Source organism: Lynx rufus, unplaced genomic scaffold (genome assembly GCF_022079265.1).
Source record: "Lynx rufus isolate CCGP_SWC_20201006 ecotype Redwood Valley unplaced genomic scaffold, mLynRuf1.p SCAF_10, whole genome shotgun sequence".
In the NCBI taxonomy this organism is placed as follows: Eukaryota; Metazoa; Chordata; class Mammalia; order Carnivora; family Felidae; genus Lynx; species Lynx rufus.
Window position 1 is genome coordinate 21,370,435 of NW_025814824.1, and position 72,089 is coordinate 21,442,523.

General features: G+C 40.0%; 1 long non-coding RNA gene across 1 annotated transcript; it reads right to left on the reverse strand.

The window, feature by feature from the left end:
* Positions 1-39,176: 39,176 nt before the first annotated feature.
* Positions 39,177-49,840, reverse strand: LOC124525074 (uncharacterized). The gene is made up of 4 exons (XR_006965378.1): positions 49,775-49,840; positions 48,115-48,252; positions 47,669-47,845; positions 39,177-39,684 (listed from the first exon to the last, which is right to left on the reverse strand). It is a non-coding gene; the product is annotated as an uncharacterized LOC124525074 (long non-coding RNA).
* Between the last annotated feature and the right edge of the window lie 22,249 nt (positions 49,841-72,089).

Genomic DNA, 72,089 nt, shown 5'->3' on the forward strand with positions numbered 1-72,089 from the left:
TGAGACTCTGACTCAAGTGGTCTAGGCAGGGTTCAATCATCACTAGTTTTTAAAAGCTCCCTAAGTGATTTTAATGTGCAGCCAAGGATGAGAACCACTGTTCTAACCACTTATCAATAAGAACTGGGTGGTTTTTAAATATTTTATGTGTAAAATGTCCTATTTCTGATGAAAAAGAAAATGTCTTGATGTAACAGCTAACGTAGATTTTGTATATATCAGTGTTGATATGGATCGATGCATTTAAAATATTTCATCAAACAAATGTTTTCCTTTGTGAGATTTTTTTCAAAGTATATATATATTTTTTTCAAAGTATATTTTAATTATAGTAATCAAAGACTTGGTTCCTACAAGGCACTACATGCAACAGTATCCATTAGTACATTGACTTAAAAAAAATCTTGCTTATTTACAATGGATACAGATTTTATCTACCTTTAATTGTGATAAAGAAACAAAGTCGCAATATTCCTTCAAAACTCTAAAAGTTGATCAATGTCCTTTGGAATTCTTTCAACTCTAGTTTTTCTTCCCTACAGAATTCTCTGCCCTTCACAAAGGTCTAGGGCCTAATTGTCACAGAGGAAAAACACTGTCATAAATAGCTTTGGAGGGAGGACCTGTTCTGAAACTTACTCATTGTAATGGTAGAGTATTTCAAAAACTATCTCGAAATTATCAAATTGGCTTGCTTACTTTCTGTTGGCCCGATTACTCCTATGAAGAGAAATTTGGACGCTGGGAGCAAATGCTGCCTAATGGAAATACTATGAAAAAGATCTCTTATTTTCTCCTAAGGGCTCCTCGTTAAGCAGAAAGCTTCCTGAGAACTCAGCCTCCAGCGTTCTGGAGAAACTAATGCAATGCTCCTTTCGAAATTGTCTAGTTTATTCTTTGTTATAGATATTCTTCAACTGTGCAAAACCTGGTTCATCTAAATTAATCTAACTCCACTTCCTTGGTAGAATTGGAAGGGCACTCAAGACATTGCCAAATCTAAGCATGACTGCCCATAAGTCATGCAATGCAAGCTTATTCTAATTAAAAAAAAATTGTTTAATGTTTATTTATTTATTTAATGTTTATTTGTTTATTTAATGTTTATTTGTTTGTTTTTTGAGAGAGAGAGACAGAGCATGAGCAGGGGAGGGGCAGAGAGAGGGGGAGACACATAATCCAAAGCAGGTTCCAGGCTCTGAGCTGTCAGCACAGAGCCGGATGTGGGCTCTAACTCACCAACCGTGAGATCATGACCTGAACTGAAGTCGGATGTTCAACCGACTGAGCCACCCAGGCTCCCCAAGCTTATTCTACTTTTTAAATTCTAGGCAATAATCCATCAAGAATGAATGATTAAATGCATGAATAGATATGAAAGTTATCAGGACCACTACGTAGTTGCCTTTCCCAAGAGGATAAGTATTTCATTACTTATCGTACTCTTTGTAGAAACAAACAATAGCTTGTCAACAGCTCTTCTATGACTTCCATTTTCAGGCCAAGGAATTGAGGAGAGATTGTTTTTTTAAGATTTGTTTTTTTGGGGGGCGCCTGGGTGGCACAGTCGGTTAAGCGTCCGACTTCAGCCAGGTCACGATCTCGCGGTCCGGGAGTTCGAGGCCCGCATCAGGCTCTGGGCTGATGGCTCAGAGCCTGGAGCCTGTTTCCGATTCTGTGTCTCCCTCTCTCTCTGCCCCTCCCCCGTTCATGCTCTGTCCCTCTCTGTCCCAAAAATAAATAAACGTTGAAAAAAAAAATTAAAAAAAAAAAAGATTTGTTTTTTTTTTTTTAAGTAATCTCTAGACCCAACATGGGGCTCAAACTCAACCCTGAGATCAAGAGTTTCATGCTCCAACTGAGCCAGCCGGGTGCCCAATTGACGAGAGAGATTTGCTCCTCCTCCAAAGAAGGCAGAAAAACTCAGTTCTGGGGTATCCTAAGGAACCAATCTAGGTCCAAATATTGGGAAAGTCATATAGGTATGACATTTTAGAGGATTGAGGCAGAAAAAGTATTGCCCACAAGGTTCTATACAGTTACCCGGTATTTCCCAGTCTGCTTGCAGTTAGGAAAGAGTAATGTGACCAGTTTGGGGTCAGGAAAATTTGAATATGTGTGTGTCAGTTACAAAACAAAGGAGTAAAAAGCCCAGGAACAATTTCCAATCTTTCTTTCTTTCTTCCCCTAAAATGGCAGCTGAGAAGGCTGTACGTTCCAGATGGCCAATCCCAAGAAGGTAGCCCTCTGTGTGACAGGGTGACTGGAGCAAAGCTCCTCCCTGTGTCCTCTCACAAACCAACATGGATCACATAGTGTGTCTGAGGAATATTAAACTATGGGGAAGGGCGCTTGGGTGGCTCAGTCGGTTAAGTGTCTGTCTTCAGCTCAGGTCGTGTCAGCCGTGCTGACAGCTCGGAGCCTGGAGTCTGCTTCTGCTTCAGATTCTGTGTCTCCCTCTCTCTCTGTCCCTCCCCTGCTTGTGGGTTCTCTCTCTCTCAAAAAATGAATACACATTAAAAAAAAATTGAAACCATGGAGAATTTTGTGTTTTTGCTACTGCAGCATAGCCTAGTTATCTTGATTAATACAGTCAACCGACGCTGTCACAGTAATCTTAACTAATCTTGGCTCTTCTCCGCATTCAATGACTCTTGACTCTGTGTAGCCTTTTTTCTTTTTGGGAATCCTATCAAAAACAACAACCACTGCCATCAATAGCTACCACCTCCCTTTCCCTTGAGCGAAGCCCCAGTTCGCTGCGGGAGAGACTACAAGGAAGCTGAGAGAGAGGTCTGTCTACTTCGTGTCCAAGGGAAGCATGTTGCTAATGCCCTTTCTGGGCTTGAAGGAAATAATTGGACTCATTAAGTTGCTTTTCTGTCTTCTTTTCCTTAGTCTAAATAACTCTTAGGTTAATGAGACATGGTTTCTGTCCTTGGGAAATTTTTCTGTGTGGGGTTAGTGATGGAGAGAATAGTCATAAATTCAGTAATTAAATTTTCAGTTTTACAAACACTAAATAATGGCCAACTACCTGGAAGGTGTTGTGAAAAACAATAGCCCTTGTGAAGCTAATATCTCGCACCAATAATTCTGCAAATAGTAGGTTATTACTGAGATGCTTCTGTTCGAGTGACAGAATGGTAGGTTCCAGCTTGTGTCTGGCCAAATGTGCTGATGGTCAACAGACAGGACCACGTAGTGTGGTTCCTTCTCAGCCCTGGCTGCACAAATATCTGGGGTTGTTTTTAAAAGTACTGTTGCCTGGGCCCGATCCCAGATCCACTGAATAAGAATCTTGGAACCATTTTAATATCCAGCAGGGTTGCGAACCACGGGTGAAGTGGACACAACAGTAAACTGGAGTCAGATCCTGAACTTTGATCCTCTTTTTATTAGCTATGTAACTTCAGGCAGACAATGCAGTCTCTCTCTCTCTGGATTTAGAGTTTCTCACCCATATAATATGTATAATAATACTCTCCTTTCCTAGCTCTGCATATTGTTTTGACACCAAAAAGAAAAAAATGTATGTGGAAGTACTTTGTACACTATGAGAAGTAAGACCATAACATTTTCATTATTATTATTATTATAGACTCGTGGATATGACTCAATCCCAAGTCTAATCATTTTATTGAAGTAGTAAGAAATAGGTTGACTAAATGAACATGTTAGTAAATTATCCACCTGACTATTAGACTTCAAGAAGAAATCAGAAATCCAAACGGAGTGACTTGGCTGGCAGACAACTCCTTCCTTCTGCTCAGATGTCCGTGTCTGTAGAAAGACAAGGCATTACAACATTTTTTGATGAATTACAATTCTTTGGTTCCATTCTGGGCACAGCAGAAGTACTGGTAAAGTCAGAATTGCTGTTGTCTTTGTGAGCCGATTCTTTCCACTTTTCTTGAGGTCTTTCCTTCCTCAAGAAATGTGCACCTAAATCAGACTGGTCTGTTCAACCCCACAGAGGGCAGAGGTGGAATAAGGGTGTAGAATAGGTGTGTACTTCCATCAGGACCTAAGTTTGAGTCTTGACTCTGCTATTTGCTAGTTCTGTGAACTTGGGTATCTTATGTGACCCTCTTGAGCTTATCAAATCTTTACTGAGTTCCTACTCTTACCAGATACTTGATTAGAGAAGAAAAGACCAGTATCAAAAAAGAATACCTCCTCGGGGCACCTGGGTGGCTCAGTTGTTGAGCGTCCCACTTTGGCTCAGGTCATGATCTCGCAGTTCATGGGTTTGAGCCCTGCGTTGGGCTCAGTGCTGAGAGCTCAGAGCCTGGATCCTGCTTCAGATTCTGTGCCTCCTCCTCTCTCTGCCCCTCCCCTGCTCATGCTCTGTCTCTCTGTCTCTCAATAATAAACAAACGTTAAAAAATTTTTTTAATAAATAAACATTAAAAAATTTTTTAATTGAAAAAAAAAAAAAAGAATTTACAGTCCAGACAGGAAAGACCAACAAGCAAAGGGACAATAATTTTTACCTTCAGTGTTTTGTAATTAAGTTAGCCCAGTGCCTGGCAGAGAAGCTGTCCAATGAACGGTAATAAATATTGTCATTATTCGTCGTCTTGGGTGTGCCAGAGGCACAAGCCAAGGGACATGAACCAAGCCCTCTGCCTAAGCAGGTCAGGCAGTGGTGAAATGTTACTTTTCTATACCTTTGCGCCTGGCAGAGCTCTGTGTGGGCTAAAGGAAAGCAGCGAGCTCTTCTGAGTTCAGAAAGACCTTGAAAACCTCCCCTTGACCTCAGCTGTCCCTGCTGGCAGAAGATCAGACTCATTCTAAAGCAGACCTATGGTTTTGGGTTTTCTCCAGGACTGACAGGGCACACTTCCAGATCACTATTTGAGAACTCATCCTGGCCAGCAGTGAGCTTGCCTGGGTTAGCCTCAGGAACACCCTGGCCTCCCTAGAGAACCGCCCAACCAAAATACCTGGGAGCTGGGCCAGACTCCCTCAGGCCTTTTCTGGTCTTGCTGGGGAATCAGTTTTGAGCCAGAACCCATTCCATGATGAGAGATGAGTACAGGATCATCCAAACATTAGCAGGCTCTTTCAACCATGGCTTTCCTTTGTGATTTCATTACATCCAAATTAATAGAACTTTTTTTTTTTTAATCACAGAGATTGTGCACGTATTAAGAAAATCGTAACGTCTGACCATTCGTTTTACTTATTTATTTAAAAAAATTTTAATTCCCGTATAGTTAACATTTCAAATGAAGGACATATACATTTCTAGATCTGTGAAATTAATTAATGGCATTTTACCGTGAGATCAGAGGACAGAAGATTCTGCCAAACTCGAGCCTGAATTTGCTCGTCTTCTAGAACTTAAAGATGTTCATAGTTTAAAGAAAAACAAAAGGAAAAGGAGAAAAAATCCTCTCTAATAAAAGAAAAATTGAGATACAAGTTAAGGTGGAAGAAGAGATTTTTTATGTGGTCCCTCCCCCTTCTTTTATAGTCACGTGAAGCAGTGGGATTACTTTTCCCATTTCCTGGTCTGACCTCAAGCACACCCATTCATTTGTTATATAGAGACAGTTAACCACATCACCATCAGTTCATCATGGTCTAGAGATATGTTCATTTAAAGGACTTTTACTGTAGCTAATTAAGAATGCATCGGGGCACCTGGGCAGCTCAGCCTGTTAAGCAGCTGACTCTTGATTTTGGCTCAGGTCATGATCTCATGGTCCCTGAGTTCAAGCCCTGAGTCAGGCTCTGTGTGAACAGGGCAGAGCCTGCTTGGGATTCTCTCTCTCTCTCTCTCTCTCTCTCTCAAAATAAATAATAAACATTAAAAAAGTTGTTGTTGTTGTTGTTTTAAAGAATGCATCAAGGGTCGGGGCGCCTGGGTGGCTCAGTCAGTTGAGCGGCTGACTTCGGCTCAGGTCATGATCTCACAGTTCGTGAGTTCGAGCCCCACGTCGGGTTCTGTGCTGACAGCTCAGAGCCTGGAGCCTGCTTCAGATTCTGTGTCTCCCTCTGTCTGCCCCTTCCCCGCTCATGCTCTGTCTCTCTTTGTCTCTCAAAAATGAATAAACGTTAAAAAAAAAATGCATCAAGGGTCAAAATCCTGGTGTAGGTTCTGAGCAGTTTAAAGAGAAGGGTTGCCTCTATGGAATCACCAGCCACAGCCTAGCCCCCCTTTACCCACTTCTCAGTAGAGATGGTAGCTGGAAACCACACCAACTTGAGCTATTTAGGGCTGTGACATACGTGTGGTGAGATCATCTCAATAGTCTGCTTCTATGTCAGAAAAGCTGTAAAAGTGTTCAAATCAAAACAGTGGCGTTTGGTTGAGGATGTTTCCCCTTCTCTCCCTGCTCATTTTTCATCTTCCCAGAGGGCTCCCCTCCCCCCCCCCCCCACTCTTCTTCACTCCTCTCACTAGTCTCCCTTCCTGACAAGCAGGAGTGCCTCCACCGGGCCAATGCATCAAGCGGTGACACCGGCAGGGGCTCGTTCCCTCCGACAGACGTCAATGTAAATGGCAGGAGCAGATTTTGAGGCAGGGGTGAGGGACGTGAACGGAATTAGTCATCATTACCCTGAAGCGACGTGGGCTTGCTGTGGATGTTCCCTCATCAGGCTTCTCATGACTGTGTGCCCGGAGGATCACCCCCATCACTCTAAACAGTCGTGACACGGACGATGTACGGGTTAAAATGATGAGCAGGAGAGACAGGCCTATCCCAAAGTAAATAGACGGAATTAGAGGCATTACAACAGTTAATATGTCAGGTCCCTGTTGGGAGGCCGGAGATCCTGTGTGGTCTCTTTTCCCTGCATATTGAAATTGATTGTGCCTCGGGCCGTGGCAGGGGGAGAGGGGGAGGGGAGCCGCTGATTCATCCTTCCAGTCACATGGATCAAAGAAAGCAGACAGTGTTATGTGGAATTATTTGCTCTGAAGGTGCAGGGAATAGAATTTAATAGAGCAACGGGGTATAATGAAAGAAGCCATGAGTCTTAGCCAATGTCTCCCTGGGCCACACCATCCGAGGAGTATAAATTAGATCATGCTCTTATTTCTCTGGCTCAGCCCTATCTACAACTGCAGGAACTATACTCTCTGTTTCTCCCTCCTCACCTGGCCAAGTGCTTTTAGGAGACCGCAGGGGATGCTTGCCGTGCGTTTGAACACAGCCCTCTTGGCCACCATATCTGAGGCTCTCCTCCCCCCCCCCTTCTTTCTGCTTACTGTGCTGATGTCTGTCAGCGAGACAGCCAGCTCCTAAGCCAGTCCCTGAGGTCAAGCACGAAGGGAATCTTGCCACCGGGATGCTGCGGGCAGCGGCCCCGTTGCCTATAATGCCACACAGAGTCTCAAGTTACCGCTCAAGTGCCTGGCAAGAACGCTTTCCTTCTTAAACTCAAAGCAAATTTGATGCCATGGTGACTTCAATGGAAGTGATTTTTTTTTTTTTCTACTTCCTCATTACGGTTTCTACCCACTTGCATGAATCCATAGTGACTGAGTCAGAGGGTGGGCTGGGGAACGGCCGCCACCTTGGGTCAGGTTCTCCAGGAAGCAGACACAAAAGATTTGTGTGCAGCATGTGTGTGTGGGGAGTGCTCAAGACCGAGGCTTGTGTGAGGGGAGATAAGGAAGCCAGCCTGGGCAGAGGGGTAAGGTAAATTGTCCTGCAGCTGCAGTAGAGGCCTCTTCCAATGACATCGATGGATCTGGAACTGGGCCAGGCCTTCAGAGATGTCCCCAGCTGAGGCAAGGAGCTGGGGATTTGTACACCACCCTCCTTCCCGCCATGATGCAACCCACTGAAGGTTGGTGGTGCCAGGCAAGAAATGGAACCTTGGGGGAGGTGATCCTTTTCAGTTGAGGGCAAGTTCCAAAGAAAGATTCAGCTGGGGGTGGTCTGTAGCCAATGACTTGTGCAACCGGGGAAAATAAGAACCTTGGCCTTGAAGGGGGATCTGGCCGGTGCACATTCACTCCCCCCCTTCTTCCTTTTCTTCTAGATTTTTTTTCTTGACCTTGGCCCTACACCTCTTCTTGGGCCGACTTATTTTCTCTTTTTTTAAACTATATTTTAAATGTTTATTTATTTTTGAGAGAGAGGGAGAGGGAGACAGGATCCGAAGCCTGTTCTATGCAGACGACAGAGAGCCCCAGGTGGTGCTCCAACTCATAAACTGTGAGATCATGACCTGAGCCAAAGTCGGACGCTTAACCGACTGAGCCACCCAGGAGCTCCTGAGCCAAGCCTCAAATCCCTGGCAGGCTTTCTCCTCAACCCCCTTTGAGTCATCGGATAAATGACTGTTCATGCTCATCCTGGGATCACTTACACCATCCCGGTGTAAGCAGAATAAGTATGTTTCATTAAGTCTCAGAAAGTAAAGCGAGAGGCTCATATGACACAAAGAGTGTGAGACCTAGGTCTGAAGCTCTGGGCTTCCCTCTGCCTGTCCCGACTCTTAGGTGACATTGAAAATCACTTCACACCCCTAGGCTGTTAAATTCAAGTTAGGCTACCTGGCCACTAAGGTCCATTTCAGCTTTAGATTTTTCCAACAATAGGCTCCTGTGGACATCAAAGAGGCAAATGGTGTGCTTTACCTCTTGGAGGACATTAGAACTTTGTTAAAGAAGCAAAATAATACAATGAAGAAAAAGCTAAGAAAAATTAGATTAACAATCCATCGTTAATACAGTCAAATTTCATATTAATTGCCATAGGCAACTCCACTGATGTAGAGAAGAAGTCAGAAAACTTGTTCTGTGAAGGGACAGAGGGCAGACATTTTTGGTTTTGCAAACAAAGGGCAGATATGGTCTCTGTTGCAATTACGGTACTCTGCTATTGTGCTATGAAACCTGTCATAGGTGATACGTCAAGGAATGAGCATGGCTGTGCTCCAATAAAACTTTATTTATAAAAAAGGATGACCAGTTGTGGTTTGCCAACCCTGCCATCGAGTTAACTGGAGGAAAGGAATCTTAGTAATTATCTAATGCCTTGCTACTCAAAGAGTGAGTGTGGTTCATGGATAGTCAGCATTGGCATCGTCTACAGTTTTACGTACGTTTGTCAGAGGAGAGGAGACCTCATTGAGGAGGAGGCAACATCTGAGCAATGACTTGAAGAAGGCGAAGGAATGAGCACATAGATATCCAAGGGAAGAGCCTTCCAGACAGAAAACAGCAGGTGCAAAGGTCTTCCACTGGGGACATGACTAGTGTGTTCAAGGAACAGTAAGGCAGCCCTGTGGCTTGGAGTAGAGTGAAAACAGAGGGGAAGAGTTGGAAATAAGGTCATGAGGTCAGAGAGAGATGATGGCCATTGGGAAAGTAGAGGACAGAATCGTGTAAGGCCTCATAGACGGTTATAAAAATGTGCCTTTCATACAAACTAACAGGTCTTGAGCAAAGGACAACAGGAGCACTCTGGATGCTATGTTGAGAATAAAGAGCAGGTGGACAATGTCAAAAAAGGGGATGGAGAGATACGTCAGGAGACCATTGCAATAATGCAAGGGGACATAATGGCGGCTCCCACCAAAAGTGGTGAGAAGTGATTGGGTTTGGGATATGTTTAAGACGAGGCAAACATGTTTTCCTGATAGCTGGATAGAGGTGGGGTGTAAAGGAAAAAGAGGAGAGAAGGTTGAGGAGGACATCAACTGACGTGAGGGAAAACACAGGAGCAGGCTAAGGAGTGATGGTCATGCGTTTTATTTTTGCCAGGATAAATTGGATATGCCAATTAGACATCTGGTGGGAGATGTTGAGCAGGGAACTGGGCATGTGAGTCTCGAAAGATGTAGAGGTGTAGAGTTGGCATTTAAGATTAGATGGTATAAACAAGGAAATGGATGTAGGCATAGAAGAGAAGAGGTCCAAGGACTAAGCCCTAAAACACTCCAGTTTAAAAATTCAAAGAGAGGAAGAAGGACCAGCAAAGCACACTGCGTCTTGCTTTCCGTATTATGATAAAGCCACATATAGGGAGCGTCTGCTCGGTGATGAGTGGCTCCGGAGAGCCTTAGCTACGCTTTCCTCACGTTTCCTAATACTAATTGTCATTTGCTCCAGCTCATCCTACTTATCTAGGCTTCATTTTCCACTTTATTCCTCCCAGATGCTGGGTACTAGATTGAAAAACCTGTGAGTGCCTGGGAGTAAAGAGGAGCTAATTTGATATTTCTGAAGATGGTTCTGCTGGTACAAATGAACTATTTCATTTTGTGTTGGTACTCCACAATAGAAAGGGGAAAAGGGCACCAGAGCTATTTTCTGTTGACAGAGTGCATCAAACTCTGCTGATTACCTTTGAATTAAGAAAAGGAAAGAAGAAAATTAACACAGATAAGGAACCCCTCATTTCCAGGCTGAAAGGAACTTGTTTAGAAGCATTCAGCCTGCGGATGGCATTAGAAAAGAAACAGACAGGATGGAAATGGAAACTACATGTTAACCTCTGCTGTAGAACATGTTCATACTCTGTTCAGTTTCACGTTGCCAAGTCCTATCGTGTGACCCTCTGTGGTTATATCCTCTTTGGGGAAAAATTAAGGCAAGGATTGTGGTTTTAGATGCATCCTATTTTAAAGAAATAGGGTGTTCATACGCAGAGTGGGGGGGGCAATTTAAGTAAATAAAAGATATGAGACCATAATAATTATTGATTTTAGGGTAGGAATAAAAATCAGAATTTTTATACGAAATTTCTCAAATTTTAGAATTGATAACTATCTCAGATACTTCTTACATGCAGTGAGAGCCAAAACATGGGTGCACCCTCATACATACACATCTGTGGATCACAACTTGCTCATAAAGAGACAATTTATTCTACCGGTAATAAAGGATTTTCTAACAAACACTCATGATAAATGCCAAAGGAATCCATTTCTCGGTATTATGATTTCTCGCTGAAAAACAGCAATAGCAAAGGCAATTGTGAAACAGAATAAAACACATTAGTGCCATGATGTTCTAATGGTGGAATTTTAGGAACCAACCTACTTATTCAGGAAAAAGTTTCTATGTCATGGGAACCTTTTTTTAGTTTTTTTTTTTAGTGTTTATTTATTTTTGAGATAGAGACAGACTGTGAGTGGGGGAGGAGCAGAGAGAGAAGGAGACACAGAATCTGAGCAGACTCCAGGCTCTAAGCTGTCAGCACGGAGCCCAATGCGGGGCTCCAACTCATGAACTGCGAGATCATGACCTGAGCTGAAGTCGGATGCTTACCGACTGAGCCACCCAGGCACCTCTATGGGAACTTTTTCTGATCACTGACCCACCCAATCAGTAGTTACCTCCTTTACCTACAAGTGAGGCTAGTTTAAATATTATACCAAGTTGAAAGTAAAACCAAGTAAAAGAGTGAGGAGACCTTAAAGTTCCCCAAACAGATTCTGGAATATCTTTGTATTCTTCTCCGGATAGAGGGTGATAGGAATTGACCTAAGTCAATTTAACCCTTCAGTAGTTTTCAGCTATTTTGGTGAATAAAACAGAAGAGATTAGAAGTATGTGGAGGCTATAAGGTCTCTTCACGAGATAGTATTTTACATTAAAAACAAATCTTAGACCCAACTACAATAATCCATGAATGAGGTGTGAGGAAATTTCCACACACTGTCTAAAGCACTCCCACATGTACCTATTGTGAAGGATTCCCTCTGAGGTCGAAACCACAGTTCTCTAGCTGGGTCAGTCACAGTGTTTTCTGGAAAGGTCCAAAGAGAGCAAGGGCCTGCGATGACATTCCTATACCTTTCTTATGCAACAATCTTAGAGGCTGACCAGTCATATATTTTGAACTCTCATTTTATCACTGAAAAGTAATCCCTTATATTAAGAAAAGAAACAACTTGTATAGATTTCTTGAATATTTGAAATTCTTACATAACAGTCTCTAAATACAGATTATTGAGCAGAGTCCTTGAAATGCTACCTAACCATCGAGATAAAAATTCCAGACAGAGTTCAAGTGTCAACAGGTCCTAGGTTGCAGATTAAAATGAATTCATACATTAGTACATTACACTGTGTATACTAAAGCATAATACCTGGACAATATAACCATTGTTCTAACTACCTTCCATCTATAGACAAAGAACAAATACCCTTCCTTTAGAATTCCTGCCACTTGCACATTTATGACTCATGACACTCACTCATGTCACTGGCCTAGAAAATTATCTTCATTACAAACAAGGAAGTTTCCTCTTGAAATTGATATCAATGTTTCCAAAGCCTGATCCTCTCAACAAAAATTATTTCCCCTCTACGGGTTACTATGTTCTTTATGGCTAGGTCAAAGATACATGTTATGCATTTATATTTATGAAAATTAAAAAGCAAACAACAGTTGCCTATGTAAGGAGCTGGAAGTTACCACTCTGTCCTAACAACAAGGAAAAGCCAGAAGGGGTTGAAAATCAACAAAATGTGACAATACCCGGGATATTTGCCAGGAAAGATGCAAATATTTCCCATGATATAGGGAATGGGGTAAAAGGAGCAATGTGAAAAATGAACTGCAAATACAGAGTTCTATAGTGAGAATGCATGTTACGTGGAGACTAGAAAATATAAGAAAAATAGGAACATTTGTAGTAGCTTATAGGCTTGATTAAATAAAGAAAATCTATTGCATTATGAGGTAGTATGAAACAGGATACCTAGATAAAACTTGCTTGGCATGACTAGAAGGTAAGATAAACAATGGATTATTCTAGTCTGGGAGCTAATTGGACCTAATTCTTATCTTCACGAAAAACCATCTGTGTGAAGTTCTCCATGTAACTTAATTTCCCAAATCTTGTATTCAATTTTCAGAAGAAAGAATGGTACAAAAATGGAAGACACTAAATATTTTTCTCTCACAAAAATATGTTACACATTTTGTTTCTGTGGAATCTTTCATTGTAAGACAAGTAAACCAGAGTAAAGACAATTAAAGACTTCCCAATGCAATACCAAAAAAAAAAAAAAAGAAGAAGAAAAAAAAAGGTAGAATATGCATTTCTTAAAATCCCACCAATATTAAATATTATTATCCCCTCTGATTTTCCAATTTAATGTGAAGGAATTGTATTTTGTAGCTATTTAAACTTTCATTTCCCTGATTGCTACAAAGGATTAACATTTTCCTCCATATATACTGGTTATTTACATTTAATTTTAGGGAAAATGCTGGGTCATGGATTTTGCTAAAATTCCAAATAAGGTATCTGCTTTTTCACTATTTATATCCAGGAACTCTCCAAATATTCTGAATAGTAACTCATTGTATATTAGTGTATTGTTAATATCCTCTCATAATTAGTCAGTTATTTAAGTATTGACTTCTGGTGACTTGTATTAGAAACATTTTTATAAAAATTTTTTTTTTTTTCAACGTTTATTTATTTTTGGGACAGAGAGAGACAGAGCACGAATGGGGGAGGGGCAGAGAGAGAGGGAGACACAGCATCGGAAACAGGCTCCAGGCTCCGAGCCATCAGCCCAGAGCCCGACGCGGGGCTCGAACTCACGGACCGCGAGATCGTGACCTGGCTGAAGTTGGACGCTTAACCGACTGCGCCACCCAGGCGCCCCTAGAAACATTTTTAAATCTACACTTAAATAATCAGATTATTTAAAAATTTTATTTATTTATTTATTTATTTATTTATTTATTTATTATTTTTTTTTCACCATTGAGTTGTATGTGACCCTTATATATTTTAGATTGTAATGCCTTATCAGATATATGCTTTGCAAATATTTTTCTCCCATTCTGTAGGTTCTTTTTTATTTTGCTGGTTGTTTCTGTTGCTATGCAGAAGTTTTTGTAGTTTGATGTAGCTCCCCTTGTTTCTTTTTGCTTTTCTTGTCTGTGCTTTTGGTGTCATATCCAAAGCCTCATTGCCAAGACCAATGTCAAGGAACGTATCTCCTATGTTTCATGTGTAGGAGTTTTATGGTTTCAAGTCTTATGTTCAAGATTTTAATTCGTTTGGAATTTGTTTTTGTGATTGATGTAAGATATAAGTTTAGTTCCATTCTTTTCAGTGTGGATATCCAGTTTTGTCAACACCATTTATTGAAGAGACTCTCCTTTCTTCGATTTTGTTCTTGGAGCATTTGTCAAAGGTTAGTTGACTATGTATTCATGCTTTTTTCCTGTTCCATTGATCTATGTGTTTGTTTTTATGCCAGTACCTTATTGTTTTGGTTACTATAGCTTTGTAATGTAGTCTCAGACCAGGAAATGTGACATGTTCAGCTTTATTCTTCTTTCTCAGGATTGCTTTGACTATCTGGAGTCTTTTTGGTTCCATAAAAATTTTAGGATTTTTTTTTTTCTATTTCTGTGAAAAATGCCATTGGAATTTTGATAAGGGTTATACTGAATCTGTAGATTGCTTTGAGTAGTATGAACATTTTAACAGTTTTAATTCTTTCTATTTATGAACACAGGATATCTTTCTATTTATTTGTGCTTCTTCAATTTCTTTCACCAATGTCATACAGTTTTCAGTATATAGGTTGTTGATCTCCTTGGTAAATTTATGCCTAAGTTTTGTCATTCTTAATATTATTGTAAATGGAATTCTGATAGTTTGTTAATGTATAGAAACACAACTGATTTTTTTATAGTGAATTTGTATCCTGCAACTTTATTGAATTTGTTTATCTGTTCTAACAGTTGTTTTTTGTTTGAGTCTTCTGAATTATCATTTGTAAACAGACTATTTTACTGTTATCTTCTGATTTGGATGGCTTTTTTTTCCCCTGATTGTTCTAGCTAGGACTTCCAGTTCTGTGTTGATAAAAGTGAAGGAGGTGTGTATCCTCATCTTGTTTCTGACCTTAGGGGAAAAGCTTTCATTTTTTTCCCACTGAGTATAATGCTGGCTGTGGGCTTGTCGTATATGGCTCTCTTAATATCAAGATATATAATCATTCAGCTTGTTTATTTCTTATGAAGTAGAATTTGGTAGTTTGTGAATAGCTATCTTTTTTTGAACATACAAACTATAGCTAGTCTAGAGTTCATGTCTGATAAGTTCATTGTTTAATTGCCCTGTGGATCTGTTTTATTTTGTTTTCTCTTGTTTTAGTTACTTCTTTTCTTCTGATATGCCTAGTTTTTTTTTTCTTTTTTTCCCCCTTAAGAATACTAAAGATTGAATATGAAAACTTGTAGAAATAATTTGAAGCTCAGGCTAATGTTCCCTTTCTCTAATGAAGCTTCCCTTTGCTTCTGACTGGCTATTATTCTAGGGACACTAACAACCTCAAAACATCTAAACTCCAAAAAGTTTAAGATTATTTGAACCTGAAATTTGGTTCTTGTTAGGGAAAGTGTTTTTCTGGTTCAGTGTTACTTGCTGTACCACCAAAAAGTATGGGTATTTACAAGGACCTTCTTATTTGTCAAGCCCTGGGTTCTAGCTTTGTGTCAGCCCTGTGGGCCTGTTGAAAGCTCTGCTTAACCTCATAATCTTACAGCCACTGCTTTTGAAGTTGACAATCATCTTGAGAAAAGCTGTTCCAAGTGCTTATTGTTGTCCCCTTATCAAATCACATGGTAATATGTCATAATATTGATTCATCACCACTTATTAATATCTTAAAGGATGTTGAAATTACAACTTTTCAAAATAGGTAAAAATCAGATATATTTAAGATGGAGTTTTTTCTTAGAAATTGGCCATATTTATGTTATTATCTTTCAATATGCATTGCTGTCAAGGAAAAGTCTGATGCTAATATGATTCTTTTTCTTTTGTGTGGAAACTATCCTTCCTCTTTGGAATATCTATCTTAGAAGTATTATTTTTTAGTTTGGCTGTGGAATCACAATTTGTTGTATTTACCTGTGGATTTGTATTCATTCTCTAAGTAGATATCTTTGGGTCTTTTCTTCTGCTCTGTAAAAAAATAATATTATTTTATTTCATTGATTAAATATTCTGTTCTCTAGATTTCCTTTTCCTGATTCTCCTATTAAATGCTTTTTGGATCTAATAGATCCATTCTCTGCAACTCTTTTTTTTTTTTTTTTATGTCTATGGTTTATTTTTTAAGACAGACACAGAGTGAGAGTGGGGGAGGATCAGAGAGAGACAGACACAGAATCTGAAGCAGGCTCCAGGCTCTGAGCTGTTAGCACAGAGCCTGATGTGGGGCAAAATTCACAAACTATGAGATCATGACCTGAGCCAAAGTCAGATGCTTAACCAACTGAGTCACCCAGGCACCCCTCTTTGCAACCCTTTATCTTTCATAACTTCCATTTTTTCCTTGCACGCCATGTTCTGTGAAATTCTTTGACATGGTTGTCTAGCTTGCTAATTTATTCTTAAGTCTAGTTCATTTTGTTATTTATCTCACTTTTTGAATTTATTTTTATTTCCATGTTCTTCAGATTCTTTTTCCATAGACTATTCTTCTAGTTTTACAGAAACCATAAACATACCCATATAATCTCATTATAGACTTAGTATGCTTGCTCATTAAATATTTTTTTCATATGTTAGTTTTATACTTATTGAACTGGAGTTCTTTCTTTTATATTTCTGGTTTGCCTCAGATATTTGCAGATTTTTAGCTTATCTGCTTGCATTTTTCAGTAATGTTTTTTATTGGTCTGTTTGTGGATGCACGTTTTGACTACAGAAGATAGTCTTTGGAGAGATACAAATACTGCACAACATGATATGTTGGCAGCCTGTTTTTTAGTTTTAAAGGGACCTCCTCCATTTTTCTCTGTGCCTCCAGCTACTGAAATTCTCTGCCTTCAGTGCTTTTTTCGCTGATACGTTGGGCAGCAAACTCATTTATTTTGTTTTCTCAACATGATTGTACAAAGTGATAGCTTGGGTTGATAGCTAATTAAAGTTTCATTATTGTTACCTGTATCCTTTGACTCAGAGTATTTCCCCAAACCACCCTGATCTCAACACCATTTACCATCTGTATTTGTGTATATTCATTACAATTTTATGTAGTCTTCAGTTCCTCTTTCATTCCTATTGGCTTTCTATTCTTCAGAAATTCATCAAAATTTTGTAGTCTCTTAAGGTTACCTTTTTTTGTTTGTTTGTTTCCTTATGACATTATAAGATATTTTAAGCAGTTTTATTTTATTTCAAAGGATTTGGGGTAAGGCAAAAATGGGTGCTCATACCCAATTCACTCTGCTTTCATAGCTTTGCAATGAAAATCATAATTTTGCAGAGGCATATACTGTACAACAAAAAGTTCACAAGCAGGTTACACAGAAACACATGGTGGTGGTTTGTGTCTACCTTTTGGGTCGCTATCATAGTGAGAGGATGGGTGCATGCAATCTCCAGAGACTGATTTGTATTCCAAGTTGAGTATTGAATCTTTGGTCCTTGGTTAGCCAAAAAAAGACAGCCAACGGTATAAGAAAGCAAGAGCTAGAATACAAATCAGAGGAATTCTTCAGAATGAGTCAAACAAGTCTTAACACAAAACCTCTTCCAAAAACGCAAGGCAGAGACGAATATTTGATGACAGGAAAGAAGTTTGAAAACAATAACTGTGTTGAAAACCAAGATTTGGGTTGATTTCAGGATACTGTTTATTGACAGTGACTGATTTTTTTTGCAGCCTGCCCTGGAAGAGATTGCAATCACATTTGAACTAAAGCAGTAAGCCAAGAATTTTCTGTGGTGTGTAAAGTAATAATAATTTTATTTCTTGAACTTTCTCAATGTATACACCCCCAGCCGAGAAATTCAGAAGTCACTTAAGATGTATTCATAACAACAACAACAAAACATAAAATTTCAATATAGTTAAAATGAGGCATTGTGTGCTATTTTAAAAAACCCATAATCAAAAGTGCACACTGGCATTGTACAATGTGAAAGTAAGTCATTGGGGTCAATCCAATTTTAGGAATTTTAGAAGTTTGGATCTATCTCTATGCATTTGAATTTGAAACTCAGTATCAAGAGTAATAGAATGTTGTGAGAGGGCCTGAAAACTCATTAGGCTACCATCACTAGCATTTTAATTGTCCATAATTTTAAAATAAGTGTGGTTTGGGGCTTAAATTACATCTATGGTGATTGCCAAAAACAGCTGCATGTCAGAATCAGAGGGGAAGTTTTTTAAAATGCAGAACCCTGGGTCTTAGAGACTTAATTTCAGTTGGTTTTCAGGGCATCTTGGGAATTTACCATGTTAAAAATCTCCCTACATGCTATATAACATGTAACAAGGTATCTGGAATCACTGATTCAGAAAACTTCCTGGATTCTTCACGGTCCCTCCACTTACAGAATATGCACCATATGTATTCTTTTTTTTTTTTTTTTTTTCTGGTCAAAAATAAAAGCTCTAGAATTACCCTAAAATTGCTTCTAGGTCCCAATTTTTGGCGTCAAAATGAGACACAAAAAGCAACCAGGAGGGGAAACCAACCTATCTCCATGAAACCCAAATTTTGTTAAAGTATCCCCCTTCTTTTTTTTTTTTTTTTTCAACAAATGTTAGAAACACCACCCAACAGGGGCGCCTGGGTGGCTCAGTCAGTTGAGTGTCCAACTCTTGATTTCAGCTCAGGTTGTAATCCCAGGATTGTGGGATTGAGTCCCACGTCAGGCTCTGTGCTTAGCATGGAGCCTGCTTAAGATTCTCTCTCTCACTCACTCTTACTCTCTCTCTCTCCCTCTCTGCCCCTCTCCCCACTCTTAAAAAAAAAAAAAAAAGAAAGAAAGAAACACCACCCAACAAAAAAATAAACCCTCAAAAAAAGAACAGGTTTTGTAACTCACACTGCAAGTTTACAAAAACAGGAAACATCTGAGCTTTAGCAAATCCTTTGATGAAAATTTGCAAAACTAACTCCTCAAAAAGAGAACATGAGCTAAACTCCTCATCTTCAACATGATCATTGACCAAGTTCATTGCCATTCTCTCACTAAGCCCCACGAATCACCCACTGATTTTCATAAGTGTCCCTTGTGGTTATTACTGGCGTGTCCAAATTTGCCTTTAGTCTTTTGATACTCCTTTTCTATTCTTTTTTAAACTTGAACCAAAACTGAAATGTCTCATGCTTTTTTCTTTCTTTACCTTTTTTTTTTTTTTTCACCCAGTGAATATCAATAAGAAATGTACATTTAAATGCTGTGGTCTTTTCACAAAACCTATAACAGAAGAGACCTAAACTGCCCAATTTCAGCACTTCGCTCCACAGATTAAAATCCTTCAAAGCGTTTCCATTTTCCTTAGGATGAAAATTTTACAGTCCAATATGCTGGCTACCCTGTGTTGACCATCACTTCCTCCCCCATTTTCTCTGTGCCTCTGTGCTCTGCGTTACGTCCCGAGAAAGACATAGGATGGGAGGCAATGGCAGGGCACGAGGAGAGAGGGTTTGGAGACATTTCTTTCCTGTTGCTTCCCTGTTTCTGCCTTACTTTCTGCTAGTTTCTGTGGGTACCTTGCCTCCATGGCTCCTTGGGTGGTGGCAGCTTCCTGTCCTTGCTCTTCTCTGGGAACCTGACCCTTGGGTCATTCTTGAAATATTGCCTTACACACCCGTAAGTATCCCTTTTTGTTAAAACCTCTTTAGGAAACCATCTGAGTGAGTTTTGTTTCCGGCGAGGACCTTGAAGAGTAGGATGGGTGTATAAGGTCCCGCATAATCTAACCTCTGCCTACCTTGCCCACAGGTCATTCTGTATTTCAGCCAGGATCTTTCCCACTCAAAGGTTCGTGCTGCTTCCTTGGCCTGAACTGCTCTCCCTCGTCCTTTTTATCTGTAAGCCCCTACGTCCCATCCTTCAGGTCTTCACGTATTTACGATGATTTGTACGTCAGTACCAAGAAGCTCCAACAAATGTTTGACACTCACTAAATGTTTCGTGGCTGAGGATAGTAACACCCATGCAAATTGCCTCATCAATAATTTAGCCCAGGGAAATAGCTATTGAAAATAGACATGAAACTGCCACCTTGTATAATTTTTTTTCATTATTTGGTTTAGTAGATTGGACATACTCACCAAATTATTTTAACCTAGTGGAAAATCGAGCAAGTTTGGCCCCAAGCCTTTTTTCTTTTTTTTTTTTCTTTTTTCTTTTCTCTTTTTCTTCTTTTTTTAGCATTTACTGGCCATACTGCATCCTTTCAAAATTTTATAGAAAATATATTGGCAGTTTAAGGAGGAGAATGCTTATGTATAATGTGCAACAAACTTAAATTCTCCTCCTTAAGCCCCCAACATACTTCCCATAAAATTTCGAAAGGATGCAAAATTTGTTGCTGTATATCGTCCAGTATGTATAAGTAATGAGAGACGTAAAGTGAAAGAAATGGAATGGTCTAGAATAGTAATTTTTGTTGAGAGTTGGTTTTAATCTGCTTGGTTACAGAGAAAAGCCTGATGGAATCAGAAAGAGGAAAAATATTTAAAATATTGATGATCTTTATTTGCCACAAGAGAGGTAATGCTGTACCTTTTTCATTTAGTGATGCTTCGGTTCTATCTCAACGAGCATTACCAGTGTTCATGAGGATCCTAAATATTTCACTTCTACGGATCTCCTGACTGGAATAAAAGTCCTCCCACTGAATGCTTGTATAGAACGTCACCTCTTTCTAAGATCCTTTACATACTTTGCTTAATCTTGACCCAGGGAGGTACAGAGAGGCTAAATGCCTTGGGGAAGGCCACAGAGATGGAACAGGGACGAGTTTTAAAATAACCTTGGGTTCTCTGTCATGAAGTTTGGTCTTTATTTTACTGTTTCACACACGTACCCCCGATTATCAAACATTTGGGCTGTCATCTTTTCCTCTGCTTCTGAAAATAGATTTATTTAAAAAGGAAAAGGAAGAGCTGACATTAAAGTTGGCCAAGGGAAAGAAAGATATGCATCTCTGTGTAAAGTGCCAAACATTAATATCTGGCAAATAATCGGTGTTCTACAAAAATTAGTTCTCTTGGAAGAGAACTCTGGAAAAATGTTCTTCTGGAAACAAATAAACAAACAATTGAGAACACAGTGTCTTGGTAAAAAATTGCCATTGGTATGTGAACAAAGAGCAAAAGCTTCTGCTACCCCAGTAACAGGGTTCATTAATATTGCTGTTAGGTCTGATGTCTTTTCTGCATTAGAACTTAAAGAAGTTTGACGATTTTAAGGTCATTTATTTAAAGAGAATCTGGACCATCTTATTTCTCGCCACAGATTATCTGTTTAATGAAGGCCACCACATGCTTCATGAACTCAGTTAAACACAGCAAATGCATGTCTGTGTCACTGCACTAATTGCCCCCTCCTATGGTCTATAGAAGCCAGCATGAGAACACGATACCAGGTGGTTGCGTCCTTGGCCTATGGCTCATTTGGTGGCCAATTCCATAAATTGGTTGGATCTCCTTTGTTTGGAAATACCACCTCCTGTTTGAAGAGCGACCATTTGCCATAACGTGAGTAAGATTAGCAGGTCTTGGCCAGCCGGGGCCTTCTGTCTCCCTGCAGGTGCAATCACCAAGGCCAATGGTTGGGCAAGGAACTCCCATTTTCTTTGTTAGTAGCTCAGAGGTGGCCCACCAATTTAGCCCCTCACTTTGATACTGGGATCAGGAGCTTGTGATTAAAGCCCAGGTCCCTCAGTGGCTAGGGGGTCCAATGAGAAAAGAATTATTTCAAGCGTAGAGGGGTGATTCTTTTTCCCCTCCTCTGAAGCCAATTGAGACATTTAGCTCATTTGGTTTCTTAAAGAAGCGAAGGGAAAGAATCAGGGGAGGGGGAGAAAGGGACAATCCTCTTGAATAAAAAAGCCAATCATCAGGTGACATCTCTGGCACTAACATTTAGTAACTGATAATTGCTGTAACTGGGGCCATTGAGCTTTGCAAATATTATCCAGTAAATTTTAATTAGCACCCGGGGGATTGAAGAGTTTCGGGAAAGCTCTTGGGAGAAGCTTCCCCAGCCAGTGGCGATGTGTGCTGAGTAATTTTAGATCAGCTGGCCTGTCAGAGCGGATCAGTGTCATTGCACCACTTATCCTGAGGAAAATGCACCTGCTTCTACATGGAAATAAGGTGCATTATCTGCCAATTTGTGCTGCTTATTTCTACAGCTCCCCAGGTTTGACGGGTGGGGAACGTAAAGGCTAAATCAGGAGGCTTTGGAGGGGAAAGGAAGGAGAGTTTCACTGCCCTTCAAGGGCACACGCTGTCACAGGCCCTGAGCGGTCTCCTCTTCCTCTTTTGGTTGCTTTGGGACCTCTCTTGGGGCTGTGTCAAAATGGCATGCATTTTGCTACGAAACCTGAAGATGCTATTTTGTAATAAAGAAAAAATATCTCGTATTATTTTCTTTTGTTACTACCCTTTTCTAAAGGGTAGTAAAGAAATTAGGAATGGAGGGACACCGATCCATGACAAGAAATCTATTAAGCGCTAAACCGTAATATTGGCTGAAAATGTTTAGAAACAAATATGTGCAAATATGAAATGTACCACTCGATTTTTTAAACTGCACAGTATATGGCATATCTCCTAAATGTAGAAGAGTCAATGAATATAGAGATATTGAGCTAATATTTATAAACAAACTATCTAGAAGGCACTATGTTAAGCAAGTTATATATGTATTTTTACTCTCCCTACTTGTAGGTAGGAAAAATAAACCTACAGCGATTAATTGACTTGTTTCAAGCCATTCAGGTATTAGATAGCGTCACCTGGATTTGACCTCAAGCAATTTATTTATTTTAAAAAATTTTTTAAATTTATTTATTTTTGAGAGAGACAGAGAGAGAAAGTGAGCAAGCAGGGGAGGAGCAAAGAAAAAGGGAGATGGAAAATCCGAAGCAGGCTCCAGGCTCCAAGCTGTCAGCACAGAGCCGGACCGAACTTACAAATGGTGAGATCGTGACCTGAGCCGAAGTTGGACCCTTAACTGACTGAGCCACCCGGGCACCCCAATCTCAAGCAATTTATTTTTTTAAATTTTTTTAAATGTTTATTTGTTTTTGATAGAGAGAGAGACAGAGCATGAGCGGGGGAGGGGTACAGAGAGAGGGAGAGACACAGAATCCGAAGCAGGCTCCAGGCTGTGAACTGTCAGCACAGGGCCCAACATGGGGCTCGAACTCACAGACCGCGAGATCATGACCTGAGCTGAAGTCAGACGCTCAACCGACTGAGCTACCCAGGCGCCCCCCCACCCCATCTCAAGCAATTTAACTGAGAGTTGGTGCTTTCAATAGTTCTAAATCATACACGTTTATGTACACCCGCATACGTGCATGCAAGTTATACCAAGGGTACATGTGCACACACACACACGCACATGCACACTCATTCATATCAGCTTAGTGCAGATACAGCCACTTCTTCTTCTCACTGATTTTCAACTGCTTTAAGGTCAAGGTTTGAAACATTGAGTTGGATAGCTATAATAAATATTTAGGATGCACATCGAGAAAAGCCTAGGATTAGGCACCAGGAAAATTCAAAAAGAAACCCAATGAGATACTACTTTCACACCCACTAGGACAGTGAAGCTCGTGGATGGACAAAGAAAAGGAGGGCCATCCAGGGTGAGGGGGGAAGAAGAGGGAAAGTCAGGTGGACTTTCCGAGAGGACAGGGATGAGGAGTGAGGGGGTACCCAGGAGGCAGGGGCCCAAGGGGCGTCATCCAAGGGGGTGGGGAATACTAACAGAGCGTGCTGACCCCTGGCTATACAAGACTAATCTCTGACTAGAAAGTCTGAGTTAGTCGATTAGCCTCTTTTCAGCTCTGCTTTATTCTTGATTCCTTGAAGCCCCACAGTTCATCCCTCCCCTCAGACCCCACATCTACGGCATCTGCTAAGACGTAACGCTTCCCTGGGGCACGTGCAGATGGTTGAGCAGGCAGTCTGATGGGCTCTGCGGATGGCCTATGACAAATAAAACAAGCGGCCTAAACAATATGTATGAGGGTGGATTAAGTGAAACCAAGGAGTAGATGAGGCCCGGCTGGGAATTTATCACTTCTCAGCTTTGGGCACAATCCTCTGCTTTCTGCTTCCCTCTCACGCGGAGGGAATATTCTGCAGGAGCAGAATATTTACAGCCAACACTCATTTGCCCTGGTTAAGTGAGTCCAGGGGCACAGAATGGAGCAGGGATTAAAAAAAAAAATAGACTGCCATCACACAGCTCTGTATGATCGCAGGCAAATTATTTACCTGCTTTGGACCTATACCCTCAAGGTCTATTCTGGCTGGTTTGCCTAATTTAAGAGAGAAAAGATATAAACTGATAGAGTCCTTGATCTACAGTAATTTCTTACGCAATTATTTTGGTTTAACTTCTTTCTTTACTGATTAATCACTCTGCGTATCTCAAAATGTGTACTTTACCCAACAGAAATCAAATCATGTGTGCTTCAAAGTAGGCAAGAATGAAGTGATTGACACAAGTCAAGACTAAGATTGATACAAATGAAGTAAAGTAAGTTTTTCTGATCTTGAAAAAAAATTCTTGATATAAATAGTGGCACAGCTACCTGCATTTGGCAGACATGTGTGTGTGTATGAATAATTTGCTTTATTTACTCTGAAGTGCTGATACAAAAACAGAAATACAAAAATATCACATGGTATTTCCACTCTTACCGGAAACACCAAGAATTTTAGAGGCTCCCATGTGAGCCCAGTATCTGCACTCATTTAAATGAGATATGTATCCAATATGTATATTTTGTTGAGCATCTTAGCAACATTAGAATTCATCAAATCTGCTACAGAAATCAATTTACCCGAGGTTTCTCCACCTAGGTTTGTGTCACACTTTGATTCAAGTGAAGGCAAATGAATATACCTTTATTGTCACCTGTGGACCAAATTGTCTTTCATTCATTGCAAATTGTTATGCACTCCCCAGAAGAATTAGAGGGACCAGGCTTCATCTCAAATTTTTAACTGTAATTGGAGGGACAAAAAAAATGCATGAAACAGCTAGAAAAGTGTGTTACATCTATGGAAGTGTGAACGTTTCGGAAAGAAATACTACGGGTAAGCTAACGCAGGAGGGAAGCTTGGTGGCAAGATTTGAGTAGATGTTTGAGAATTGAAGGCTGGTGTTGATAGCACATGGCAGGAGAAGGAGATTTTGCTCGGTCATACTGAACATTGTAGAGTGGTGTTAGTTTTCTCTCTCTTTAATAATTCTTCTCTTCTCTCTCTCCTCCTCCCTTCCTTCTTTTTGAGAATGCACTGTGTATCAATTTTAAAACATTTTAGGATTCATCTGAGAGTTCAGGCTGAAGGTAAGGGTATGTAGTGCTGTTTACATGCCTCAGACCACATTCAGGTGTTTATCTCCATTTCCTACTGTTAGACATTTTGTAAGCCTGAATTACTTTAATAACTGCCTCTAATTTCTGCTTTACTCAGGTTATATTTAACATACTAACTAATCGTTGAATAGCACTAAAAAGTTTACCTAGAATTCCCACAGATTATCTCATTTGATCTCATAATTATCATGTCAGGTAATTTCTTCCTGGCTCGTTTTAGATCTAAGGCACTGAAACTTAGAGAGATTAGTATTTTTCTACATTGTTCAATTCTAAAGTTACCAATTCGACAGTCCTAAGTATTCTTCAAGCATTAAAACACAGTTTACATGTGGGGCACCTGGATGGCTCAGTTGCTTAAGTGTCTAACTCTTGATTTCAGCTCAGGTCATGATCTCACGGTTCATGGGATAGAGCCCCCCCCATCCGTCTCTGTGCTGACAGCATGGAGTCTGCTTGGGACTCTCTCTCCCCACCTCTCTCTCTGCCCCTCCCGCACTCTCACATGCTCTCTCTTGTGCTCTTTCTCTTTCTCAAAAGTAACACATAAACAGTACAAATGTCACATGCAAGGGAAAATCAGGTAAAATATAATAGGATGAGAATTCTTCTGTTATTCTGGAAGTTCAACAAAAGTCTAAAGCTGTGAAAGGTACAAAGGACAATAAAGTTTTCCAACAGGCTGAAGAAAAGAGCTAACTGTAACCCCACAGGATTTGCTGGAGGTGGAAACCCAGTTCAGCCACCATCGGTCCAATAACCCAGGTAACGGAAGGTCAGACATTCAAAAGCAGATTTGGAAATTTCCTTGCAAAGGAGGGGAGAGGGTAGTTCCTCCTTCTAGGCCAAGAGAGTGGGGCCCTCCACTAAATGTTACGGTGCCGGTCAAAGGCCGACTGGCTGTTTCTGGCGACAAGAGTGTTGGTATGGGACTTTTAGCTGTTTCTGGAGTGAAAGACACAGTTGTTCTTGAGAAAGTGCGAAATGTGTCCCTCGAAGTTTGGGGAGGGGCACACAGCCCAGCATCTGCCTTTCACGTGAAAAAGTCTAAATGCCTAAGTCCGGTCGGAGGTGACTGCAAAAAAGGAAAGGAGAGATCCATAGTAGGGAAAGCTCTCCTTCCTCAGTTGGGAAGAGCCAGTATCTGTGTTTTCCCACAGGACATCATGCTTGCGAGGCAGCCAGGCTTCGGATGTCTTGAAAGGATCTGGGCTCAGAAGGATCTGTGCATGGACATCTCCAAAAGGCAATTCTTGTGCTGCACAGCAGGGCCATCACTTAGATATTTAGTGACAGACAGAAGGCCTTTGCTATCCAAGAAAATGAGCAAAGCTTCGGCCGGAAACAGCAGAAATGGTGGGAGAGAAAGGTCAATGAAAAGGGCAGGGACGATCGATATTTGAAATATTTCACAAACAGGGAAGGGGCACACATGCTGACCAATCAGAAAGGAAGCCGGTCAGGGCTGGTGAGTGCTGGCACAGTATGGGTCTGCAAAATGTGGGTTTCGTTTTCCCTTCCTCACTTCTGCTCTCCAAACCTTAGGTCAGATTTGGGCTTGGGGGAACAGGCAAGAAGCTCTACATTGGATACGAGGTTAACATTTTTAGACTAAAGCAGATGTTTTAATACAGAATGTGACTCTTTTATTTATTTACTATTTATTTGTTTTTATTATTTTTTAAAAATATTTATTTATTTTTGAGAGAAAGAGAGAGGGAGGGAGGGAGAGGTAGAAGGAGAGGGAGACACAGAACCGGAAGCAGGTTCCAGGCTCTGAGCTGTCAGCCCAGAGCCCGACCCAGGACTCCAACCCAGGAACCCAGAGATCGTGACCTGAGCCCAAGTTGGACGCTTCACTGACTGAACCACCCAGGTGCCCCAAAAGTGAACCTTTCTAAATCATGGTGTCTGATGAGAGAAAATTCTATCCTACAGTGAGTTGCCAAGCTCTGGCGGGAGAAAATTAAAACGAAAGCTCTTTATACCTTACCGAGTTGATCAAACTTACTAAACAGTTCATATTTATAGCACATTTGTTTTTATAAAACAATCATGAACTAGAGAGGGAAAAAAACTGACATGACCCTGGCCAGTGTTTTATAACAGAGATTTAGAACTGAGGTCCACACAGGTGAAGGTTTGGCCAAAGTCACACACACAGTTCAATAGATGAAACACTCCCCAGAACACCGAATCCAGTATAGGGATCCTAGAGCAAGGCCAGACTCTCCCTTCGCTGATGGAATGGTACGTTGAACTGCTTAACATTACACAACACACATATGTGATTTGTCCTGTAAACAATGGGGAAAGGATAATTTGTTGTAGCCCCCGGGAGTAAACAGGATTTTTGGTAAGAGTCTAAAGAAAGTAAGGATAAAAGGAGGAAAAGCTTTATCTTATATTGTTACAAGTTCACTTAGTTTGGAGAGGAAACGCTGTAGGGAAGCAAGCAGCCAGCAGAATCCAATTATTAATGAAAGGAACCAGAGCCATACCAGAGAATTAGAGACCAGTTAGAGTAACAGCGATCTCCAAGGAATGGCCAGACACAATATTGTGGATGATCCAGCAGAATTGGAAACAAGCCTTTTAGTCAAACTAGGCCAACATAAGGGAAGGAATGGCTCACGTAGGGAAAAGGCTATTATTGAAGAGAGCAGCTTTTTCTTTTTTAAATGATTGATTCTAAACACTTCACCTTCCTTCAGTTTGTGCTTTTTTCTATTGGGCTCTACTTTGATGCATGACATAGTCTCTTTTCCTTTGAAGATAAAAAAAAAAAGTTCTTGCCTCAGGGATAGGTCTCTTATTCTGGAGAAGTTTAGGAAGAAATCTCAGTGGGGTAAGAACTAACTGGGATGTTAGCACTTCTCTCGTGGAGCTCGTGGTCTAAGGTAAATATACAGTCAAATAAAACAAATGTGGTAAATAACTGTGCACAAAATAACGAGTGAAGGGACGCTGGGAGGTCCAAATGAGGCTGGAGAGAGGACAGGTAGTAATTTTAAAGAGTAGCCATGATTGTCACAGAAAGATACATGTCAGGTCAGGCTTGATTCAGACCCAGAACAAGAGTGAACCTGTGGCATTCTCACCTGCTACGTGTCTTTTCCAATACGTAAAACCATAGTGGATTTTATACTTTTAAAATACAAGTTCCTGGGGTGCCTGGGTGACTCAGTAGCTTAAGCGTCTGACTCTTGGTTTTGGCTCAGGTCATGATCTCACAGTTCGTGAGTTCAAGCCCCGCACGGGGCTCTGCGCGCTGACAGGGTGGAGCCTGCCTGGCATTCTCTGTCTCCCTCTCTCTCTGACCCTCCTGCTTGCTCTGCATCTCTCTCCCAAAGTAAATAAATAAAATAAAAACTTAAAATGCAAGTTCTTTTTCTCCCCTTTCTACCCTTCTCTTAAAATGTCACTCCTACCTGCCTCGCAGCTAGCGGCTGAAAAAGTGGCTGGGGGCATCCGTGTAGGTTAACTTCTTATCTCATGAATCAAAACGAACAAAGGCCACATATGCCACCACAAACGAGTAACTGCTCAGTTTGTTTGCCTGTGGATCCTCGCAACTTTATTGGTGTCTTATCAATACAACTCTCAGTGTTTTTAACAGCTGGAGGATGACCGGTCCAGACTCGGTCTAGGGTTTTCATTTCTAGTTACACGTGAGAATCATCAAGGAAGCTTTGAAAAATGCAGATGCTGGCTAGGGTCCAGGACCAGAGATGTTGATTTAATTGGCCTCCGTGGGGCCAGGTATTAGTGTTTTTAAATGCTGTCCAGCGATGCTGAAGGTGCAAAGGTGTGCCAGGCAGTCTGCAGATGCTTTCAAAGGGATGTGCCAGGGGATTTAATCTCACAACACTATAACAAAGGCGTTGGGGATTCTCAGTGTGCGGAGAAGGAGGCTGTATTTCTGAGAGATGCCATGAGTTTCCCAGAGCCGCACCACTAGGGTGTAGAAGGGTGTATTTCATTTCTGACATCGTATTTGGAAATTGTGGGTTGGAAAAGCTAATTCAGTTCCACTCAAATAAAATGGTTTACTTGTGAAACGTTTTTCCACCATCTGCGCCTCTGAAAATAGAGTGGCAAGTTCCATTATGGAACTGTAGAAAGTTTGACCCCAAATGAACAACTGATAAAAAGTGAAATTAAATAACACACCCGATTTTGGAGAGTGGATCCCAAAATAGGTGTCTTGAAATTATTTCTATTGTTTGCTTTTATATTTATACATTTCAAAGGAGAGATTCGGCAAACCCTTTTTTTTTTTAATGTTTGAGGCAGCTTTTTTTTTTTTTCATTATTTCCGAGCAAGATAAACCCAGACAGCGCTAGAAATTTCACGCAATAGGTTTTCCTTCCTGATGATAACACTCAAATAGTGTAAAATAAAACAAAAACTCATTTTGTTAAGGGATTTTAAATTATTGCTTTAGTTATAAGTAAATTCCTAATATGGAGGGAATTATTACAGAGACTTAGACAACATGACTGCTTCCCACATTGTAATCATGTTACACCCTTGCACCTAGGTGAGTCTTGGCACACAAATCACTTTTTTTCAATCGAAAGGTAAGTCTTGTATATGATAAAAAATAGAGAAGGTTAAAAAAAAAAAAAGGATGATTGGCGTGCCTGGGTGACTCAGTCGATTGGGCGTCTGACTTCGGCTCAGGTCATGATCTCACAGTTTGGGGGTTCGATCTCCACGTTGGGCTCTGTGCTGACAGCTCAGAGCCTGGAGCCTGCTTCGGAGTCTGTGTCTCCCTCTCTCTCTGCCCCTCCCCTGCTCACACTCTGTCTCTCTCACTCTCAGAAGTGAATAAACATAAATTTTTTTTTTAATTTAAAAAAAAAAAAGGAAAGGATGGTAGTGAAAAGAAAGTACAGTCTAGAACCATTTTTTCGCTCCTCCCCAGACGTAACCATTTTTGCCAGGCTTTGGTTTCTTCGTGTAGTTATCCTTCTGGCCATACTTCCTGCCTTGCCGAACATACAATGCATATACTTCTCTTTTCACATGAATAGCGGCAAACCAAAAATCCACACTGTTCAGCATCTTATTATTTTCACTGAGTGGTTCTTTCTTGGAAGTCATTCTCTGCCAGCACATGTGGACCTCATTCATGATCTTTAGTGACTGTATAGTGTTGGACTGTGTGGATGCACCATAGTTTACTCAGTCAGTACCCACTGTGGACATTTATGGGTTACAGCTTTTATGGTATTATGAACAATATTGCCCCATGCTCTGTGAAGTGTTTGAACGAACCCACACTTTGGCCAATAATGTGTAAGTGTCTGTTTCTCTAAACTCTGGTCAAGTCTGTATTACCCCAGTTTGAACTTTTTATCTAAATCCAATAGGTGAAAAATGTTTGCTTATTGTTTCAATTTACATTTTGTACATGGAATGACATTGGCCAGGCGTTCATAGTTAAAAGTAATTTCTATTTCTTTTTCTGCAAGCTGCCTAAACATGTTCTCACATCTGAAAAGGGCATTAAGGTAAGTAACAAAGCAGACACCCCTGTACCCCTAACCTAGCTTCACTTGTAGAACATGACCCACGCTCATAGAACCTGTGGATTTTTCCCATCTTCTCATTACCTGAAAGTAATGACCATCCTAATTTTCTTTTACCATTGTCTTGCTTTACTCTCTCTCTTCCTCTCTCTCTCTGTATCTATCATCTATCTATCTATCTATCTATCTATTGATAGTTCTGTATGCTTTTAAGTTTATTTATATGAGCTCAAACTATTTGTATTTATTTGAGACTTGATTTTTTTTTTATTTCACTCAAAAATATTTTTATAATGTTCATCTATAACCATACCTGAGTTTTGGTGTCTTTTAAATGTTCCAAAAACCTCTTCAGAGGTTACACCTCCTGTCCTACAATGCCTCATCCTGTTTCCATGTCTTTCCACTTATTTATAATATTTTCAATCACCTTAATGCTTTATGTTACCTTTTAGAAAATGAGCATATCCATCGTCTGATACACTAAATCTCTTCAGCTATTTGGTCAGCTCTTTGATTTATCCTTTACAATTCTTACATCCAGTTTTAAATTTCTAAAATGTGTATTTGTTTCTTAATCTCATTTCCTTAGTCATTTTGCAGCCTTTTTTCCTTGCTTATATTTTAAGTCTTTTAACATTTTTTAAATGTAGAAAGACAGCTGTTTTATAGTCTTCATTCGATCATGTTGATATCTGAAGTCCTGCTAAATCTGATTCTGCTCTGCGATTTATTCTTACTATTAGACAGGGTACCTAAAACTCTTTGCTATTCTAAACAGCATTTTTTTTTTTTTACAATTCGTCTTCTGTTACAAGCGTACAGAAATATAATTGTTGCTGGTTATGAAACTGATTTTTATCCAGTGTTCTTGCTAAATTCATGAATTAATTCTAATTCTTTAACTCTATGTTCTTGGGGTTTTCTACACACGCAGCCATTTGTAAATGATGATAGCTTTCCAATCTTCCTTTGTACCTTTAGTTCTATCTTTTATTTCTATGCTTGCTTAATGCCATCAGCAACAGTATCTAGAGCAACATTTACAGAAATGACAATAACAGACATCCCCATCTAATTCTTAATCTCAAGTGCTTAGCTTTCAATATTTCACTGTTAAGTACCAGGTTTGCTATAAAGTATTTATAGATACCCTTCAGTGAATGAAGTTAACTTTCTTCTATTACTAGTTTGCTAAGAGGTCTTTCTTCCTTTATCAAGAAAGAATATTAAATTTTATTATTATTTTCTTTTGCAGCCTCAGAAATATGGAATGATTTTCAGCTATTACTCAAATCGATGCAGATTGTGGTGTATTATTATTTATACATAATGTTGGAGTCAACTTGCCAATTCTTGGTTTAGGAATTTTGTATCCATTTTTTCACACACACACACCAACCGGCCTGCAATTTTCCCTTCTTGTTGTGTCACTTTCTGGTTTAGTATCAAAGTCCTGCTGGTCTACAAAAAAAATGATTGGAGAAACATTTCCTACATTTCTATTCTTTGTAAGAGTTTTTGGCCTATTTGGTGATATTTCTTTCACAAATTTTTGGTAGAATTCACAGGGAAGCCATCTGCCTGCAGTTTTCTTTGTGGAAACATTTTTTTTTTTTTAAACAGCTTTATTGAAGTGTAATTTACATACCATAAAATTCACTCATTTTAAGTATAAACCTCAATAATTTTTAGTAAACTTGCAGAATTTTCCAGCCATCATCAAAATCCAATTTTGGAATATTTTTGTTCACCTCAAAAATATTCTTCATGCCAATTTGTAGTCACTTTTATTCCCATCTCTGCCTCCCCCCCCCCGCCCCCGCCAGCCCCCAGTTCTAGGCAATTACTAACCGACTTTCTGTCTCTATAGATGTGCTGTTTCTGACCATTTGGTATTAATGGAATTATACAATATGTGGCCTTTTGTCCTTAGCTTCTATTACTCAACATATTGCTTTTGAGGTTGTAACCTACGTGATTGTAACCTACGTTGAACACTATTCCATAATATGAGGACATCTTACGTTGTTTATTCACCAGCTGATGGACTTTGGGTCATCCCACATTCTGGCTATTTCTAATATGAACATTTATGTACAAGGCTGTGTACACATATATTTTCATTCCTATGACTGGAATTGCTGGGTTATATGGTATAATTATGTTTAACATTTTAAGAAGATGCCAAACTGTTTTCCGAAGTGATTGCATCATTTTACATTCCTACAAGCATTGTTCCGGTTTTCCACATCCTTCACAGTAATTGTCATTACCTGTCTTTTGACTATAGCCTTCCAGGGGATGTGAAATGGTATCTCATGGTTTGATATGCATTTCCCTCATGACAGATGGCATTGAGCGTCTTTTCATTTGCTTGTCTGCTATTTGCATATCTTCTGTAGAGCAATATTTATTCAAGTCCATTACCAATTTTTAAATTGGTCCACTTGCCTTCTTATGATAATAAGAGTCCTTAGTGTTCCTTATATATTCTGGATATAAGTCCTTTATCAGATACATTATTTGTGAGCATTTTCTCCAACTCTGGGCTTATTCATTCATTTACTTAATGATATCTGTTGAAGCATAAAAGCTTTTTACTATAATCACGTCCAATTTATTATTTTTTCCTTTTATGGATCATGTCTTCGGTGTTATATCTTAGAACTATTTGCCTACCGCAAGGTCACAAAGTTTTTCTTCTATTTTGTTTTTCTACAAGTTTTATAGTTTTAGCTGTAAAATGAAGTCTGTGATCTGTTTTGAGTTCACTGTTACATGGTGTCAGGTAAAGGCCTAAATTAAGCTTTTCATATGTAGATGTATAATTGTAAGTTAAAAAGATTGGAACTCCAAATGTCAACGAGGATATGGAACAAATGGAACTTGTGTCAATTATTGGTGGGAATATAGAATGGAAGAATCAATTTGAAAATGTATCTATCAGTTTCCTACAAAGTTTAACACCTTACCCAAGAAATTCCATTGTTTTTACCCAACGAATGAAAACATACATCCACAAGGTAAGTTATACACGAATGTTCATAGCAGTGTTATTCGTTATAGCCCTGTATTGGAAATGGCTGAGATATTGGTCAATAGAATTTAAACTGTGATGTCTTCTTATAATGGGATATACTACTCAAAAATAAAAAGGGGAAAATATTGTTACGTGCAACTACACGGTCGTTTTCTACAACCATTATGCTGAGTGTAAGAGATCATCCAGAACAGCGTGCCTAGTCTATTATTCAATTAATGTACGTTTTTAGAAAAAGCAAAACAACATGAATTTCCAGAAAAGGGAATCATCTATGGCGAGAGAAAATCAGAGCAATACTGGTCTCGAACTTAGAGAGGGTGAGTATCGATCAGCGAGAGTGTAAGAAAGCTTTCTGGAGTGAAGTGATGTTTTATTTCCTGATAGGGGTTTAAAACACTACAATGTATGCATTTGTCAAAACTCAGTGATTCGACACGTAAGATCACTGCATTTCACTAGGTGTAAATTTTGTCTCAAAATGAATAAAACTATTAAAAATTAAACTCTTTTTAAAGATATGCATGCTGAATTTTGAATTGCATGAAACTATAAATAGCTTGATGGACTGATCGAGGTATGGCTGGATACACAGATATGTCAAAAGTAAGTATAGTATATAATATATACTATATAATATATAATAACAAATATAGTATATATTTATATAGTATATAGTATATAATAACAAAATCGAGGTGGTAGCTATATGGACAGTCACTGTAAAAATGTTTAACTTTGCTGTACATTTGAAAATTGTATAATAAAATACTTTGTAATAAAGGAAATCATGCATTCCATTGTTTCTTCAAACTGGAACTTCTTTAACTGCATCAGAAAGAAAAGAGAAACCTTGGATTCACTTCAAGATATGTCCCCAAAAGAGCTCTTTTCCCTCTTCAGACATTTGTCTGTGTTGCATGAGGAGAGGATATGAACCTTTAGCCAAGATTTTATCTAAATTAATTAATCTCTTTAGGGAGGCTCTTTTGTTTAATCATGCTGATATCTAGAGGGCTTAAGAAGTATCTCAGTTAAATCATCCCTTTTGCTTATTGAAGCCAGTCAAAAACATTGGTTTTTGTTTGTTTCTTTGTTTTTGTTTAGAGATTTCCCTTTTATACATATTGCAACAAGTTCTGCATAAAACATTAATTGGAAATTTAAGAAAACGTTGCTTTTAAGGAAGTTAATGTCTTTATTTCAAAATTATTTGTTGGTTATTGAGTTATCATAGAGAATACCCCAAAAGATCCCATAATCCAAAGGAAAAGTTATCGTCTCTGTTCATTTAATCTGAAGGCATTTTGTTTCTGATGTTTCCAATGATTCTACTCTCTCTTTACTTCATCATTCACAAAATGGTTTGGGGGCCATTCACCAAATGGCTTAAGGCAGGCTTATGGCTCAAAATCAAGCAATCGTCATATCCATGAGGAATTTGAAATTTTCAGAAGAAAAGGCTCTTGCCTTTGATTTATTGTTAAAATACTAAATCCTTTAATGAAAGATAAGTTCCACAAAACTTCTCTGCTAATGTTACAACTGTTTTCTTTTTTCCACATTACAATTTGTTTATGTCATTATTGATGTTAATTTTTACATGATTTCTAATTTGTACACTTGACTTTACATCAATAACCTTTACTTATGTATATTACCCTGGAATGACCTCTTGTTTTGTGGTATAAGAGGGGCTAGGAAACAAGGAAATAAAGATGGGCACAGACAAGTCTCTTTCCAAGAAAAATCAGGGAATGTAGTTGTGCAGACTTGACTTCCCGGGAACTGACAGCTTCCTCTCCCTTCCCTGTGGGATATCTAGGAGTGCTTGTCTTTCTTTCATTTTTCCACATTTCCTAAAAAGGCTAGAGAATCCAAAAAGATTGTAATTGTAAGCTCTGTGAATATGCAGCACAGTTAAGGCTTGGTTTTTTTTTTTTTTTTTAATTTTTTTTTCAACGTTTTTTTTTAATTTATTTTTGGGACAGAGAGAGACAGAGCATGAACGGGGGAGGGGCAGAGAGAGAGGGAGACACAGAATCGGAAACAGGCTCCAGGCTCTGAGCCGTCAGCCCAGAGCCCGACGCGGGGCTCGAACTCACGGACCGCGAGATCGTGACCTGGCTGAAGTCGGACGCTTTAACCGACTGCGCCACCCAGGCGCCCCAGTTAAGGCTTGTTTTAAATGTATTGATATACTTAAATAACAGTTATTTTTCAGGTATTCAAACTGAAGAGAAGAATTAAATAGCCTCTTATTCTAACATAGAAAAACTGTATCTCCTCTTTTGTAAAATGTTGTTAGGGCTTATCTTTTGTTGATTCCCCAAGAGAAAGAGAGTCGAAGGTCCTGATCAGAATTTGTGAGTCTACAGGGTACAAAAAAGGCTTGAGAATTGAAAGTTTGTCTTGGAGAGATCTGAACCCTTATAATAAATTCTTAATTACTTAGCTCCCTGTCTGTGTTTGCTTTTTCCCCAAAATAAATGTTATTTATTCCAGAGATGGACAGCTGGGTTTGTGGAATATGTGTGAAGTGTTGCTTAGATTGGAAATAGTTCAGATCAAATAATATTGTCACAATATCTGTTAAACTAGTAGTCCTCTGAAATGGAGCAGGAGTTATGAATGGCTCTATCATCGTAATTTCTGGAAAAAAATAGACACTTCTGAAAGCAAGTATTTTATTATTAATTTATAGATAAAATATTAGATATTATTACTTCAAGACAACCCTTAACCAAAGACATTTTGTTTAACATGGTTGGTATTAAGCTAGTTGAATAGCAAAACTGAACAAAGAATTCCAAACCTAAAAAAAAATGAAAAGAAAACAAAAGAAAAAGAGGTAATGTGTTATACAAGTAGACACAGCAGGAATTAGAGATAGGGTGGGGTCAAGTGTAACATTTCTTGAGTATGTCTCAGAAAACCTCAGCTGAGTTGGAACCCATGTATCAAACCAGGTGAAGACTCTTGAGTTTGGGTCCAGTAAAGCATTGAGGCAAAGGCAGAAGGTCAGACAGAGAAAGAAAAATAGATGTCGCTTCATTTATTCACGTGACACATTTTTACCAGGAGCTCGTTGCCACCAACACTGTATATTCAACGGCGAGGAATATACACATAATCTTTGTAGCAGAGTCTCAGCAACATTTGAGGAATGCATACTAAATGAATTATTTACATAGGTTTGGGCAAGGCTTAAGGGAACCAACAAGGGACAGTGCTGGACTCTGAAAACCCATTACCACCTTAAGTGGAGGGAGTGGTTGCTCTGAGAAGGCTATTCGATAGGAACACTGGCACTGGTACAAGAAGGGTGCAGTCAAACCATGATGACTTAGAATACACAAGAGAAGACCTCCAACTCACTTCCTTCTTGTCCTTCTGTCTCCTGAGAAGGCCTCCCATTGGCCTTACCCAACCGGAAGTGAGAAGACAAAGGAGCCTCTGATACAGTCCATATGGGTCAGGGTCTCAGGGTAGAGAGAAAAGTTGAGTGTAGACAGGGATACGGGCAGGAGGCAAGTGGAAGATACCCAGTATGGCCCCATTGAGCTTTCATTTTAGACAGTGGTTCTCAGCAAGAGGAGATTTTGCTTCCTCCAAGGGCATTTGGCAATATTTGGTGACATTTTTTTAATTGTCATGACTGAGGGGAGGGATGTCACAGGCTTTTCGTGGGTAGAGGCCACAAATGCTGTTAAACCTCACATAATGCACAGGCTTTGTGCCCGTGTTATGCACACACACGCACACACACATGAAATTGTCCAGCCTGAAATGTCCATAGTGCTGAGGTTGAGAAACTCTGTTTTAGTGCAGGAAAAACATATATTAGTCAAATGCTCACATAGGTGAATATAAAATTATAAGCTGCAGCGTCCTATGAAAAAAAGTCACCTGCTGCCTAAGGGTACAAGGTCAGAGAAGTCTTCTGTTAAGTTAGGCTGATTAAACTAAGATTTGATCAGAGACAAGTCAACCAAAAGAAGAGGAAGGGAAGAATAATCCTGGCAGAGGAAATATCATATTCAAATGCCTAAGGCAATAAGCAGAATGGAATATTCCAGGGAAGGAAGACAGGTGAGTTGGAAAGCAGAAAAAAAGGGGGCGCTTGGTGCAAAACTGGCTTGCTAGGCTGGGTCCAGATCCTGCAGGGAATTGGGGGCCACTTTAAAGTGTTGAGTGTATTTGAGCCACATAAAATAGCCAAAGCAAACAGGAGCAACTAGGATAAGTGGCCCTTTAGGAGGACATGGAGATGAATAGGTAATTAAAATAGCCTCTACGCCACCCAACCCCACTCCCACTCAAGAGGCAAAATGATGCAGTGATTAAGAGTATTCGATCTCTGGGACCAAACTGCCTGGGCGTAAATTCTGGCCAACATTGATTACCTGTGTGACCGTGCAGTGTTATGAGAAAAGGAGATAAGTAATTCTCTGATCCTGTTTCCCCTCTGACAAATAAATAGGGGTAATAATGGCATATACCTCATAGTGTTATAAGAAAATAAGTTAAAAAGAGAGTTTAGCCCAGCGTTTGGTACGTGGTCAAGATTTAATTATTAAAAATGATTATCACGATGATGATTACTGTTGTTGGTGTTCCAGAAGAGGAGTCAGCAAATTATTCCCAGCCAGTCGAATGTGGTGGCTGCCTATTTTTGCAAATAAATTTTTATGGAACATAGTCATGCCTATTTGCTTGCATACCATCCATGGCTGCTTTCGCGTGACAATGGCAATTAAGTAATTGCAATGTACTCTGTATGGCCCACAAAGCTGAAAATATTTCCTATCTGGCTTTTTTTCAGAACAAGTTGGCAGACCCCTGTTCTAGGCTTAATCACTACCTGCTCCATGAACCTTATCCTTCATGAGTTTATTCAATAGTTTTCTGATGACGTTGTAGCAACTGTCCTCAGATATTCTCAGTCCTTGTTCTACTTTCGGAAAATGTATTAACCTTTGATTTCCAAGCAGCTGCCAGCATTTCTAACCCTTTTCTAGTCTATCTGAATGAGAGTCTCTGAAAGAAGCCTCTTACTCTGCTAACTTCTCCAGTTCTGGTTAAAACAATACTCACCTTAGGGCTCCTGGGGGGCTCAGCCTATTAGGTGTCTGACTCTTGTCTGGGTTCGGCTCAGGTCATGATCTCGTGGTTCATGGGTTCAAGCCCCATGTTGGGCTCTGCGCTGTCAGCGCAAAATCTGCTTGGGATTTCTCTCTCCCTCTCTCTCTGCCAACCCTTCCTCCCCTGAATAAATAAATAAACTTAAAAAAAACCACGCACCTCACCTTACAATTCTGCTCTGGTTATTGCGACTGCAGTCTTAGCCTTTGTCAAGTAGAAATTGGTCCCATGAGCCTCCTACCGCCCGCCTGGTTGAGGGACCTGTTCCCTGGTGGGGTTCACAAGAGCCATGCCATACCATGTAGTCCTCTTGCTAGTCTGCGCCCGGAAGGAGTGAAATAAATAACAGTGTCTACACTTACAGGGGAATCACTATGTGCCAGGCAACATTGTAAGGATACTTAATGGGTTATCACATTTAATCTTCACTCAGGTTATCCCCATTTTGTGGATTAGGAATCTGAGGCTCAGAGACGAAGCACCTTGTCCAGGGTCTCCCTGCCGGTCAGAGGTCTGAGCCCAGATAGTGACTGTGGAGCCCTTGCTCTTAATCTCCTCATTGTGAGAGCTGATGGCCACATTCTAGGCACAGGTGCCCGGACCAGGATCTCCTCATAATCTGAAGAACAGGATGGAACAGGAAAAGTAACAAGCGCTCAGTAACACAAATAAGGAATCCGGTCCCTAGAGAGTTAAATCTTCATGCTCACAGGAGTCCAGATATCCAGAAAACCCATCTAGACTGCAGATTAAGGCGGCGACACCAAGAAGGCCCTCAAAATGGAGGCAAATTTAGCCTCAGCTAGAGAGATTTTTAGATGTTTTCAGCAAAAATCTACAAGAATCACTAGCTTATCCCAGAGCTTGGAGCATCTAAACGGAGTTATTTTTCTGGATTGTGGTGCACACATACGTGTGTGCGTGTGAGTGTGTGTACATATAAGCATACACACACACACACACACACACACAGACTGGTACACAGCTTCTAATATCTCCTTTGAACTGTGATGAAGGTGATAGTGTTCAATTTTTTTCATTTCTGCTGGAGAACCATATAGATTGCTTTGTGCGGAGAAACTCATTTGAACTAGTCAAATAGAGGAAAATGAATCTTGCGGCTTCTGCTTCCCTGTTGTGCCTATTGATGGCAATTTGTACAGAGGTTTATCCTGCACGGTGCTTAGAAATGCCACTAACACTTACTTGCAGTTTACCTTTCCAGGACCAGGAAACCCCTGGTAACGGATTTCTTTAGATCTGAAGATGAGGCTGTTTAATTTTCTGAACATATGTCATATTTTTGTCCTGTCACTCTGATAAACCTTTAAAAGCTTTTGTTGAGATGATGGCTCTTTAGATCCCAGTCGTGTGAAGGTGTATTTAGTTCAAGTACAACTAATCAATGATACTGAGATCTGTTTATCCAGGAGTTCACTAGGCACAATGGGGAGATAAAGTCATCCTTGGAGATGAAGTGTCATCTATAATATAAGCAGCAAACAGTCGGGCGCACACATCAGAACGATATCGAATGTAAAGGCACCATGAGTTTAGAGGAAAAAAATTAGACAATAGAAGTTTACTTTTTAATGTTTGGGGAGGTTTTAATTTTAAACAGCAATCATTTATGGAGAAAAGACAACTCAGGGAACACAAATGTACATCGCTTTTGGTAAGTGGTGGTGAGATAGCTATAATCACGGTCATAAATCCATAGACATTTTCTCCAAACGGCAATTAAAAGTTGCTATATATTGGGGTGCCTGGGTGGCTCAGTTGGCTAAGTGTCTGACTTCGGCTCAGGTCACGATCTCACGGTGCCTGGGTTTGAGCCCCGCGTCAGGCTCTATGCTGACAGCTCAGAACCTGGAGCCTGCTTCAGATTCTAGGTCTCCCTCTCTTTGCCCCTCCCTCTCTCTCAAAAATAAATAAATAAACATTAAAAAAAAAGTTGTTTTGTCTTGGGGTGCCTGGATGGCGCGGGTAAGTGTCTGCCTCTTGATTTTGGCTCAGATCACGATCTCACAGTTCGTGAGTTCGAACCCTGCATTGGGCTCTGAGCTGACAGTGCAAAGCCAGCTTGAGATGTTCTCTCTTTCTCTGCCCCTCCTCTGCTTGTGCTCTGTCTCTTTCTCTCTCAAAAATAAATAAACATTAACAATTTTGTTAAGTTGCTATGTATTGGGGCACCTGGGTAGCTCAGAAGCTTAAGTGTCCTGCCTCTGGATTTCGGCTCAGGTCATGGTCTTACGGTTCCTGAGATGGAGCCCCACGTTGTGAGACTGACACCTGCATTGGGCTCCATGCCGTCAGACTGCTTGGGATTCTCTCTCTCCCTTTTTCTCTGCCGCTTCTTACTGTCTCTCTCTCAAAATAAATAAATCAACTGAAAAAAATTTTTAATGTTTATTTATTTTTGAGAGAGAGAGAGAAACAGAGCACGAGTGGGGGAGGGTCAGAGAGAGAGGGAGACACAGAATCCGAAGCAGGCTCCAGGCTCTGAGCTGTCAGCACAGAGCCCGACGCGGGGCTCAAACCCACAAGCGGTGAGATCATGACCTGAGCCCAAGTCGGACACCCAACCGACTGAGCCACCCAGGCTCCCCAGTAAATCACCTTTAAAAAAAAGTTGCTATGTTTTTTTACTACTAATTTTGTCAACTATAACTAGCTTTGCCATTTCATTGGTTCAAAATATGTTACCTTTCGGTGTTGGAATCTCCTCATATCATTATTTTACAATTTCATGTTTTCTATTGAGTTACTTATTAAAAGTTCAATTCCAGCACAGGCTGGGGGTTTACCTAAGCAGGTTATATCAGAGGCAAAGCCATGAACCTCCAGGGGTATCCAATTCAGTCAAGTTGACAGAGGTGAGCGGGAAGCCGTAAGGCAATCTGTTACGATGCAAAGAGCAACTTAAGCCTTGAAATGAGGTATGAGAGAGGCCGCTTTGTGACCTCATACATTGCAGCCCTATTGATCCCACCACATTCCCATAGCTGGGCAAACTGGAGTGTATGGGGCTCTTAGATTGAAAAAAAACCCTCTGTGGTACTTAATCTCCTCCGTGTAGCAGGGGTATTCTCGAGGTGACTGCTGCTTTTCAATCTAGAAGGAAACCAGTAGAAACAACTTTCCCATGTCAGGAGCCTTTAGTAATACTCTCAAAAATAAGAACTAACGTCTACTTACGTATTATAGATGAAAATACTTACAATCCAGTATTTCTAAATAAAAGCCCTTTAAAATGTATTTATTCTTAAAATAACAGTAAATAAAACTTTGTTCTATGCTTTTAATTACTGAAAATAACATAGCCACTTATTTCTCTGCAAAAATTACTCTATATTTTTATTAAAAGCAATTAAACACTGATCCAGGGGGAAAATTGATAAACCTCACTATCTAAACATTTCTTGGGGCCAATATACCAGGATTTCAAAAAAAAAAAAAAAAAAAAAAGAAAAGAAAAAAATACTTGCAACATACATGATTGTGTTTAGGTTTAAATTTATCATAAAAATCAATTAAAAACATAGGAAAAAAGGGGAAAAGAACACTAATAAAGACAATACAAAAAAAGAAAATACAAAAAGCTTAGGAAATATGAATAGATGCTCAGTTTCACTCCTAATTTAATATTAAAATTTAAAACTGTGAAATACAATTTTCAGTTTTATATTGGCCAGAAATGGTAATATATATCATTGGTGAGTATGGGGAAATGAACCATTCTAAACAATGTTAATAAAAATGTGCATTGGTACAATATCTTTGAGGCACACCTTAGAAATATCTTTCAGAATTTTAAATTCAGATACTGTCTAACCTGACAATTCTATTTCTAGGAATATATCCTATAGATATGCCTAACACACGTATGAAAGATATGTGTCCATTCTTATTAATAATAAGAGTCTAGAAATATTCTAAAATGCCCACTAATTGGAAAATGATTGGATAAATCATGGAATATTCACATAATGGATGACATTTCAGCCGTTTGTTTAAATGAATCACCTCACTAGGTACTGAAATACTGACATAGAATGCTTCCTGAGACACTCAGAGAAAAAAAAAAGGAAGCTGTGCACAATAAGCTGTGTAGAAAGTTCCAGAAAGTATGCTTAAGAAGCTTTAAATAGTAGTTCCCTATGGGACAATGTGTGATGGGAGGGATAATTATATTCACGGTGTACCTGTGTTGTTTTGCATGTACATTTCCTACGTTAATTATAATACTACAGTCTAGTTAAGAATGAATAAAGTATACCATGCCAGCCTGGATAGCCTGTGTTCTATAGGCCTTTTAAGTTAATATCCCTCTAAGAAAAGTGGGGAAAAAGCACTTCGCTTGAATATGTAAAAAGGAAAGTACATGAAAAATGGATAGATAGATGGGAGCATCTGGCTACATGTGACGCTTAAATCTAGACACTCGGAGCATTTCACCAGTATCTTCAGGCAAACGATATATTTACCAGGCTCACTAGCTAGTTCCCTTTTCACGTGATTCATGCCAACTCCTCACCTTGGGTTAAAGGAACACAATTATTGCTAAAGGATTAACAGAAATACTCCTAAACATTTTGTGAGTGTAAAAGGGAGATTATGAAATTCTCTTCTGTGTTGCCAAATAGTTTTTTAGGTCTGGTGTATATTGGTGTTTACTTTCATAATTTTCCCAGCTGCCGTCAAGTGCAACGTGCTTTCTTCATTGTGATAATACATAGTCATTTGTTAACATTTTCATAACCCAGGCTTAGCCTATGGTAGGTATACTTGATTTACTTGACATTTCGCTTAAGCTGTTTAAAGATTGGTGGTTGTTTTTCTGAAGTAACACTAATTCATAGGAGTTGTCACTTCCCTGTGGCTTCGTGGTTTCTGCTTTTCTCCTCACTGAGGTTTCTACTGAGTTCCGAAGAACCAGACATTTATTGAAAGCTCATGACTGTCAACTGGAAATAATCACTGTTGGTGGACTTTTAAAGAGCCCTCTTTTAAATGAGATGCACTTAGAATGCACCTGGATGAATAGATACAGGTTGCCTGTCCGCCACTTACTTTCTTGTCAGTGTCGATGTTAGTTGATTTCCAGTCTAGGACCTGAGAACATACCGAGTCCAAAAATCTACTTTCTTTTCTGTTTTCATTGAGGACAATAAAAGCCAGTGCAGTTGGATTTTATACTCCAAGGTCCTCGCGTCTTGTTGAATAAAAGTTGAGTTGAGTATTCCCAGACCACAAAACTCCATCTCATTCTCTCCCTTTTTCTAACTGGAAGGTACATACCCAAGATGAGCTTCCTGAACAGAAAACCATGTACATAATGAATATTTTAAAAACTTTTTTCTTGCCAAAACAGGGTCTTTTGATGTTATGGTTGTGTTCATATTCTCTCTCTCTTGTGGAATTCAGTATCAGAATCAATAAGGGATCAGAGCTACTTAATATTCTTTGTCCAGAAACCTTACATATATAATTTGGTACCAAGGTGCACAAAAATAAAATTACTGTCCTTGTGAAAGGCAACTAAAAACTAATAGGCTGGTTTTAAATAGAGTGCTGGTTCCAATCCAAACTGAAAAACAGAGCAATACATTGAAAGCAAAAAAGGCTTCGTTGTTGGAACACACCTTGAAAGATACCTATCCCCCCCCCTTTTTTTTCAGGGGTTATTTTTAAGGGTGAATAAGACGCATGCAGGGTTCTGTGATTGCAGTGGAAATGAATGAGGTGCAATAGGCATGGGTCAAATAAACAGCACTTCTTTTTACAATTAGGTCCTTTGTCCGAGGTCTCAGCTGAGAGGCCAAATATTGAATGTTATTTGGATAAATGTGTCTCTCATCACAAGAAGTAGCCAGGAAAACAGCCATGAGGTGCTGCCCTAACAGCATCAGGAAGGCTGCAGGGCCCATGCCCACCATGGATTTGTTGTGTGAGAGTTCCTATTGCTCTTAATCTGCTGTTTTTCATGAATACACAAACTGGAAAATAAAATAACGTAACACAAAAAGTAAAGTAAGAGAACAACAACAACAACAAAATAGCATGAAATACAAGCCTAACCAAAATCTACTAGAGGATAAAGAGTCTGAATGTATGGGCTGCAAATAAGATTTGCTTATCTGGGGCGCCTGGGTGGCGCAGTCGGTTAAGCCTCCGACTTCAGCCAGGTCACGATCTCGCGGTCCGTGAGTTCGAGCCCCGCGTCAGGCTCTGGGCTGATGGCTCGGAGCCTGGAGCCTGTTTCCGATTCTGTGTCTCCCTCTCTCTCTGCCCCTCCCCCGTTCATGCTCTGTCTCTCTCTGTCCCAAAAATAAATAAACGTTAAAAAAAAAAAAATAAAAAAAAAAAAAAAGATTTGCTTATCTAATTTTTTTTTCTTTTACATTTATTTATTTTTGAGAGACAGAGAGAGACAGAGCACAAGTCGGGGAGGAGCAGAGAATGAGACGCAGAATCCGAAGCAGGCGCCAGGCTCCGAGCTGTCTTCACAGAGCCCTACAGAGCCAGTTTTCAGGGGTGCCTGGGTGGCTCAGTCTGTTAAGCCTCTGACTCGGGCTCAGGTCATGATCTCACGGTTTGTGAGTTCGAGGCCCGAAGCGGGCTCTGCGCTGACAGCTCAGAGCCTGGAGCCTGCTTTGGATTCTGTGTCTCCTGCCCCTTCGCCTGCTCATGCTCTGTCTCTGTCTCTCTCTCTCAAAAAAAAAAAAAAAAAAAAAAAAAAAAAACACAAACAAATAAACAGACATTAAAACAAAGATTTTAAAATAAAAAAAACCAAACAGACCTAGTTTTCAAAATCACTTTCCGTAGGCTTAGAAAATTACCCGAACTTTTTACTTTTTCTGTTTCACAATCCCTTATCTAAAACTAATTTGGGCAGTTCTGTGTTGGAATTCAGATTTTTTAAATTTTATTTGGCTTTTGTTTTCTATATTAAATATAATTTATTGTCGCATTGGTTTCCAAGATTATTTTTTCAGATGTTGCAACTCCAATACAGTGCATATGCATATATATGATATATAATGACCTTCAGTGGGGTCCGGGACAGCTCCCCCCAATCAAACGCATGAATTTTTACAATGAAAGCCATAGATGTTCACATTAAAGGGAGATAAATAGACTCAAAATAAGGTCGTATCAGTGCAAGTCAGGTTTTACCACTAAATAAATATGCTGCTAGTTTTTTTTTTTAATTTGATCTTTAGAGTTTTTGTGTTTTACAGTTGCGGAGAAGGAATCGTGGGATTGTATTAAACTGGCACTGTACAGCGTGCAAGGTTATGTAAAAGCCTTTTTCAGCGTCACCAACGAAATTAATTACCGAATATCTTCCTTCCCATAACTTGGAATAACACAGCTGGTAATGAGTTACAGGTTAGAAAGAATACAATTAAGCATAGGCAGTGGTACCAACTATTTAAACACACTGCCCAAGTAGAATTCTCTGTTCCAGAAGCTGGGAAAACACGTGGGGCCAGAAAGCCAAATCAGCGGATTTGAACTGGATACCATTTCTGTGACAAAGTTAAGCCCCGTGCCTCTTGTTGAATTTGTGAGCTTTAATGGATATAATTGAACTTCGACCTCGAGGGTTAAAGTGTGGCCAAGACACCGGAGGTTATGTCGCCATTAGTGATCATTATCCTAATAGCTGCTCATCTGACATTTTTAGAAACCATCGGTGGTTTAGAATGGGGACAATTTTAATGAACAACGTGGGATTCAATGTTTCTGGTGACCTCATTGATTAACTGGAATCAGCTACATGACAGAAATTCATTATTAATTGGCCAGGATTTTTAAAAAGAGATGCGGTCTTAATGAACTTAGAACATGAGAAAAGTTACACGTTCAAGCAGGCTGCTTGAGGATAGAAGAAAAAAATGCCTTACGTGTCCAAACTGTTCTGTGAATTAAACCTATTTTCTCTTGATGGTTTGAATGCACCAGCCGTCGCTTTCTGATAGTGAAGCAAAAGTATTGGACCACAGTGGAAAGCCCTGCTCAGAACACAGGGTACTTTTACGACTCAGCAGAAGTGGGAAACTTCCTAGGGAAATGTGCTTGGGAAGTCCCCACATGCCCACATGACAGAGATCAGTGAACCTTGTTAAGGAAACCCACCTTCTCCCCCTCCACGACCTTCAGCCCTCATGTAGATGCACCTGACATGCAAAGCTATTGTCTTAGACCTTCTTTTAGACTGTCCTGACAAAGAACCATCACTTCCTGATATTCGAGTCTCTGCTTTGTTTCTGTATGAGTGTCCAGCTCCTGCTCCCCCACCCTCCCCACCCACATCGGCTTCATGTGGTTATAAGGTATTTAGCGTCTTCAAACTGATTTCTGATTAAGCCAAAGTGTTAGTTGCTGTGCATCATCAAAGTCTTCCCCATCCTTCCCAAATGTCTGCGTTAGTTCCCGTATTAAGGTAAAACAGACTAAACCCCAGGTAGAATCCATTATCATCGGGATCCACCTCAAAAAGCGGTGGAGGGGAGTATGGAGTTGGGAATAATAAAAAGAGCTCTTCATGGAGCGCAGGATATCTTGGTACAAAGCCTGGCTTTCTCACTTACCAGCTGTCTAATCTTCAGCAAGCCACGTCACTTCTCCAGACTTGAAATTCCCCTCTGCTGAGATGGGAGGTTATTGAATTAAATGGCCGTCAAGTCTTCCAACTTTCGAAGCTTATTAGACCTTGATTCTTTGTTTTTTTGGCAAATCTGCTCTCCGAGCTTCATTGGCCGCTGTCACTATGAAATAACAAAGCAGACCTTTCTGAATTGATTCCTTTCCCCTCCTAGCAAGTTATTATCTACTGCTCACCCATGCCAGCTACTGGCCTTTCCTTCTTTGGCCTCTCCCCCAGACTAATTAAGTGAAGACCGTTTGTACGTGTATTCAATGTGGAAAGATAGTAGACATGAGATTATGTGTGTGTTTTTCCTAAGCCAGAAGCTTGAGCAATAATGTTTACTCATTCCAGGCTTACGTTTGAGAATTGGTCAAAAGAGTCATTTACCTGGCAAAACCATAACTCAGTAGGAAATCACATTCATTTAAATGTTTTCTAAAACACATTTCTTGCTTCTTGGCTCCTAATAGGGCAATTTTGTTTCTCTGATTCTTCCTATGAGAGTAATTACTGGCACTTGGTGGGCTTGAAAAAAAGAAAGAAGGAGAAAGAAAGAAACATTTGTAAAGTTATATTTTGCCCTCTGTTTTTATCATTATAAACTATGCAGTGGCGGTTTGTATGTGCTATTAGTTTGTGATTTGGTTTTTTGTTTGTTTGTTTGTTTTCTTTTTCTCCCTGCCTGACTGTACTCGCTATATCAGACTTGGAAGGAAAATAGATGAAGTCAATGCACAGCAAAGACATTGATAGTTTAATAATATTTACTCATATTTACTAATATAAATTTCATCCAAACATGAAATTTAAGCAAAATGGATAGATGTTATTTAGGTAAATGAGCCCCCGATGGCACCAGCATCTGTGATGTTGTTCAAAAATTTGATTTGTCATCAAATATAACATCCATGTTATAAAATATATTTTTTAAACATATCGCAACTAAGGAATTTTTATACTTTGTAAGAAAGGAAGCAATTGCTGTGGTATTTCAGGACCTATATCTTTTTTTTTTTACTGTAATAGTTGTTCACGGACTCTAAACAATATTTTAAAACAGACAATCTCTCTGAAAGAAAATATTCAACTAAAGATAAGAGACAGCATTTATGTAAGTGAAATGTTACAAGATTTTTAAAATTAAAGTCATCTTTGAATTTTTCACAGCACAACGCAAAATAGAAATTTGCAAGCTTCCTGTCAGAACACTATGCTTTTACTCATGAGCGAGGGGTTCAATAACACATCAGTGATCTTCCACATATATATGTAAAGTATTTAAATACTTTAATACCCCTAAAGCATTTGTTGACAAGAGGGAATGTTCCCACTCAAGGCATTTAAGAAAAAAGAAATTCCATCTGATGTATGTCCTCAAGAAAAAACCAACCGAACTTGAGGTTCTGAGAAGCCTCAGGCAGGAGAAAGGAAAACAATCATAGTCAACAGTATTTTAAGGGAAGTAAAGCCAGATGCCATTTTAAATATCTGAAAAATTTGTCTGAAGTCATCCAGTGCAGCCCCAACCAATTTGAAATCTGGGGCAAAAGCAGAAATTATAATTTGGCAATTGCTTGAACATGTTGAAATAGGGAATTTGCGCTTAGGGAAAAATTACCCACAGGATTTAGTGTTTAGAATTTTGACCTTTAGAAGGTTCGTTAATCTCTCCAGCACTTCATTTTTTGGTCAATGAAATGGGATATTTGCCAACTATCATACATGAGATTTGTGATATGAATGTAAGTAAATCTCTTAGAAATACAGAGAAAAATCATAAGTGCAAAAACCACGGTCATTTCCTTTTAAGTCCTCTTTTTGTTGATTTAAAAATAATAAAAGCAGGTCATGCATATTATAAAGACAAGTTAGGAAATAAATATCCCAGAATTTACATTTCTAAGAATATTTCAAGTCTAAATGGACCTCAGAGGCTTTTATGAGAGGAAATCCAGTTTTCCTTAGGACTCCTTTCCTAATTTCCTCTGGGAATCTCTGGTGCCAATGGAGGGCAGAATGAGAGTCCTACCCCACAGTTCCTACTCACCCTGCCCTGGGGGCTGGTGTTGCGCTGTTTTGCTCCCCGTCTGCTCCTAGGACGGCCAGACTTCAGTTCCTTTCAGCCCCTGGTCTCCTCTGTGCTCTCTTCCTTCCTTCACCCATCAGTGACTTCTGGGGGGGGGGGGTTTCTGCAGGGGTTTTCAATTTTTTTTAATGTTTATTTATTTTTGAGACAGAGAGAGAGAAACAGAGAGACAGAGTGCGAGTGGGGGAGAGGCAGAGAGAGAGAGAGGGAGACACAGAATCTGAAGCAGTTTCCAGGCTTTGAGCTGTCATCACAGAGCCAATGTGGAGCTCCAACTCATGAACCCCAAGATCATGACCTGAGCCGAAGTCGGACACTTCACCAACTGAGCCACCCAGGCACCACCAGGGTTTTTAAATTAACATGACAGATTCTCCTTCCTAGTGTAAATACACAGAGAATCCAGGGTGTTGCTGGACTGAGGCTTAGGGAGACAGTAGCTCCGATTTTGGCCCAGCTTCACCCTTTGCTGTCACTCACAACAATGTTCTGTCAGGGACTCCCTTGTCTCCTAATAGCACAGGCCCTTGGGTGGCAGCCTGGCTCATCTAACGGGAACTTGGGTATTGTGATGGCCAATGGGGGTTGCTGCCCCGAGATAAGATGGAGAAGACTGTACAACCACAGACAGGGATTTCCTCACAGCCTTCTGACCCTGGACTCCACCTGGTGAGGACCTGACTCGTCCTTTTCCTTTCATTCCACAGAACACATGAACTGGCTCTGTTGAATCTGAGGTGACAGATGGGGCTGGACTGCTTTCTGTGGTGGTGGCTCGAGTCCTCTCTCACAGTGATCCTAGGCCTAAGCACTATTTCTATGATGGGAAGTTTCTGGAACAACCCATAGGAGGGTGACACAGCTGCTTCCCCAGAACCCCTCCCAGAGCACACCTAGCTTTGCCTCCCATGCTAATCTAATATATAGTCTCACCTCCAACAAACTGAGGGCCTGGGTCGTCTTTCCAACTCTTCTCAAGCCTCTGCCTTCTATATCTGAGCTCTGTTAAGGTTCCTTGAAGATTTTTCTTGGGTTTTATTCTTTTCTCTTTTCCCACCCCTTTTCTAGGTGGTCACATCCATTCCTAAGGCTTTCAGATCAATCAACTTGCTGGTGACCATGTAATATGTCAATCCATTCAGAGCTCTCTTCTGACCTCCAAAATGATGGTGGTTTGGAGGAGTGGGGATAACGAAAATGATCATGTAGTTCTGGAGTCTTGACCTATTTTGAAGCTTCCATTTGAAATGGGGAAGACTGTGGAAAGGACAGGTCTGGCAGGGAATATCCAGAGTTCAGTTGCAAGATGTCTGTTAGTCATTCAAGAGATGTTGAGAAGGCAGGTCTCCTGGAAATGAGGAGTTAGAACAGAGGGCTGAGAGTTGCCGACATCGAATGCATAGAATAGGACAAGGTGACAAGTAGAATAATATGCAGATATCTGGCATCTGTCCTTTACATATACATATACATAACACATAACACATATTTGTGTTATGTTTGTGCATTTTACATATTTTATAGTAATTATAATATTTGTATAAATATGTATATTAGAATAAGGCCAACACATAAAAAAATACATGTTGGAATATTTCCAAGTCTTTTAATCACAGTGCACCGTTACTTTTCAAAATGGCTGTGCAATTTACATCCCCTTCATCTATCTACAAACGTATCCAATTCTTCTGAGAATGTTGCTTTTACGTAGGCATCACCTCCCTACTGGGTGTAAAATCACCAGGAACTAGCAAAGCACATATTTATCTGTAGGCCAAAGGATTGCACTTCTCCAAGATTATGAACAGTTCAGAGACGTTTATTCTCATATACATGAGATGGGTAAGGGGATTTTGGCTTTGGGTTTAAAAGATTAACTCCAAAGCAACTGTCGTGGTTCAAACAGCTAGCTACTGTGAAAATCTGATAGAGATCGAGATGACTGATAGTTCTTGAGGAGTAAGGAGGAGAATCAGGCTCCCTGATGTTGTCACATGCCGAATTGGGTTGGGTCCTTGCAGCGGTAAGAAAGCCAGCAAGTGAAACAAATTCCTTTAAGAAGATGGTATTCCATTTAAGAACAGATAATGGAGTTGTTTGTAAGCCCATGTTTTTGTTATTATTGCACCAACTATTGGTAAGGCTGTACTTGTAACTGATACAGATTTGAAAAACAGATTATTGTGACTTTTTGTTAGCTATTTTCTCTGCCCTTTACCCCAGTGACCCCATTCCTCCATTTTCAGGACGCCTGAGAGTTAGGTCGGTTTCCCACTAGCTTGGGAAATGAGCCAACACCTGATAAGTGATCGTTCTCACCAGGACAGCATTTTCAAGCAAGGGGAAGCGGTTGAAATTTATAGTAATACTATATCTTTAGAGAGCATCTTTCTCTTAGGAGTTTGTATTTTTATAGGCATTCGACTTGATTCTCCCCAGGACCCAGGAGAAACCCATAACAGTAATGACATATACAAATACCTATAAACCTTAATGATAGATGCCCATATTGCCCTAGGAAGGAAATGTCTACCTTGAGTGTAGCCTTTCTCCTTAATGCAAAGCTCTGCTGGAGAGATTCCATCACAGCTGCCTGACTGCCTCCTCCAAGCTTGAAAGGCTGAGCTGCTTCATGGGACTGAATGGTTTTCCCCTTCTAAAAAGTAAAGGAAATATTGTGCTCATTATTTTTCCAATGTGGGAAACACCACTATAAAGATCGGTGGTTCAACAATTCAGTTCAACAACAATTTGTTGAGAGGCTACTATGTGCCAGGCCTTTTGGGGCAGACACAGTCCGTGGCCGAAATTTTAGAGTCTGTCTAAGACATGGTGTCCAGCTATGGGCCAACAAAGCGGTACCAAGGACGTTGCATCAGAATTGGCTGGGGAGGCATTTGAACAGAGATTCCTGAGTCCTGCCTGAAGATAGCCTGATTCAACATGCCTTCAGTGGGTTCTAGGGTTTCGCTTTTTTAATAAAATCCATTTTGACTTAAAAGGTGTTTTCCCGAGCTATCATCATATCTGAGAGTCATTGTTCTCATTGATTAGTTACGCGATGACAGGATTATATTTTAAGCAATTGGGGAAAGTAAGCTGTAGAGGTAGAATATTGTTGGACTGACTGGGGGGCAGTATTGTGCAGTAGCTAAGGGCAGAGTTTGTGACCAGTCTGACTCTCTCCTTTCTCTCTTCCTAACCGTGAGACATTTGGCAAGCTTCTCAAATGCATTAGTAGTCAGCTTTAGCATGCAGTTCTCCTTGGTAAAGTAGAGGTAATAAGTCTTGATTTTACAGGTTGTTTTGCTAATTAAATAAGATCCCGCATGCAAAATGTGACATAGTGTCATTAACACTCTGTTAACGGCGGTTACTATCATTATTGCTATCATTGTTGGCAAAACTCAAAACAAAAATCAAACCATCCTTATTCACCCCCTTCATTAGAATATTGAACCTTGCAGTCATCAGCTCTATGATGACAGATATTAGACACACACACACACACACACACACACACACATACAAGACTCACATGCACATGCACACAGTTAACGTATATAATGTCCATAAGTAGAAGGTTGACCAGTAGCACATTTCAAATATCATTCCTCTTTAGTCTTAATCTAATTTTTTGCTTTAAGGAATAAGTTAAGAGAAAACAGTCTTGTTCTCATGTGAGTTTCTAGGTTATTTTTCTTCCAGGCAAACGTTGGCATTATTAGTTTTGAATTCTTCTGGTGAGGGCATAGGCTCCCTTGTGTAAAGACCTTATCCATAAATATATTCAATGTTGTCATGGAAGGGCTGATCAGACCATACATTCTGTGTGAGGACTCTAGATTTTCTCCCAAGGGAGACAGGAAAAGTGCAGGGGCACTTCCTGAAAAATCAATGGACATCACGTAGAAACTGCAGGAGAAAAATCCCTTAAGGCCTTTATGATATGTAGCTTGCTGCCTGGCACTTTTAGGCATCACCAGTGAAGACAAGACGTGCCCCCTAGGGGAGAAAAAGAATGTAAATTCTAAGACCAGATGCAGAACAGAGCCACTGCCAAGCCAGGAAGGAGAGGGTTAACAGAGCGAGAGGTTAGTTACCAGTTAACATTTATAAGGATGTTTTATGGACCGAGCAAGTAAAACAGGCTGGATTCCAGATGTCACAGCTGAGGTTACCAGCCTCTGGAGGGATCTCCAAATAATCCCTCTTAATTCTAGTTTCTTCAAAAGGCAGAAGGAAGACGGAAAGAGTTGGAGAGAACAACGGGAGAGGCAAGGGGAGGGGGAAGGGAAGATGTGCATATAGACAGTAAGAACAATGCACTTAAAATGGTTCAAAAACTAGTTCTACAGATGTTTGCTTAAAAGTATGAAACAGGCATTCTCTGGTGTTCCTGCAACCATGTCATTGAGACATAATGATTTTAGTATTTTTTAATGTCTACGACATTATTCCTTAAAATATTCAATACTTCATTCATTTGTGCATTCTGGCATCCATTCGTGTATTTACCCAAAATTCCATGCGGCATTTTCTAGAAGCCAAGCAAAGAGACATTAGGTGTATCTATGCCCTTTCGAGCTTGCGGTCTATTCGGGAGCAAAGAGATGGCCACAAAATTATCCTGTGTTGAGAAAGGTAAGTATGAGAATGGACATGTGTGCAGGATGTGTGGAGCATAGAGGCTGGACCAAAGGCCATGAAGGCCTGGGAAGAATTCAGAGAAGGTGTATGATATGTTACCGTGTCTTAAAGGAGGACTGTGATTTTTGCAGCTGCACATGAGAGAATGAACAAGCCAGGCAGGAAGCAGGAACTGCTGGGCCTGGAGACTGAAGTAACATGAAATCGCTTGCAGAAAGTGAAGAATATTTCCATGAAGCTAGTCCATTGGGCACATCAGTCGGATATCCGCACGGGGGCAGCTGATTGGGATCATGCTGCGAGAGTAGACTGTGTCTCAGAAAATAAGAAGATCCAGAAAGTCATTAGGAACTTGGGAAGCTCATTCAGTATTTTGCATATGTGTAATGGAGAAAGGAAAGGAGATGATCTAGGCAGTGGTAAAGAAAGAATTAATTAAAAAGGACATGAACATGAACTAGAAACCTGCCATCCTCCAGACGTAGCACTGGGGCACTTCCGTAGAGTATTTCCTTATAGGGTCCACAACCCCCCCCCACACACAATCTGTGTTGTGGCAATAATCCTCTCCGATTTCCAGATAAGGGAATTGAGGTCCATCAAGTTTATGCACCTTACCCAAGCTACCATGCCCATAAATGGCAGATATAGAATTCAGACCCAAGGTTTGACAAAAGGCCATGCCCTCTCTTCTTTATACCATGCTGCCCTTGGAGAACATAACTCTGGGTCAGGATTTCACTGGGCTTGAGGGGATAATGATGAAAATCTGTCGGTAACTTAAAAGGAGGCTTGAAACAACCGAGTGAAATAGAGTCTAACTGCAACAACTGAATAAGACCCTGGATCTTAATCTTCCTGTCACAAAAGACAAAGAAGGATGGTCAGGATTAACGCAGTTGGCAATCTCAGCAACCCGCCATCAGCAGTACTCTCCGAGCACACGCTGAACAGCACTTAGTCCTAAGCAAGCCATTGTGACTGACAAGAGAAGTGCTCCGTCTTCTGAACATGCACAACACGGACGATTTTTCCAAATGAATTATTCATTCAAAGCTTCCAACAAAAAACGCATTGCTTTTCATTCAGTGAAGGGGCTGCGAGGAGGGGGATTAGAAGTGCTGAGGTGACGGGAAGGATGTTGACGTTATTTAACAGACGGAGGTGCTATAATAATAAGCTTTAAGGTAACAGTTGCTAAATAAAGGCAAGCCTAGTGAAATATGCAATTAAAAAAGAATAGAAATTGATTGGTGAAAACAAGTCAAGGATCACAAATGCAAGTTGGTTTGGTACCTCACGTGTGAGAAGAATGTAAAGAAGAAACATATTTTCTGAAAATAGTTGTGGTTTCTTAAAAAGTCAGGTAATTATTAGAGCTTCAAATGAACTCTTTGATGAATACCGAGATGTATGTGCTAATATTGTTAGGAAATTTACTAGCCACAGGAAATCTCAGGCAGATGGTGCTTTAAAATTGATTTTTCCCCTAGAGCATAGAGGAAATTTGGGAATTGTCTTTCAAGGATATCCTTAGGACACATAAATAAAATAGAAAAACATGGATCGGAAAAATTAAGGACACAAAAAGCAAAGGTCTTAATATTTGGAATTCTTACAAATCAATGAGAAAACTGTAAAAGTCCCAGTTAAAATGGGTAAGGACATTAACAAGCAATTCACAAAAAGAAGAAATCAAACGGTCAATATAATTTCACATGAAAACATCCCCAAAAGCAATCATCACAAAAATTCAAATGAAAAGAACAATTTCAGATCCTCGTTATTTATTTAGGTAACCCGATGGACAGTATTAAAATGATGAGCCTTGGCAAGTTTGTTGAAGAAATGGGTATCATCGTACATTGTAGTTAGGAGTGAAATTTGTGTATATATTTCTGGAAGCTATTTCGGTAATAGTTCTTCGCAGGAATTGAGAAATTTGTAAACATAGCCATTCAATAATTCATGTCCAGGAATTTATTCTAAGAAGTAATGGACACAGTATGCAAATATTTGTGATTGACAGAATAGTTATCCAAATGAAGACCTTTCCCTGCAAAACCTACTTCAGTACTTACCACTGTGCTTTGAAGGAGATAGTATCTTAGCCTTCACTAACTTCTTAGGCATTAATTAACTTACCAACTTGTAAGGAACGAGTGCGAAGGGATCAGAACACAAGTCTGCCCTCAGGCCCTGCATTTATTGTTTGTAGAAGAGAAGATTTCTTGAAAAAACTCCCATTCAACTGGTTTGCCAGTTTAATGGACAATCTCCATTCCTTCCACAAAACACATGGATGGGTGTTCACTACGTGCTGTGTGCCGGTCACCAGAAGACGTTCTTTTGTTGAGCCCAATAGCGTTGGCTTCTCCAGATGACTCCAGAAACAGTCAGTTGTGTTTCTCCCCATGCATGTATCCCAAATATAATGATCTCTGTCATTATGTAATCGAATTAAATATCGTGTAAATTCCAGTCCCTGTAAGAGTGTGAGAAGGCAGGAGTTTTTGTCTCTATGAAAGTTAAGTTAAATACTTTGAATACACTGTCCACATTTGAGCTCCTTTAAAAACAAAACAAAACAAAACAAAAAAAACTGTTGTGGAATTAAGTGGGAGCAAGATCGTTGTAAAGTATTAGGAAGATTTTATTAACTCAGTATTAATCATTATGGCTTCATGTTTATTTCAGCTCCTCCTCCATTTAAAGTACTAACAAATAATATTTCTGGGGCACTATGGTAAGTGGAATAATGGTCCCCCAAAGATGAACACGTCCTAATCCCCAGAACCTGAGACTATGTTAGGTTACGTGACAAAGGGGAATTAAGGTTACTAATAGTTTATCATACAACAGGGCGATTATCCTGATTATCTGGGCGGGCTCAATGTAATCAGAAGGGCTTTTTTAAAGTGGAAGAGGGAGATAGGAGAGAAGAGAATCAAGAAAGATGTGATAAAAGCCCCGAGTTTAGCATGATACCATGTGAGGACTCGACTGCCCTTGCTGGCTTTAAATGTGGAGAAAGTGGCCCAAAGCCATGGGATGAGGACAACTTCCAGCAACTGGAAAAAGGCAAAGAAATGGATTCTTCCTGGGAGCTTCCAGAAAAACACACAGCCCTGCTGGCACCTCAGTTCTAGCCCAATGAGACCCATGTTGAACTTCAGAGTAAGAAGAAGCGTGAGTTGTTTCATACTACTAAGTTTGTGGTTATTTGTTACATGAGAACAATACACTGCTATAAATGTATTTTTTTGAATTGTATGATTCTTTCAAATTTGCCTCTTTCAACAACGGCTTACTACAGTAAGATCTCAGAAGAGAGGAATAGAGTGGATAACAGTTGCCATTAATGTTAAGAGAAGAGAATGGGGCTGAGGGAACTGATGCAGAGTGCAGTGGTTTGAGGGCAGAGATCTAGAATCAGGCTCCCTGCCAGAGACCTATACTCTAAAGCCCTTGTAAAGGTACTGGTACTTTCTAACGACATGGCAGCACACCAGAAGTGCAGGACCTTCTAGAACATCTAAAGGAAAAGCGTTCTTACAGATCTAGGTTAATTTTTCCGAGCTGCCCACACCCTTCCCCTATTTGCATCTCCTACTTGGTCCACTTTGGGGGTTTGCTATACAGTTCCTGAGTCATTTTCCTCTTCCTCATGTCTTCTCATTTCTCTGACACTTTTTTTTTTCTCTTCTTGCCAGGTCCAATTCATCTCTTCATTTCTGCTCTAAGTTCTTTTCTATGAAATCTTCCCAGATTACTACAGCCTAGAGTGGTAATCTCTCCATTAGCCCTCCTGCAGGGTTATCTGATGTAAGAAATTCTCTCTGGAACAAATAAACGGATGAGCTCAGGGGAGAAGGGATGAAGTGTATGAAAGGTAGGAGACTACCTGACTGAAGATTCTATAGGAATGCTGAGGCCCCTGAAGTCAGGAAGGGCATCTTCAGGTGACGAAAACTAATGGAAGAGTAATGAGCGTTCACTTTGGGCCCAGGGAGACAGAAACAGGGACAGTGGGGATGGCTTTTAAAAATTGTTGTCGCTCTCTGTTGATGAAAATCCTGAAATCAGGTTTGTGGGCCTGTCTTTTCCATCATTATGACTATAAATTTCTTGAAGACAGAAATGAAATAGCATGTGGGCATTCCTACAGCACCCACTACAATACAGTGCCTTGCACATAGTCAGGTCTGAAAGATTATTGTTTCAAGTGTTACTCACTTGATTCGGAATGCTCTACACATAGGAATGGTCCACGGGAGCTAAGTAGGAATGCAGGAATTTACCTAATGACTATACAAATATAAAGAGAACGAGAAGACAAGGCACAGACTGGGACAAAAATGTTTACAAATTATTTGATAAAGTACTCTTATCTGAAAATACAGAAAGAACTTCTGAAACTCCATCATCAGATGGTGAACAACCGTCGTTTTGTAAAAAACGAGCAAAAGACTCAGACACCTCTTCAAAGAAGATATAAAGATGGCCAATAAGCCGATGAAAAGACGCTAAACATCATACTTCGGGAGGGAATTTTAAGTTAAACAGCACTGAGATGCCACTACGCCCCCTTGGAACGGCCCAAATCTAGAGCATGGAAACAACAAATGGTGACAAGGATGTAGAACAAAAGGAGCACTCTCCTTCTTTGCTGGGGAATGCAAAGTGGTAGTCACTTTGGGAGAAAGTTTGTCAGTTTCTTACAAAACTAGATATACTCTGATCGTACCATCCAATAATTATGCTTCCCGATGTTTGCCCAATGAGTTGGAAGCGTGCACATGCATGTTCGGCCAGCTTTATTCATCATTGTCAAAACTTGGAAGCAATCAAGATGTCCTTCACTGGGTGAATGGATGAACAGTGGTACATCTAGACAGTGGAATATCGTTCAGCAGTAAAAAGAAATAAACTCTCAGGCCACAAAAAGACACAGAGGAAACTTCAATGAATATTATAAGTGAAAGTGGCCCATCTGAAAAAGTTACATAGTGTATGATTCTGACTATATGACATTCTGTGAATGGCAAAAGTAAGGAGACAGTAAAAAGATGGGTGGTTGCCTGGGGCTAGCGGGGAGGGAAAGAATGAGTGAGTGAAGCCTAGAGGATTTCTAGGACAGTGAAATTACTCTGTGTGGTGCTATAGTGTAAACCGTGGGCTTTGGGTGATGATAATGACGTTGTCAATGTAGATTCATCAGTTATAACAATTGATGCCTGAAGTTGATGGTAGGAGAAGCTGCGGGTGGGGGGAACAGGGAACATATGGAACTCACTATACTTTCTGCAAATTGTGCTATGAACCTAAAAGTGCTCTAAAAAATAAAGTCTATTTGGGGCGCCTGGGTGGCTGAGACGGTTAAGCGTCTGACTTCGGCTCAGGTCATGATCTCACAGTTTGTGGGTTTGACCCCCCACGCCGGGCTCTGGGCTGAAAGCTCAGAGCCTGGAGCCTGCTTCGGATTCTGTGCCTCCCTCTCTCTGCCCCTGCCTCACTTGTGCTTCATCTCTCTCTCTCTCTCTCTCAAAAATAAATAAAAACTTTAAAAAATTTTTAAAAATAAAGTCTATTCATTAAATACACATAGGTGTATGTATACACATACTTGTGTTGTCTACATACATAAAACGAGTCCTATTCTCTAACTACCTTGCTCATATGGGGTGTTGGCCCTTTCAGGCATAAGTAAAACGATCACAGCCTGTCACTGTTCTTCTGCCCTTTGGTATCAGTATCCCCCATGCATTGGACAAAGTTTCAGATCTTCAGTCTCCAAGGTTGGCTTTGCCCATTAGTGACTGAGACCTAAGTAAGTAAATGAACTTTGTGTTTTCACTTCTCATTGCGTAAAACGTTTCTGTTTTGTGCTTGGAATACATCCTCAAGTCTTCATGGGACTTATAAAACCCTCTGTAATCTGGCACCTGTCCACCTTTCAAGTCTCCCTTCTTGTTTCTCCTCACTTGCATGTGTTGTGCTCTCATCTCGGAGAAGTCTGGTCCATTATTTGACAATGTCACTTGCGCTTCCCCCACCGGGCCCTTCACACTTGCTCCTCTCTTTCCACGCTATTCCCTCTCTCACCCATTGATTTCCCTTTGTATTCTCAACTGTATCTGCCCTTTGTATTTGCCAGGCTATTCAGAAGATTAAACATCAAATGAATACATAATGACAGGCTTTCTTGAAAACGAAGTACTTTATGTTTACGGAACTGCATTTGTGGAAACGCAAGTTACTCTGTAGGATCAGAAAAGACAATCCTTGAAGAAGTACAGCTGAACCAGGAAAGGATCACTAGGACGAATTATACACGTAAAAGAGACAGAGGGAAGAGCAGCATGGGGAATAGGGAGTAAAAACATAAGACTCCTTAGGGGTGCCTGGGTGGCTCAGTTGGTTGAACGATCGACTCTTGATTTCAGCTCAGGTCATGATCCCTGGGTCTTGGCTTCAAGCCCTGCCTCAGGCTCTGCATTGACAGTGCGGAGAGCCTGCTTGGGTCTCTCTCTCTCTCTCTCTCTCTCTCTCTCTCTTTCCCTCTGACCCTTTCCTGCTTGTACCCTGTCTCTCTCTCTCTCTCTCTTTTTTTTTCTCTCTCTCTCAAAATAAATAAATAAATATTTAAACAAAATTAAAAAACAAAACAAAACAAACTCATAGACTGCTCAGATGGACTTGGGTCCAATTCCTAGTTCCTTATAACCATATGGCCTTGATAATTAACCTATCCAAGCCCCAGTTTCCTCACCTGTAAAACTGGGAACATGATAGTGTCATACCTGGTAGGGTTTTTGTAAAGATTCTGAATGTAAACATTAAGTCCATATTAAATCCTACCAGCATTATTATAGATTGCTTTATAGATACGTTGAATTCCATTGTCAGTGGGATAGCCAGTGTCCTAGAGAGCAGTTGCTTCTGAATTTCAGGAGCGAGATCTGGGTGGATGATTCTGGTTTGGGTTGCCTACATACACATAGAACTTGCAGTCCTGGGATGCAATGAGATGACCCAGGAAGGGCGTGAAGAATGAGAAGCTAACAGCCTTGGACCTCAGCATTGACAGATGGGAATTAAAAAAGAACCAGAAAAAGGGACTGAGAAAATGTCAGGAAAGGAAAGGCGTATTATATTTGAGGAAGAGAGATGGCCGCTTTGGTGGAATCAGTAACCGTGTGACCTGCTCTGTATTCCAGGGCCGCCATGCATGTGAATAAAATTTTGCTTTAAGAAAATGACATATCACAGACCTCCCAGGGCTCCCGAGAAAGTCAAATTTCTGAATATTGTATCTGTGAAAGTCACGAGTCTCATGAACTTTAGGGACCCCCACTATGATCGACGTGTCTCTCGAAACAGAAGACTTAGTCATCTTGGTAGGACGGCACTGTTCATGACATCATTGGCAATAAAACTACCCAGCCTTTAAAAATAAATGTAAAATATAGAATTTTTCTCGACTACTGGTTCCTGCAGCAGTAAAATATATACTTTGAGTTACAGAGAGTTGTGGATGGTTTAATTAAAAGCTAGCACTCCATGAATATTACAGAGATAAGAGAACTGCAGCCAAGGGTGAGGTGCCTTATCTGAAAATGCAAACATAACAAGTGGTAATTTTATCTTCTGGATTGGATTTTTAAATAGAGTGGCTGTAATGCCCCATAAAGCAATACTCTCTCAATTTTTTAAAGTCGAGTTGGACCCCTCCTCTGCGTCCCTCTGCTGGATTGGAGCTCTGGCTGAGAAAAGAGGATGTGAAACTTGAAATGAGATCTTTGCATAACAAACACGTATGATTCATACCTGATGTGCAGCAAGTCTGGTAATCTGCTAACAGCCATCTACGAACGGCCTGGCGATTTGTTGACACCTCATGGGTGCACCTAGGTTTAATCATACATAGAAGAGCAAAGTGTGTCTGTCCTCAAAGGGACTTGCCAGTGTCCACGGGCTAATGTCCATGCTGGCAGTCATGCAGTTACAGATAATTGCCATCGTGCAGGGCTTTGGGTAGGTGGGGTCACTCACTCCGTATACCGTGCTGTCTCCATTTCACCTGGTTGGGATCAAAAGGTGCTTTAGCTTGAAGTGAAATGAGCGAAATTGAGAAACAGAAAGCCAGAATCTCACCCCTCCTGGGCTACTAACACTGCTTTCCTAAGCTCGCAGTGTTTTTGACAGCTGCTCTGTCTGGCCTTTGAAATTGCATTCAAATCCTTCTCTGAAAGTCCTCTGACAGTAACCAATCTCGTATGGTGAGGGCAGCTTGAGACTGAAAAAGGAACATATAACTGTGATGGGTCTATTGAATATACTAGAAGCCATCTTAAAGTGGAATAATACAATTGGTTTCAAAAGCTACACTTCCCCCCAAAAGTCACCAGCAAGGGTAAATTGGATGGGAATGCGTAAAAATTGAGTTCCTTGGGCTTTTTTTTTTTTTCCCTGTGACTTGGTACTAGTAAATTTTCCTCAATCTCCTTTATTTCCTGGCCTGCTCTTCTCTCATTCATGTACTGAACTAGAATATAAACAGCTGGTTCGTCTGCAATCCATTATGACATTTATAATACCGCCATCCCCATAAAGACAAGGTTGATTGTTAGGGATGTGCTATTTCCAGAGTCTAACAACTTGTTATCTGGCAGATTATATATCCGGATTTTTAATTTATAATTCATCACAGTTTGGTCCATTTGAAACTAACCCCAAAAGACACAAATATGGGTGTTTGTTTTTTTTTTTTCTTTTAAGAGTAACAATTGAAACATGGCCAGTTATTCAAAATGAACCTGCTCCCTTTGTCTCTTTGGGGTGAAAATATTACTTTTAGCCAGTTCCTAGGTTTACACATGCTGTACATTATGATTCTGATACTTCCCTCCTGGTATTTATACTTTTATTCATACACTGGGAAATTGACAAGGCATTGTAAATAGTCTTTCAAGAATCCTATCTTAGGAACTGTATACCAAAGAGGGGAATGATCAGTTGTTTCTACCTTAATAGGTTTAAAACCTCAGTCGGGGGCAGGGGGGTGGGGGGAAGTATGTCTTTTTAACTAATACCGTGTCACCTTCTTAATCATGCTGATTCTGAATAATCAGCCTCTATGGACGTTGCAGAGCCAGAATCTATAGCTCTGTCTCTCTCAGGGGTGGTTGGGGGGGCAGGGGGAGTTTATTATTACGGAGCCTGACAGGAGAGAGCTCTGGCAGGTTAATTGCTACAGCAGGACTAGCTGGGAGTTTGCTGGTGATATATAGCGACTAAAGGGACTGAGGGGGATTGACTCTGCCTGTTACAGCACAAATATCTTCATGCGCCTCAGGTTTCTCAGAAAGATATGAGAAATAAATGTTCGCTGTTCATTTTCTGTCTGCACAATACAAATAGCCTCCGGCTGAACATGGCGGCTACAGCACAGAGACTTAAAAAAAAAAAAAAAAAGGAAATTTGCAAATTAACATTATTAGAAACATTCCTGCCTGAAAGTGCTGAAAATCAATTTCAATATATTTTGCATTTTAATGAATTGCCAAAGAGATAAATCAGCTGTGTTTGAGGAATGCTTGCCTAGCAATGATGTTTTCTTATCACATCTTGTCTTAACTGATAGCATTTAAAATGAAACCAGTGTTAATTGAAGGCGTGGGAAATGTAACTGCTAGTTAATGAAGTAAATGCACGCTCGTTATGCAGAATAGAAATTCGCTGTTAATGTGCTAACTCTAACATTGTGTTCCTGCTGGATGGTCCCTGTTTCCAAAGTGGTAATACTCAATATTATAAATGATTGAAAGGCAAAGCAACATTGTTGCCTGAACTAAAGCTAAGGGCCAGGGTGTTTTGATTCCCCTGTGGAAACAGAATGCAAATACTGTTGTTTTTGTTTAACACCATAAACAACAAATTTCAACTCCTGAGCCTTCAGGAGCCTTGGTTTAAGGCAGAATTTCACACTTCCTTCCTATTAAGAAAATAAACAACCTCACTTTTCAATCTATATCAGCTGTTTGCCCTGTTTAAAATTACCTCGCTGGAAGAATAAGTGGGTTTGTGTTCATATTTTTGAGGTTGCCTTGTCAGTAGTCACTCAGCACACAGTATGTTCTCACCCAAATACGAATGAATGAATGGTGCCCTCCTTTGATCTCTCTTGTCTCTGAACCCCGAAGAAATCATGACATTTCCCACTGTGTATGTATACAGGTTTAACAAACATGTAACACTCTTTATATACCCACACTCTGTATTAGCATATATAGAATGTAACTGCATTTTTTAGTATATCTTCTGCAAGAATATGGTCTATCTCCAACTTTCTATTGTTCTTGCTAATTGCATGTCACTCTCCTATAGGTCATATGTTTTCTTTCTTTCTTTCTTTCTTTCTTTCTTCCTTTCTTTCCTTTTTTTAATTATGAAAAGCAAAATAAATAAGGCAATCTCTTTCTTGGGAAATAATTTCTTGAAAAGTAACAAATTAGATATCATTTGGCAAACTGAAATTAGATAGCAGCAAAGGAGGCAATTTATATTATCTTATGTACCATAGAGTGTTTTAAGTCTAGAGGTTGCTGGGGTATCCTATTTTCTATCAATAAAATGGAAAACCTTAGCTTATGAAGTCATTTGGTTGATGCAAGACTTGCTCTCCAAAATGCAAGAAGTTTTTCTTTCTACTTAAAATTTTAATCTCATCACCAGTGAGTCAAAAACTAAACATCAAAATTTTAATTGTGAGGAAATCATAATTATTTAACTTTATGTAACAATTAATGAGAAACATACTTCCTAATGGATCGAAAATATGCCCATTAGATATTGATCATGGAAAACTGAGGAGATCTGATACAGTGTGTCATATGCTGAACAAATGGGGTCTTGAAAGTAAGTTATCAGGGATAACAAGGCTGTCTTTATAATTAAGATTAAAGTGAGAAACAATTCTGATGCCTACTTGTTCATGTGTAATTTATAATTACTTTTATGTGTGGGATCTTTCAAAGTCCATTATCCCCCCTAAAGTTCATCTCAAAACAGAAAATACCTTTCTGTTTTTACAAGTCTCTCTGGTGCCACCTCCATGGCCTCTGCATTGTTGTTCACCCCCAGAGCAAGGAGGTCTCTGTGGAGTGGGAAGAGAGGAAAGAGACATTTCCCAGTGCATCATTTCTGGTCCTTTGCTCAGTGATGGGGAAGCAGCTAATTGCCGAGGCCACGGACTTGGGTCATTTGGAAAGTGAATGTCAAAAAACAATGAGGCTGTGTATTCCAGAGGATGCACTTGCGTATCTTGATGGATTGTTTTTGCTTTGCTCATTGGTATACCCCCCAATGCTGGAAAAAAGTGCTCACAGTTCTGTTGTGCTGGCCATCTGTGCTGCCACTCGATGCAGTAGCATCTTCTGGTGCTGCCTCGGTGCAAGTGGTTGCACTTGGAGCCTCAGAGGACAGTATGGTCCATGAAGATATGGCCAGTGGTGTAACTGACAAGGTCCTGGCCTTCAGACACAAAACTTCAAGTCAAATCCCACCTTTACCATTCACTCATTGTATGTTCCCCAACAAACAATGGGAAAAGTAATGCTTGCTTTGTAAGTCCTATAAGGTTATTATGTGGGATAAAAATGTATATCACTATGATACAAGATAGTCACCAAGAGCATAGAAATATTAGTCGTCGCTGTTTCACAAAAAGTGGAGCTTTTAGGTTAACTTTGAAGAATCAACAAAGGCCTTTTTGTAAGGTGTGATGTTGACCTGTAATGTCTAAATCTGAAGATTTATCTCATGTTATGTAAAAATTCTTTGTGATTATAGCTGGTGGAATTAAATGCCTTGCTTTCATTTTATTTTTTTTAATATTTGGACAAAAGTGTATATAGCATAGAGTTAACTCTCTCTTTCTATTAACATCAGGGCTGTATTTATTAATTTGTTAACATCTTCCCACCATGATTATCTCATGCAGCCATGGAATGAGTCAAAGATAAACCCCTCACACAACTAAACTTTATGAATATCATATATGAAACATGGAGTCACTTAATAAACATAAGGTGTTAAAGTGATGAATTCTTCCTGTAAACCCAAGGGTGAAGAGCCTTTGAAAATTAATCTAATTCCTCCTGATACACTTTTCTAGAAAGATCATGACATGATCTGCAGTCAAGCTGGCTTTGAAAACCATTGCAAGCAGCTATTTTTTCTGACCATTTAAAATGCCGATTCCAGGTGTCAGAAGGGCAATTGGCCTGGACCTGTATTGGAAACCCTACTGCATAAATGCCTTGGGAGTTTTTCATTTTATTGATTTCATTTAATTTAATATGAGCAGTATTTTAAAGTAGATACAAAAAAAAATAAACAATACTTTAAACTTATCTAGCACCTTACACATGTCTAATTAAAGCAATACACATAGTATTTTTAGACAGTCTTACTGAGGTATAATTGATATTTTAAAAATGGGTGTAGTAACTGAATACAATTTGATGAGTTTGGAAATTTGCATACACCTGGGAAACCATCACCAGCATCAGGGTAAAAACTGTACCCATCGCCTCCAAGAGTTTCCTCCTGCTGCTGTGGGTTTTGCTTGTTTGTCTGGGGGAGGTAGGAACACTTAACGTGAGATCTACGCTTTCAAAGCAATTTTAAGTATACAATACTGAATTGTTAGCTATAAGCACTATGTCGTACAGCAGATCTCTAGAATTTATTCATCTTACAAACTGAAACCTTATGCGTGTCTAACAACTCCCTATTTTCTCCTACCCCCAAGTCCTGGCCACCACCATCAACTCTGTTTCTATGAGTTTCACTATTTTAGACACCTCGTATAAGTGGAATCATACAGTATTTATCCTTCCGTGACCAGCTTATTTCCCTTCATGTAATATCTTCCAGGTTCATCGACATCACGTGTAGTAGGATCTCCTTTTTTAAGGTGAATAATGTTCCATGGTATGTATACACCATATTTTCTTCATGTTCATCAGTCAGTGGACATTTAATTTGATCCCATATCTTGTCTGTTTGTGAACAATGCTGCAAAGAAAATGAGATTGCAAGTATCTCTTCGAGATTCTGATTTCAATTCTTTTGGATGTATGTCTAGAAGTAGGATTACTGGATCATGTGGTAGTTCTTCTTTTAATTTTTTGAGGAACCTCCGTACTGTTTTCCATAGCTGCTGCATCGTTTATATTCCTACCAATAGTGTATAAGTGCCCAATTTTTCCACATTCTCAACAACACTTGATGCCTTTTGTTGTCTGATAATAGCGATCTTAACAGACATGGGATGATGTCTCATTGTAACTTTGATTTGCATTTCCCTGATAATGAGTGATGCTGAGCACCTTTTTGTTTACCTGTTGGCTATTTATATGTGCTTTGTGAAGAAATGTCTATTCAAGCCCTTTGCCCACTTTGTAATCATTATTTATTAATTTGTCATTTTTTTTGCTGTTAAGCTATAGAAATTCCTTACATATTTCGGACATTAATCTCTCATCAGATATATGGTTTGCAAATAGTTTCTCCCATTTCATAGGTTGCCTTTTCATTCTGTTGATGGTTTCCTTTGCTGTGTGGAAGCTTTTTAGTTTGATGTAGCCCCATTTGTCTATTTTTGCGTTTGTTGCCTGTGCTTTGGTGTCATATCTAAGAAATCACTACCAAGACAGATGTCAAAAACTTTTCCTTTATGTTTTCTTCTACGGGTTTTACAGTTTGGGGTTTTACATTTAAGCCTTTCATCAATTTTGAGTTGATATATTTTTTAAAAATTTTTTAAAGTTTATTTATTTTTGAGAGAGAGAGAGAGAGTACGTGCACAAGTCGGGGAGGGGCAGAGACAGAGAGAGAGAGAGAGACACACACAGAATCCAAAGTAGGCTCCAGGTTCTGAACTGTCAGCACAGAGCTGGACGTGGGGCTTAAATTCACAAACCGTGAGATCATGACCTGAGCCGAAGTTGGATGCCCAACCGACTGAGCCACCCAGGCACCCCTTGAGTTGATATTTGTATATGGTGTAAGGAAAGAGTCTAATTTTATTCTTTTGCATGTGGATACTCAGTTTTCAGCACCATTTGTTGAAGAGACCATCCTTTTCCCATTGGGTATTCTTGGCACCCTTGTCAAAGATCAGTTGCCTGTTTATGTGTGGGTTTATTTCTGATGTGTCTATTCTGTTTTCCTGGTCTGCATTTCTGTCTTTATGCCAGTACCATACTGTCTTAATTATTCTACCTTTGTAACATATTTTGAGATCAGGATGTGTGATGCCTTCAGCTTTTTTCTTCTTTCTTAAAACTGCTTTGGCTATTTAAGGTCTTTTGTTGTTTTTTTTAATTTTTTTTTAACGTTTATTTATTTTTGAGACAGAGAGAGACAGAGCATGAGCGGGGGAGGGTCAGAGAGAGGGAGACACAGAATCCGAAACAGGCTCCAGGCTCCGAGCTGTCAGCACAGAGCCCGATGCGGGGCTCGAACTCACGGACCATGAGATCACGACCTGAGCCGAAGTCGGCCACCCAGGCGCCCCTATTTAAGGTCTTTTGAATTCTAGAATTTTTTATCCTATTTCTGTAAAAAATGTCATTGAGATTTTAATGGGAATAGTGTGGACTTTGTAGATTGCTTTGGGTAGTATGGTCCCACGTTCATGGACCGGAATAGTCAATATTGTTTAAATGTCTATATACATAGTATTTTAAACATAAAAGTAAAATTATAAAGCAATACAATACTTATTTTAAAAATGAAACAAAGAACGTTCATGTCTATGTTGCAGTTTTATTTTAAGAGTATTTCCAAAGTATCTGCTTTCCTTTTCTCCTTCCCTCCCCCAAACCTCTTTCCCCAAAACTATACCGTATACCTTCCCATTGTAGCATACTTTTTAAAACTTGGCTAGGGAAGGGTTACATATTATTTATTATTGCATTTAAAGAATGGCAAAGAGGGAAGAAACGGACTTTCTCAAAGAAGATGGATATTAGCATAAGTATTATTTCCTCATAAAATTATCTTTTGTCTCCACCTTCCATTTATTTTTTTTTTTTTTTTTTTTTTTTTAATTTTTTTTTTTCAACGTTTATTTATTTTTGGGACAGAGAGAGACAGAGCATGAACGGGCGAGGGGCAGAGAGAGAGGGAGACACAGAATCAGAAACAGGCTCCAGGCTCTGAGACATCAGCCCAGAGCCCGACGCGGGGCTCGAACTCACGGACCGCGAGATCGTGACCTGGCTGAAGTCGGACGCTTAACCGACTGCGCCACCCAGGCGCCCCTCCACCTTCCATTTATAATGCTGTTAGCGATTTTGTTTGTTTGTTCCTTTCAACTTTTAGCTTAAGAGTTAAAGCTAACAGTATATGCAAAAAAAAAAAAAAAAAAAGTCTTGAAATTTTACATCTCCAGTGCAGCCATGGTTTTAATATTGGTTTCCAAAACAGGTGACGGCAAAGTCTTACCAAATAGCCATAGCCATATTATTAAATGGTAAACAGACATTTGTTCAGGACCCTCTGGGTGGTACTCACTTTGCAGGACAGCCAACAGTGAATCAGCTGTAGTTGATGACCCGTATCTCTTACAAAATGACAAAATCATTAGATTCCCCAAGAAGGGGAACATTCATTCGCACGGATCAATTTATTGTCAAGTAAAATAGAGGATTTCTAGAATTCTAGAATCCTAGAATTAGGATTACTACCTTTAGGAATGATCTTAAAATTATTTCCCCTAGCTTCTCCTTGTTGGCATCTGGTCAGCCATAGCTTGAATGAATGTCTCCAATTCCTCCACCGCCTCGGCATCCACGCTCTTAAGTATGCACTCACTGGGAGCAGATTGCCCTTCCCTGGTCTTTGCATTTGGGCTTGGTCATAGGACTTTTTTTGTCTCATGACCTGTGGTCAGAAGTGACAATGTGCCAGTTATAAGCTTGGACTGTAAGAGGTCCTGTGTGTCTACCTACATTGTTGACCTTTGACAACCTCATGAGAAAAAACAATCCTGGTTTGCTTGCTGGTCCATGATGCGTACAACACACACGTTGTAGACCTGAACCTGCAGACTGGCAGCAAGAAATACCACAGTCCCTCCTGTCCTGTCACTCCAGGAGAATCGATGGTTGGTGCATAAGCCACTGAGATGTCTTTGATTGCTTGTTACACAGCAGTATTGCAGCAATTGTTGACCGACACGAGGACTTTGATGGGCCAAAGTTTCTTTTGAAGTGGCTATTTACAAAATGTTAGACTTAAGCTTAAGATAATGTCATGTTTCCAGTCTTAATATTAAATATGCATTCTGGGCTATGTAATGTTTTCAGTGTCTAAGTTACATAGCTGGGATAGTTACTGATTTCATCTCTTGGGCAATTTCATTGTCTATTAATAGGAACACATATGAAGCTCCAAGAGAAAGAGGACTTTACTTGATTAGCAATGACTGGAACAGGCAGGTATATATACTACTTATTTTCATATACTGTCAAAATACTAATATCGACTCTGATTTTTCTCTTAGATCCTCAAATCCAGAGTTGCATTTCATCAGTGGTCAGGCTGGTCTCATAACACATAGGTCAGAGGATCAAAGCATTACAGGCTAATTCTGTTTTGAAACAGCATAATAGAGAGCATCAGACTGGGAGTTGGAAGGTCTGAGACCTATCATTTGTTATGCTACCAATTACCCGGTCTACCTCGGAAAAAACCTCTTAATAACTACCGAGCCACAGATCCCATAAGACTATAAAGTTCTACAATTTTCTGATTCTGGACCTTTCACTTAGCTGTGTCCATTCATGGTACCATCAGAAAATGAAATTCTGACAATAATGTCATTAATGTCTAAGGGTGGGAGAAGCTGAGGAGGTGTCTACAGAGACTTTTGTGAGAGATCCTCAAAAGTATCTCTCCGGTAAGACTGGCTTAAGAAAGGACATACATGAAAGATGAAAAGAGAGCCATGTGACAAAAGGGAAATGATATTAATCAAGCTAAAGCTCAGAAGGAGTGAACTTCTGAGAAATGATAAATTTACAGTCAGAGGAGTCATGATGAGAATAAGAACAAAGATGGTATTGGCTGGTTGACTGGAGCACCAAAGACCTAGGCAAGACCCTACCATGGACCCTGTGCCTTTAGAGGGTCCTACTGTGGTCTGCCTCTTAAAGAGATCATGACATTTACTCAGAGTGATGCCTATAAGGACCAGATTCTTTGTTCCTAGACCATGATTCAGGGAGCTTGGGACTCTGAAACTGCCTGCCCCAGAGCCTCAAGCCTGCCGCACAGGCTTCTTCCCTGGATCTGTCCTCACAAGTGTAAATGCCCAATACCAGGGATGTTTGCAGGGGATGGGTCATCATTTGGATGTGTGCACTGAAGCTTGTGTGAAGGTATCCAGGCTGGGAAGAGAAGTGAGGTGGGCCAAGGGCCAGTGTCTAGGTCACGTAATCTGGGTAGTCACAGATCCCTGCACAGAAAAAGACCCTTGCCTCAATTTAATGCTCTGCTATCAATGTCTTGATACTCTTAATGATTTCGTTTTTGAGTTTGTGTCTCAGAG